We start from the raw sequence: 72,089 nt of genomic DNA on the forward strand, positions 1-72,089 counted from the left end.
CTACCTGGCTCTACGCCATACGGGATAATTGTCATCACTGAGAACAGATGAGACCAAACCAACACGGTGGTTAGCTGAGTGAAGAAAATAAAGAGTGGAGACATCACTAATTAATGGTGATGTTAAGGGCTGAAGACCAAAAGAATTAGAGGCAGCGGCCATGGGAGAAACGTGAAGAAGAAAGAAAATTAGACGGTCAAGATTGATGGCTCTTCTACCATGTTGAATGAAGAAGAAATCTCTTTAATTTATTTGTGAAAGGACGTGTACAAGTAAAGTTGTGCATTTTTTTTTTTTGATTATGTGCCACGTATAATGAAAGAAGTTGTGCATTGAGAAATAAAATAAGGAAAGAAGTTGGCGGCTAATACGAATATATGTGCCACGTATAATGTTTATGATTAGAATCTGACTTTATCCTCTCCTTTGTAATAGTTAGTGTACCTACTGCATACACATGTAAAGCACAAGTCAGCAGTGTAAACACGTGCAGCAAACTCAAAGATCATATCTACTTCACCTTGCAATAATACAGAGTTGGAAAAAATATCTACAACAGATTCAAAGATCATATCTACTTTACCTTGCAATAATACAGAGTTGGAAATAATATCTACAACAGATCATGTCAGCAAGCCACAAGGTATCAATTATACAGTGGAAAGTCAATCATCTGTACATAGTAACAGATCAGTACTCCTGCTCTACAATCCCATTAATTTAGCATATTCATGATATTTATATAAAGTGTAATCGTTACCTTGTATAGCAGTCAATGTATATTCTGCAAGTTGTATTTCACATTGCTCAGTCGGTTTGTACCTAGTATTTAATGAATACACAGCCTATGGTTCTGGTGTGTTAGCCAAAACCTGTTTACTAAAATTTCTTCAGTAATTACAACAAGAGAAAACACTAGTTGAGTTACAGAATTCTCTTTCTTCTCAGAAAGACTGCAGCTCATCTTCAATGGCAGAAGCAACTCATAGGCACTTTGCTGCTAGCTTCTTGATAGTGTTTTTTAACACTGAACACATGACATAAATATATATATATTGATTTCTTGAATCTTGACTTTCTTGACAGGATTGCAGTAGTTACAGGCGCAAACAAGGGGATTGGTCTTGAACTATGCAGGCAGTTGGCTTTGAAAGGAATCATGGTGGTGTTGACAGCAAGAAATGAGAAAAGGGGTGTCGAAGCTGTGGAGAAGCTGAAAAAGTTTGGGCTCTCAGATCGTGTGGTTTTCCATCAGCTTGATGTGACTGACACTACTAGTGTTGCTTCTCTTGCAGATTTCATCAAAACCAGATTTGAGAAAATTGATATCTTGGTATCATCCTGATTTGTTCTTGGAAAGTTGGAATATTTTCTGTTTATTGTTTAACTTTTATCAGCGTGCACAAATATAGTAATTGATTTAACTTGTTTAAGCATTCTGATTGGGCGTGTTTTTCTAATATAGATACACTTTGTAGGTGAATAACGCGGGAATTCTTGGAGCTACGGCAGACGGCGATGCGATGAGAGCTATAATTCGGCCTGCAAAGGTAAGTACGTAATTGGTGATCTTTGCTAATATAATTCCTACAAAAGTAAGTAAAACTTAATTAAAAATAATGACAAAGAAAAATAGAAAATAATAGAAAAATAGTTTAAATGAATATATTTTATTAAATTTTAGAAAATAAGAGAGAAAAAGTTGAATAAAAATATTATGAAATTAAAAAAAAAAATTGAATATAATTTTTTAATATAATTTTTTATATAAAAATTGTATTAATTTTTGTGTTTTGTTTTGAATTTTGCAACAGGTGTAGAGAAAAAAGTTAAAATTTTGAAATTGAAAAATAATTTATATTTGAATAATATTTGGGAATAGAATTATGAAAGTTTTAAGAATTCTAATAATTCTCGTTATGTCCAAAATACCCTTAGACTAGTGAAATTGCCTAGAATATGTGCAAATACGCCTAATGGACGTGATTTCTTGAATTCAAGTTTCAAACAACATGGTCTCAAATCAAATAGTACTGCAGCTTCTACATCTTAATGTACATACATGAAGCAGGCATTGCAAGTCATAGTCTTGGAAAGGATGTTAACTTCCAAGAGGATTAATGTTTCCTTAATGAATGCAGGAAGGAGATCGGCCTGTCCGTGGGAGTGTAAACATGGCTCAAACTTATGAATTAGCTGAAGAATGTCTAAGAACAAACTACAATGGTGCCAAATTGATGGTTGAAGCTCTTATTACCCTTCTCAACTTATCTGATTCCCCAAGAATTGTCAATGTTTCCTCCTACATGGGGAAGTTAAAGGTACTTTTAACACATTCTATTATTTATATGCCTCTAACATAGAAGCTCAAAAACTTCGATAAAGTTGTGTTGAAATCAGAGTAGATGATTCTGTTTAACGTTTGCTTAAACTATGTTTCATAAAAGACACTTGACACTCAATAGAAATTAATCTTACAAACTAAACAGAATTTTTCTTCTTAAACATATTTGCAGGAAATACCAAATGAATGGGCTAAAGGAGTGTTGAGTGATGCTGAAAGCTTGACAGAAGAAAGAATAGATATGGTATTAAATGAGTTTCTAAAAGATTTAAAGGATGGTTCTTTAGAGGCTAAAGGCTGGCCTGCCTTTATGCCTGCCTACATACTTTCAAAAGCAGCTCTGATTGCCTATACAAGAGTTGTAGCCAAGAAGTATCCATCTCTACGCATCAACTGTGTCTGCCCTGGCTATGTCAAGACAGATATAAACTATAATGATGGAGTCTTAACGGTTGAAGAAGGTGCTGAAAGGGTTCTGAGGTTAACACAACTTCCTAATGAAGGTCCTTCTGGCCTCTTCTTTTCACGGAATGAGGTGTCATCTGTTGATTGAAGTCTATTTTGTTTCCATAGACTGTTAACAATTACTAGAAATAAAAACACAGAAAGTGTTAAATAGAAGAATTATTCTTGTGCTTCTTATGCTTTGAACTTTAATCATTTCTTTGCCCTCTCATTAGTCTCACAAATGGAGCTCAGTTCTCACAGCACTCCAACACCACTGAATTAATGTCAACAAGTGTAAACTAAAATATAAATATATTTTTAAGATAAAATTTCCTAATACAGAAAATTTGGCTTAAAATGAAATGAGAAGTTTAATATAATATAGACCATTCAACTTTGATCAAGCGGGTGGTGCACTTCCGACTCATAAAGATCTCGTGGTGGGTAGCAACTACCCCTTGAAGATCCCGAAGTTCAAGGGGACAGCCTCGCACCACTCTTTGAACTTTTAGCTACGGTTTGGAGAGTGTGTGATGAAATGAGTTTAGATAAAAGTTATAAATTGAATAAAATATTATTAAAATATTTTTTTTAATATTTTTTTTTAATTTAAAAAAATAAATAATTTATTATATTTTACCTAAGAATTTGAGTTGAAAATTGTATCCAAACCTATCATAGCCTTTAGGACCAGGTTGGAAAGCCTTTTTAGATTTTTTTTTAGAGTAGTAAGTATTGACGATAATCAAGCCTTTACGCCAAAGCCAAACATGAAAATTAAGGCAACTCAACCTCAACCTTACCAAGACCAAAGATAGCAGATCACACCAACGGATACAAAGCTATACAAGGAAACAACACTCAACGGCTACAATACTAATATGGAAACAGAGACCTATTTTCCTTTCTAATTCCCGATTATTCTTCATTTGTATAAGGTTTAGTCTTTTCTTACACCTTTGTACATTGACTATATATATGAAATGGCTCTCTAAAACAATGTTTTTGGTACCAGCCAGTACATTCCATACCGGTCACTAGGCCGGTACAGGTATGGTACCTATTTCGTACCGGCTGAAATACGGGTCGTACCGGCTTCCGTACCGGCCTGTATTTCGGCCCTTGATCCTTTTTTTTCATTTTTTTTAACGCTATAATCTCATTTTTTGACCCCTAATTCATACCAGATTATTTATAATTTATATATACATATGTATTCATGTATAATTTATTCATATATAGACTATTATTTTGAAATATAAATTATATATATTTATATATATAATTTATTTATATATCAACCATCCTGAAACGGTACACGAAACGGTACTGGTATCTGTTGAACCCAAGATTTCAAGTTTTGTGTAATTATATATTTACACATGGATTTTGATGATAACAAATGAATTCAAAGAATAAAGAAGTCTCAAGCTCAAGTTGTCTACACAATGGAGTTAAGCACATCAAGGAAACAAGCATGAGCAAGAAGGGAACAAGTTCACATTAAAATTATAGAGTAATGTTGTAAATCTCTTCAAAATTCGAAATTAGGATTAATGCTCAAAATTAATATTTTATCATAAAGCATTAACATACATTTTTCACATGTGCATGAATATTTTTGAAAATTAAATTTGAAAATTTTGAAAGATGATTGATTGTCATCTTTTACATGTGCATGCCTTGATTAAAGGGTTGAACTTTAAAAATATTAAAGATGATTGATTGTCATCTTTCACATGTGCATATTTTATTTGAATATTTTCAAAAGTGATTGATACTTTTTTGGACTTATACAAAAGGTAGATGATTTTGTTTGAAAAATTTGAAAAGTAAAGTGTGCTCATTTTGTCATATGCAAAAGGTAAAATATTAGGTTTGAATTTTTTGAAAAGGAAAATGTGCTCATTTTGTCATATGCCAAAAATAAAAGATTAGGTTTGATTTTTTTAAAAAGTGAATGATGTTGTCTTTGACATGTGAATCTTTTTAAATTTGAATATGAAGTCTCATATGCCTATAAATAGTTCATTTGAGAGCTTCACATTTACAACACCAAGAGCATACAACATTCATTCAAAACTTTCATTCTCTCTTCTCTAAGCATTGAGCCTTAATCCTTGTTCATTTTGAGAGATATAGTTTGCGTTGTATTGTTCTTATTTCACTCATTGAGGAGTGTTTTCTGATAACCTACCCACTATCAGCTTTTGTATCAGAAAAAGGGTGTGTATAACCCTTGTGCGTGTAGAAAGTATTCTACACGGGGAATAGTTAAATCACCACATGTAAGATGATTGCAAGTGTAGAGGGTGTTCTACACGGATCCTTTGTAGCGGTGTTGTTTAAAGGTGTAATAGGTTTCTATCTCCACCTGAAGGAGGTTGAATAGTGAATTTGGGAATCCTCAAGGGGTAGCTTGAGGCGAGGACGTAGGCAGTGGGGCTGAACCTCGTTAACATACTGAGTTTGCTTCTCTCTTACCCTTACTCTTTATATTTATTGTTATTTCATATTTTGTTTATATTTTATATTATATATTTGATTTATAATTGTTATTTTTTTTAATACAACTCAATTCACCCCCCCTCTTGTATTAGTCATCTGGGTAACAGTATCGAAATATTTCATTCCAGTGCCTTGACCGGTACGACATCCGGTACGGTATTCAAAACATTGCTCTAAAATGCTCTCACGCTTTGTGAGATATTGTATCAAACAGTTTATATTCAACTGTCTTTAGTAAGAAACTAATCAACTTTAAAGAAATATTTTCTCACTTTCTTGCTAAAGCAAGTTCAACTTTAAACTTCCTTGCATAAGATGGAGGGCATTGCTCCTTTTTTAATGATAGAGGATAATAATATGCGTTATTTTTTTGAAATCTCTTTGATGTTAAAATAATTTTTTAATAACATATGGGAGTTTGATCAATTTGATGCATTTGCATGATTACATTTTGAAGAGTGAGAGGATATATCTACCATAGAAAGGTCTCGAGAGTTACATTTTTATTATACTTAAAGCCAATTAAATACAATAATCGGAAAATTAAATAGGGATATTTTAAGATTCGAATATCCTATATATAGTTCTCATTATAGGAATAAAAATTAAATATTTTTATTCTTGTTATGCAGTTTTAGAATGCACCAACCAAATATGATGGAGGGCATTGCTCCTTATAAATGACAGATGAGGACAATAATATTGCTTCTTGTTATATGCTACTCGTACTTCTTTTCTGTTTCTAGAATTTAACCTTTTAAGCAGCACATGCTTTCATGTATAATCTTACAAATCTCGAGTTAAGTACTGCAAGTTTTTTACATAATAATATTGACATATTGTGCATGCATGCAATAAAAGGTTTTCAAGATCTGATTTTACAAATTTCAAAATTTTACCTTCAACTTCAACTCTAGGTTAAAGGTAGAGTTTTAGCAGCGGTACTACTCTATGCACCCCCCCCCCCCCCCCGGCGCCGGGAGAACGCTAGGAAAAGCTTGAATTGGGTCCAAGCCCACTTGGGTTTTCATCCGTCTGTATATTTGTAATAAAATGATGTCGTTTTATATTAGGTTTTGTTTTAAACACATCCTCACATTGCACCTTTTCTCTCTCCATTTCATCAACAATCTCAAGCCATCGTCATCCCCAGCCCTAGGTCTCTCTCTCTCTCTCTCTCTCTCTCTCTCTCTCTCTCTCTCTCTCTCTCTCTCTCTCTCTCTCTCTCTCTCTCTCTCTCTCTCTCTCTCTCTCTCTCTCTCTCTCTCTCTCTCTCTCTCACATTATTCATGCAAAACCCACCCCCATTAGCAAATTTTGTTTTCCATTATTCATGCATCTCAAATTTTGTCTCTCTTGCTAGTGGGCAGTAGGCGAACTACACGGGAGCCAATCCACCCCCTAACATCCATACAAGAGTACTCACTCACGAGAGTCAGGGCTTGGGGGCCAAACTCCCCCACCCCCCGATACGGGGCTAGAGGCTATCCATCCGACACGTTTACATACTTTTATATGAAGTGGGGTTGAGGACCTGTCTAGACAAGTTCATGTTTTCAAAAATAATTGTAAATGTGCAGTGTTGAACCTAAGGTTTCAAGTTTTGTATAATTATATATCTACACATAAATTTTGATGATAACAAATGAATTCAAAGAATAAAGAAGTCTCAAGCTCAAGTTGTCTACACATTGGAGTCAAGCACAGCATGGAAACAAGCATGAGCAAGAAGGAAACAAGTTCACATTAAAGTTATAGAGTAATGTTGTAAATCTCTTCAAAATTCGAAATTAGGATTAATACTCAAAATTAATATTTTATCATAAAGCATTAAAATACATTTTCCACATGTGCATGAATATTTTTGAAAATTAAATTTTGAAAATATTAAAAATGATTGATTGTCATCTTTTACATGTGCATGCCTTGATTAAAGGGTTGAATTTTGAAAATATTAAAGATGATTGATTGTCATCTTTCACATGTGCATGTTTTATTTGAATATTTTCAAAAGTGATTGATGATTTTTTAGACTTATACAAAAGGTAGATGATTTTGTTTGAATTTTTTGAAAATGAAAGTGTGCTTCTTTTGTCATATGCCAAAAGTAAAAGATTAGGTTTGATTTTTTTGAAAAAGTGAATGATGTTGTCTTTGACATGTGAATCTTTTTAAATTTGAATATGAAGTCTCATATGCCTATAAATAGATCATTTGAGAGCTTCACATTCACAACACCAAGAGCATACAACATTCATTCAAAACTTTCATTCTCTATTTTCTAAACATTGAGCATTAATCCTTGTTCATTTTGAGAGATATAGTTTGCGCTGTATTGTTCTTATTTCACTCATTGAGGAGTGTTTTCCGATAACCTATCCACTATCAGCTTTTGTATCAGAAAAATGGTGTGTATAACCCTTGTGCGTGTAGAAAGTATTCTACATGGAGAATAGTTGAATCACTACGTGTAAGGTGATTGCAAGTGTAGAGGGTGTTCTATACGGATCCTTTATAGCAGTGTTGTTCAAAGGTGTAATAGGTTTCTATCTCCACCTGAAGGAGGTTGAATAATAAATTTGAGAATCCTCAAGGGGTAGCTTGAGGCGAGGACGTAGGCAGTGGGACCGAACCTCGTTAACATACTGAGTTTGTTTCTCTCTTACCCTTACTCTTTATATTTATTGTTATTTCATATTTTGTTTATATTTTATATTATATATTTGATTTATAATTGTTATTTTTTAATACAACTCAATTCACCCCCTCTCTTGTGTTAGTCATCTGGGTAACATGCATTTATGTGGTTCAAATTAGTAGTAAGTGCTAGATAAGTTTTTATGTGGGTCCCATATTTTATTTATTTTTTTCAAAACGATTGTGCGATGGTTGCAAATATCTTTTCTTGATAAATAATCACAAGTCAAGAGTTATGAATATAAGAAAACATTTAAAATTTCAATATTGTTTTCAATTGTGGAACCCACTTCAAATAGGTTTTTCTAACTGTTGAGTGCGCTAAAAAATTATAAATAAATAAATAAAACTTAATAGGTTGTATTGAAAATCAGAAATGTTATAAATAAATTACCTATTGTACAAATTCAAGATAGCATCCTTACTCTTAACAAATACAAATTCAAGAGAATTTAGTGGACTCGAGAATGAAAGAGCAGACAAAAGGATTTAAGTTTTTTTTTTTTTAACAGATATCAATTCTGTATTTCCTTAAATTGAATCATTACACAGTTTATTCTATAATACAATATGGAGTATTCCCCCCCGGCCCCCCTTCCATCCATATAACCTCATCATCTACATTTAAACCCATTTTTGCCAAAGTATGTGCTACTCTATTATTGTACTAACCAAGCCTGTCTATTGTATAAACACAATTTGATATCCTCTATAATCTGTCCATGTCATTCCCAACATTGCTCCTTTCTATTAATTAAATGTATAACTCCCAAGGCATCCCCTTGGAAAATGACCCTCTGCCAATGCAGTTCAGCACACACCTGGATGGCCCTCCACAAAGCATTTAACTCAGTAGCAGTAGGGGTGTCAATCCCTTTAATCCGTTTACAGAGAGACATCATCAATTCCCCATCTTCATCTCTCACTATAATCCCTATCCCCATTCTTTTGTTTCCTAAATCCAAACTAGCATCCCAATTTACCTTCACAAAACCACTACCAGGTTTCCTCCACGTTGCATCTCTCCTATGCTCAGTTACTTCCTTTTTATCTCCAATCTCTTTTGCCTCTACAAAAGCGATTAGACAATCTTTTGCTTATAAGAACAACTCAGCTGGTCCTTTAAACTTGGCTTCAAATATAAAGTTATTCCTCCTCCACCATATATTCCTCTTAACAGTTGCCACTAAATCAAGTTCTTCCCCTGACAGTGTCTTGGACAACATATCCCATAAATCCATAAACTTCCCTTCCACTCGAGGCCATTTCTAAACTCGACTTGATAGGTCAGCCCATACATCAGCCGCTGCACTGCAGCTCCACACAACATGACAAACAAATTCCACCTCCCCTTCACACATGAGACAAAAAGGGTTATCCACTACTTTCCTTTTATACGACTATTTACAGCTGCTTTCCACATGAACACTTTGACAACTTCAGCTGTATTCAGCCTCCAGATTTTAGTCCATACCTCTTTTCACAGTTTAACCTCTGAAGCACTCCCTTCATATCTTGTTTTTTGAGCCCTCTCCAAGCAATAACCACTTCTCACACTATGCAACCCATCCTTCGTGAAATCCCAGATCCTCTTGTCTTCTACATTAGCTTAGCTAACAGGTATTCCACACACCAAATCAGCTTCCTCTTCTATCAACAATTCTCTAACCAGCCTGTTATTCCACCTTCCACCAATTAACAAATCTTTAACTTTTGCATCAGCCCTTGTATTTCCCCTTGGAGATTAGATACAAAATTGAGTAGGTCTTGGAACCCATCTATCCCCCCATATATGGATCTGATCACCATTTCCCACCCTCCAAACCAACCCCTCCTTTAGTAATTCAAAAGACCCCCACAACCTCCTCCAGATTTTTTAAGGTCCACTGCCTAGTTTTGCTTTTAACAACTTCGTATGCTTAAAATACTTATCTTTAAGCACTCTAGCAGCAGCTGAGATAGCCATGGTTAGTACCCTCCAACATTGTTTTGCAAGAAGTGCCATATTAAAACTCTGAAGCTCCCTGAAGCCCAGCCCTCCTTCTAACTTTGCAACCCTCATCTTCGCCCAACTCTTCTATTGAATCTTTTTTCCATTTAGCTAGAAGCCCCACCAGTATTTGGCCATTAAAACAGCAATTTCCTTACATAGTTTTATAGGGAGCTTAAAAACATTTATGTGATAAGTGGATATAGCTTGTATTAGTGCCTTCAACAATACTTCTTTACTGAAATTTGGCCATTAAAGGATTTAAGTTAGTCGGTTGTGAGAGCATATATCTACCGTAGCGTTACATTTAAATTATTCTTAAGCCAATTACGTACAATATATCATAAAATTAAATAGCGATATTTTAAGATTGGAATATCCTATAGTTCTCATTATAGAAATAAAAATTAAGATTTCCTTTGGTTATATAGATAAGATAACAAATCTGTTAATAATAGTGAGATAATTTGTGAATAATAGAGAAATAGTTTAAGTTAAAATATTTTATGAAATTTTGAGAAATAAGAAGGAAAAAGTTAAATAATAATATTATAAAGTTAAATATTATTAAAATATAATTTTTGAATATTACTTTTATTTTGAGATTTCAAAATGTTAAATTATTTTTTATATTTTGTTTAAAAATTTTAAAAAATTTATAATAATTAAATAATAATTAAATTAAAAATTAAATAATAATTATATTTAAATAATATTTAAATATTAAAATGAGTTAAATATCAGTTATAAAATATAACCGAATAAATTTTGTATTATCGTAGGGAGTATTAATTTGGTGTCAGCGATATTGAAAACCTTCTTCAAGGAAGAGTGGAGACAGTGGACGGCGTATTGAGCTCTTTGGTTTTGCTGGGTGAGTGAAATAAAAATTTTAAATTTAAGATGAAATATTAAAATATTATTATTATTATTTTAAAATTTAAAAAATAAAAAAATAAATTATTTATTATATTTTATACAAAAATTAAAAAAAATTTATAATAATGAGATGAAAATTTTTTATTATCAAACGATTTGAGACAAGAAAAATTTTATTCATTATTTTTATATACTATATATTATATATAATTTTTAATTTTTTTATTAAATGTATAATATATAAATGATAATTAAAATAATTTAATTAGTTTAAAAATAATAAAATCAAAAAAAAATTAAAAAAATTAAATATAAATATATAATGTTTGATATATAGTGACGATGGATAGCAAAATCCGACTAGGAATGTTTCTGGAAACTAATTAAAAATTTACCTCGAAGCACACCCAAAAAGAATAGATTTTAAAAGCTACTTTGTGGCCCAGATGCTCCCAATATGGTTGCTTGTCAATTATCAAGGCAGATATGATTATCGCTTTATCAGGCCAGAAAGGAATAGGTTACAGAATTCTCTTTGGTCTCAGAAACTCTGCAGTTCATCTTCAATGGCAGAAGCAACACAGAGGCACTTTGTTTTTGCTGTGTTTTTTTCCCAACCTTTTTTCTTTTTTTTTTTCCAAAGAACAAAGAGACACTTTGCTGCTAGCTTAATCGTGTTTTTTAACACTGAATACATGACATAAATATATATATATATGTTGTTTTCTTGACTCTAGATTTTCTTGACAGGATTGCAGTAATTACAGGCGCAAACAAGGGGATTGGTCTTGAACTATGCAGGCAGTTGGCTTTGAAAGGAATCATGGTGGTGTTGACAGCAAGAAATGAGAAAAGGAGTGTTGAAGCTGTGGAGAAGCTGAAAGAGTTTGGGCTCTCTGATCGTGTGGTTTTCCATCAGCTTGATGTGACTGACACTACTAGTGTTGCTTCTCTTGCAGATTTCATCAAAACCAGATTTGGGAAACTCGATATCTTGGTATTCCTTGCAATTCAATTTCTTTTTGAATTTCCATCCTTTCTTTTATGTTACAAACTTGAATTACTGTGCAAAATATGTTTACTTCTTCGGAGTATCCTACTTTGATGCGATGTAAAAGACTCCCAATCACTCACCAGTTGTTTATAAATTATACCCCACTTTCTAGTTTCATTTTTATGGTACTTCATAAACCATAGTTTCATTTTTATGGTACTTTCATAAACCAAGTCAATGATGCATTGCAACTAAAGCAGGAATTATGTCATATAAGCACTTTGCTGAATGTGTTACGCCATATACTAAGTGCATTATTCACACCGACTCGTAAATATAATTTTTTATAAGTAAATACTACAACGCAATCCAACTCGGGTTTCAACTCAAGGAGTTCGGTTGCAGTAACATACATGAGGTAAAAAAAATATGTAGGTCTCCTAAGCAATGCGATTATGGAGGTCTCCTAAGCAATTACAACTGAAAATCTGAAGGATTGACTATGTTTGAACATTATTATAATGTGGATATTAATATGAAAATATATTAAATATGGAAAATGTTGAAACTGATCTGTGCAGGTGAACAATGCAGGGATTATTGGATGTACAATGGATGGCGATGCTTTCAGAGCTTTAGGTGTAGATTTAACGGTAAGTTTCTATGATTCATTTGGTTGCCACAAATTGAGGTCCAATTTGTAATTTGATTCCTCTGATTTAAAGTTGGGTCCTTATATAACCAATCATTCTGGTAAATTAATTGAATAATAATATTTAATTAATTTTTTATTTGAATTTTAATTTTATATAGTCGCCTTCGATTTAAAATGAAATTATAAAAACGTTATAATAAAAAGTTATATATATTTATTACCCTTAAACTTGAACTGCACAATATTAATATTTCAGAATGACTAAATGATCATGTCCTTTATAAGTTACCCTGTTTTATAATAATTTAAAAACTAAGAGTGACACGTGGAGCTACAGCAGCCTCACACTTGGATCTCTAACATCCTTATTGAAACAAGGATAATGATATTCCCAAAGTGTAATATGCAATGGCTGACCATAGGGAATTGATTACTAGAATTCAAGCTTCAAGCAACAGGTTTTCAGATCTGATCTCATAAACTCTCGTATCAACTGCAAGTTTGACACAACTACATGCATGTAGAGACTTTCAAGATCTGATTTTATATATTTTAATGTATGTTTGGATGCTAAGAGTATCTCAAATTATTTATTAATAGTTAGTAAAATAATTTTAGAAGAAAGGTTTGGAGAGTTAGATGATATGATATGATTTTAGAATAAAGTTAAAAATTGAATAAAATATTGTTAGAATACTATTATTGTTTTGAAATTTGAAAAAGTTGAATTGTTTATTATATTTTGTATGGAAATTTAAAAAAGTTATAATAACGAGATGAAATGAGATAAAATACTTTCACTATCCAAACGGGGCATAAATTTCCTCGAATCAATGCAGGCCGAAGGAGTAGAGGTTGATTGGAGTAAAATAATTCTGACTCAAACAAATGAACAAGCTCAAGAATGTGTGGAAACAAACTATTATGGTCCCAAGAGGATGGTTGAAGCACTAATTACCCTTCTTCAGTTATCTGATTCACCAAGGATTGTTAATGTTTCCTCCTCGGCAGGGCGGTTAAAGGTATCAGCAAATATCAAGTATATACTTATGATGATAATTTATTATCTTTTGCAGATGATTCTGCTTGAATGAGTCAAATTAGAGTGTTCTGTTCCAATATCTTAGATGAAAGTTTGAGTACACAATGTAGCATTGATGGAGAAGTAATGAACAATATAGCTCTTTTGGTTTACTTGGACATGATACTTTGCACTCCTCAAGCTATCCGATTCAGATCTCTTAGAATTCTTACAGGAATCTTAGCAAACATATGAAGCTTTTGTTCAACTGTCGTTCTAAACAATAACTCATTTTCCTTCCAAAATGTTCTCTTTTTTTTTTTTTCAGAGAATAACAAATGAATGGGCTAAAGGAGTGTTAAGTGATGTTGAAAGCTTGACAGAAGAAAGAGTGGATGGCGTTTTGAATAAATTCATGAAAGATTTCAAGGAAGGTGCATTGGAAGACAATGGCTGGCCTGCCTATTTGTCTGCATATGTAGCTGCAAAAGTAGCTTTGAATGGCTACACAAGACTTTTGGCCAAGAAGTATCCATCTTTTCTCATCAACTGCGTCTGTCCTGGCTATGTCAAGACTGATATAACCTTCAATGCTGGGTTCTTAACAGTGGAAGAAGGTGCTGAAAGTCTTCTCAGGTTGGCACTGCTTCCTGACGGAGTTCCTTCTGGCCTTTTCTTCTTTCGAAATCAAGTGTCTCCTTTTTGATCAAGACTAGTCCTCATCAGATCAGTTACAAGACCTTTATGTACAGCCACAGGAGTTCCTAATAAATGTTTGTCTATTGTTTTCTTTTCTTTTTCCTACTTTCCTAATAGATTTGTAAAAATCATTTTCCTATAATTCCTCAAATTAAACTCGCATGCTCGAGAAGTGGCAGCAGATCAAAGAGCTAGCAAGACAAAAAGTTGATGGGGTGAAGTGGAAATGATGTTTGATGCTGAGAAATTTCCTGCCGACAACAGTCACTGAGAAGAAAGTTCGGACCAATTTCCCTAACTCTTTGTACGACAAGCATGTGGATGGAGGATGTTGGAAAGAGACACTCCTAATTATGTTATAATAATCTTTGCTTGGCATTATTAGCTCGCACCTCTTGTACCCAACCAAATTCCCCATTATAATAAGTTGCCCTTTGTTTTTTAATATAATGTTATTTTGGTTTTAAAACCATTGTCTTTTTTTTTTTAATAATAGTACGTATAGTTATGAAATGTGCAAGCAAAGTACAGTTATTTTAAAAAAGAGTTGGGTTTATTATTAAAATAAAAAAAATTATGTGGATTGTGTACTTATTTACTTTTTTCAAATTAGTTATACGACACTTGCACACACACGATTACTGATATCATTTCTCTTTTTTGTTACTTTGCAAGTCACACATTACTTATATTGAAATTTGTTGTAATTATTTAAAAAGTTGAAAGATCAACCTTTTTCAAAACAGTCGCAAAAAACATATTTGCAAATAGATTTTTTGAAAATGTAAATATTTTCATATTATTTCAGGTGAGAGATGGTGGGAAAAGTAGATGGGAAAGTCACCTCGGACTTGCAGTTGATATTCTACCCTTTTTCTATGGTGAACAGATGAAGGATGTTTGACCACTGGTGTTATTGGAAAAATAATCTTGACCGCTAAAAGGCCTTATTTTGGCTCATGATAATGGTGGATTTGAGAAGTTGAGAACTAAGTTTTATCTAAATGACATATTTAACAAAATTTACTATAAATTGTTAGGAAAAAAAAACATTGAATATGCGATTTTAATTATATTCTGAATTTCAAAATTAATCGATATGTTATCATGGAATTTATATATATATATTTATTTATATATTTATATACATATAAATGTCACATGTTACACATTTGATGTATAGTATGATACAGTAAGTTACCCATTATCCTATTGTGTGGAGGAGACATTTTTATGTTTTAAGTTGGGGTGAAAATCGACCCTTCGACACCATTTTTGGACAAAACCACCGCCGACCGAGGAGAAGAAAAACTGTGGAGCAACCATCCCTAACCAGTCGACGGAGAGGAGAACAACCGGCCATATTGAATCCGACGGTTCATGGTCAGTTCTCAGTTCTCCTCCGGTGACGTCATTCGTCTGAGAGAGTTGCTGAGGAGAGAGATGGTTAAAAACGCAAAAAAGGAAATGAAGAACGAAGAAAACGACTATATAATATCTAAACGGTGCCGTTTGGTTTAATATCAAACGACGCCGTTCTACTTTTTCTTTGCACCTTATAGATAAAATGATGCCGTTTGGTTTAATAACAAACGACGTCGTTTAATCTGTATGTAAAACACAAATATAGGAGTGAAACGACGCAATTCCACTTAAACTTAAGTGGAACGGTGTCGTTTCATATTGATATAATTAAAAAAATATATTATTACATCAACTAGTTCAACGGTTTGAGCCGTTCTCAAACTGCGACCGAATGGACGATAGTCAGTTTTGCTAAAACTTTGCCGCCCTCTGATCGGTTCCTTGGCAGTTTTGGCCAGTCTGAGTCAGACACAGCCAGTTCTACGGTTTCTTGTACATCCCTAATTTCAAGACTACTACTACATCTCCCAAGCTCGAGAACCCATTGGATGAGGTAAAAAAAATATTATTTTTTTATTCTGTTCATTCATTTTTTTTTATTTAAATATTCTTTTAAAAATAAAAAAATTTACAACATTACTAAAAAATATTTTTTTAATCAGTAAGTAAAAAAATAAATACAAGCAGGACCAAATTCAGGTCCCAAAGCATTTCTCATGTTTCAATGAATTGTCTTATTATAAAACTGATTAATTGCAAAATCAATACTTTGAATTTTTACATTTTTGTAATTTGAAGTCACAATTTTCAACTGTTGTATTATTCATATAAGAATTTTAATTAAAAAAAAACTCGCAATTAAGAATCTCCATCAGATTTTCTTTAGAGACCTCAATTTTGAATTAAAACTTTGTATTCAAATACTTCGTTAATTTACTGATAGAAAATTAAGGGTATGATTGATACGAGACATAAGTGTACCATGTATCAGCTTTTCAAATATGCCACCACACTGGAACATTGAGTAAAATATATATATAATGAACATGGGAGTGGCATAAGAGTGGTGGCATATTTGCCTGATTTATAAATAAAGATTTTACATGCAGTCATTTTTTTATATTCTTTTATACATTTTACTAATGTGATAGGTTGCGTATTAAAAAAATAATAATATTACGTATAGTCCTCATTTAGAGATTACAATGCAGACATAGTTAATTTATCTTTAAAATTTGATAAAATTACTAAAATATTCCTCTAAAAATAATTTTTTCCCTCATTTAAGAAAGGTCTTGCACATATAGTTCTTATTTAAAGATTGTAAATAGAATTTTTTTTAAAAATATTTAATACAGTTAATTATATTAATAAAGTACAATACGTATAGAATACATAAAAATAATTTTTACTGTACGTAACACTACTCCTTCCGCAGATCTAACATCCTCACTCTCAAATCTCAACGACTCCTTGAACAATTTATATAATCCCGGGAACTCCCTTTGAGATCTGCGCTCAAACTTCAGTACCATTGAGACGAAGCTTAGCATTCTCTCACTTCCACTGTTGGGTTTCTTCAGGCAAGTTCAATCCTTTTCAACTTTATTCATTCATTTGATTATTCGATTTTGTTACTGTTGTTTGGACTTCCAATTTTTTTGGATTTGGTAGTCTGGATCCTACCGTGGAGTTGTGATTCTGGGTTTAGCGTGTAGTACTTGAATTTATCAACCAAATCTTGGATTTGGAATTGCACCCTTGAATTTCAGTCTGAGGCTCAAGTGCTTGCTGCCAAACACAGCTGCAGAATTTAATTTGGTTTCTTTGGTGGTTCAAGCATAAAACTAAATTCACATTCAAGTAAAACGAAAACAGACAGCTTTGGAATTAGAATTCGAACGAATTTCTAACCAATTTTAAAGTACTTCAAGATGTCTCTTGTCTCTTCACATATTTGAAATTGAGGATTAATTTCCCACCAATAATTTAGAGGAACTGATTTTGTAAGTTTTCATTGGACGCATTTTGATAAATCGGATTTTGGTGTGGCAGAAAAATATATTGACTGGAATGGCTCTCCGGAAACCTGGTTTAATTGCTTTATTTGATGTTGATGGAACCCTTACTGCTCCGAGAAAGGTACCCCATTTTCTTCTGAGAATCTGAGTTCCTTTTTTTTAATATCTTCTTTCTATTTTTTTCCATTATGTTGTTTTGATATGATTGGGGCCACAGAAACATAGAATCTATTTAGAAAGTAGTTACTGCTCAGATCTATTGAATTAAAGTAATTTACGTAAATTTTTTATATGGGCTTGAAATTTTTTTTGATCCTATGTTTCTTGCACTGAAATGCTAGGGGGCCACTCCAAAGATGGTAGAGTTCATGCAAGAACTCCGCAAGGTACATGATTGATTAGCATTAACAGTGGTAGTTTTTGAACTCTTTTGCTTTGTGTTTTCTCTCACCAACCCCCTTAGCACATTGGATAAAGTTTCCATTTTTCGTTCTTTTCTGAGTGCAGGTTGTGACTGTTGGTGTCGTGGGAGGATCTGACCTTAGTAAAATCTCAGAGCAACTTGGAAAGACAGGTTTGCTTTATCAATCTCTTAGCTTTTTGCTTATATGAGAGTATATCGGAAACAAGCTAGGAACCAAAAATCTGTATGATCACTCAACTTGTCTTAAAATGATCTGGGGATTCATCACGAATCTTGGCAAACAAGCATTATACTTTTTCCGTGTTTCGTTTTAAACTTCAACCTTTATAAGCCTCTGTGGGTGTTTTTTGCCTAATATATATATATTTTACTCAATGTTGCAGTGTTTGGCATCATTTATGTGGTCTATTAGAATGGCCCGCATTCTGTATCAAAACGGGTCTCAATAGTTCTCAAAACTGAGGCCAAATGCGGTTGTCTGCTTCTCTATGTTTAATATTTACATGATAGTGCTTATTGAGCATCTCTTTTTTTCTTTGCAGTTACTGATGACTACGACTATGTATTTTCTGAGAATGGCCTTGTGGCTCACAAAGATGGGAAGCTAATTGGCACCCAGGTATTGGTGACAGCATAAACCTGGAATACAAGAAAGCATCACTTGTGAAACTGATGGTTATATGATAGATATCTGCAAAAGCCTTGAGCTAGAATCATAAAGATGGTTTTGCTTAGGTTGCAATACTAAACTTCAAAAAGCCATTGATGGTTGTAATTAGTCCTTTGCCGAACCTATGTATATGTATATGTTCCCCATTCAAGTCTATTATTCTGACCAATTATGTATCGCCTCCTAGTCATATTCTTCTTAGCACGTTACCCAAGATTCAAAATGCATTTTTTTTTTTTTTTTGTATTCTTGGGATTTATGATGAAACTCTATTATCTTTTGCATATTCCCTATTTCTTTAACTTGATATGGCTATGTATTTCTCCCTTGTCCAGAGCTTAAAGTCATTTCTTGGAGATGATAAACTCAAGGTAAGAGCCTTCCTGCACTATTGAAACGATCTATTGAGTTAACTTTTTTGAAAACATCCAATGCATTATACTCCTGTGACTCCTACGTTGGCCCTCTTGGGGGCATATTCTTCTATTAAAAGGAGCTAGAACAATTAAGTTTCCCCTCTATGCATGTCTCTATGGCACATAACTCATTAGTGATGACTAAAAGCATCTGTTTGTTTTGCAAAGTTTATCTTCTGTTCTGCTACAGTAATAATGGATGGTGAGAATGGCTGTTGGGTCTGTAGGTCTTAGAGTTGCATGGTAGACTAAAAGCTGTATGCATAAAACACTTGCTCCCATGAACCAGAAATTGTTCCTGAGCTGATTCTGACACCCACTAGAGTGCCTGGAGCTGATTATTAATCTCTTGTCCTGGTGGATTGCCAATGTGCAGGAATTTATTAATTTTACGCTTCATTATATTGCTGACTTGGATATCCCTATAAAAAGGTTAGTGGAACAAAGGCCATAAACATTGATTCTTTGTCTGTGTCAAGCTTAGCAAGATTCTCTTCTTTAAATCAATAGGGGAACATTTATAGAGTTCCGAAGTGGAATGCTCAATGTATCGCCAATTGGGCGAAACTGCAGCCAAGAAGAAAGGGATGAATTTGAAAAATATGATAAGGTAAAGATTCACTGGTTCTCTTTTCTTCTGGTTTTATCCAGAATTTTAAATTTTCAGTTAGTCTGTTATCATACCATGGCCTATATGTGTTTGGGTATTTAATCTGGAACAAAACATGTACATGATTTTCAGGTTCAAAATATTCGCCCGAAAATGGTCTCCGTGCTTCGTGAGAAATTTGCTCACCTTAACCTGACATTTTCAATAGGAGGACAAATAAGCTTTGATGTGAGTTGTACTTACTGCTTGTACTTCATCTTTGTTATGAGTTGCACATAATTATTATACTACACCTCCATTACATTGTGATGTTTCTTGGATTGGTTTGGTGGAGGCAAGTGGAACTGCCTTCAAATCTAATTTTGGTACATAATGTTTGGATCAGGTTTTTCCTCAAGGTTGGGACAAGACATACTGCTTGAGATACCTAGATGATTTTCATGAAATCCATTTCTTTGGTGATAAAACTTACAAGGTCAGCCCTTTAGTCTCACTAATCATCTCTTTCTATTATTTCTTTTCTTTGTTAGTGATTGAGCTATGGTCCAATCCTGTCCTGTTGTATAATTACCCCAGTTTCTCAAGTAATAGCATTGTTGGTTTTGGTAAGAAATTATCACAGCAAAAGGGCAAGTTTGCTTCTTTAGATGACACTGAGAAAAACTTAGAAGAGATGTAGATATGCATCCTGCACAACATTGGAGTCAATGATTTTATTATTAACATTCGAGATATCCTGCTAGTGAAATAATGTTGATAATTATTTATTATGAATCTCAAATGATATTTCCATACTCAACCAAATTTTAGCCTTTAAATTTAGGTTACTCAACTCTTTATTCATATATGATAATTCTGACTTTTGGGTTGAGCAGGGAGGAAATGACCATGAAATTTATGAATCAGAACGAACCATCGGTCACACAGGTCAGCTCTATATGCTTGAACTTCAACTAATATATAAATTCCTATGGAAGTAAAAAATTCTTCCCCTTTTGCTTCAACGGCATTTAAATGCACAATTCCATTTCATGATGGATTAGTTTTATAACATAAGTGGTGCCCAACACAAAGATTGACCATAGAGGATAGAGAATGTGACATCTACTTATTTTTCACAACTCATGAATAATTTTTACATAGAAAGCCAAAGTTCTGTTTCAAATGCGAAAACAACAAATTGGATCAATTGCAAATGCAATTAGTTGAATGGGTTGTCATGACTGTAAAGCATCAAAAACTTAAATGCTATTATTTTACTATCATAGTGATTTGTGCCTATACTTTCTTTTCTTTTCTCAGTTACCAGCCCTGAAGATACAATGGAGATGTGTAAAACTCTCTTCCTTGCAACTTCTTGAGCATCTGGCCATTCTCTTCGACTGTGTGCCATTTGTAATTTATATTTATGAATAAGCATTTTTTTCCCTGAGCTACATGTATGTGCATGCTATGCACAGGGATTCTGTCTGTATGAAAAGATATTGTCATACATTTTTAAGTATGTTTCCTTACATATGTGATTTTTCTAACGAGCAATTTACATAGTGAGTGTCCATCAATTCACAACAATAAAACTATTGAACATATGGCATTCACAAAATTCTACTTGCTAACAAAAGGTGGAAAGAGTTTCACAGTATTGAGTTCATATAAGGCAGTGATCCAACCCATATTGAATTTGGCAAACTAGCTGCAAAAGTTTGCAAATATAATTTAGCTATTGAGTGCAAAATGCAGGATCCGCCGAAGCCCTTGTCTTTCCCTTCTTTTTCTAGGATATGGGTTTTACCAAAACCAGTTTACTAAAATAAATAAGAAAATAAAGTGTGTTTTCTTAAATTCCCCCCCCCCCCCCCCCCCCCAACTCCTTGCTCATTGAAATTGACTTTGCATCATTTGGTTATACAGTCAGATGTTTTGTAAAAAGTTGAATAAAATATTATTATAATATAATTTTTTTAATATTAGTTTTGTTTTGGGATTTAAAAAAGTTAAATTGTTTATTATATTTTATGAAGATTTGAAAAAGTTGTAATGATGAGATGAGATAGTTTAAATTTAAGTACACAAACTAGGCCAATCATTTGAGTCATCTCCCGGAAGGCGGAAATTGGCACCAACAAAAGCTCGTGAATATAACAAGCACAGTCCATGATTCGTGTGATCAAATGATTCAAATGGAAATAGATAATGCTTGATCACATCAAAGTATTAAAATAGAAAAAGGCCGGCAAGCAGTCTCCATAATTCTTTTAAAAGTAAGGAAAATATCGACCTAAAGTAACATTGAATCATGAGTGAGTGCATAAAGAAACATATTGAGCAATGATCCACCCCATCTATTGAAAGCAAAAGGCAAAAACTAGAATATTATTATTATTAAGTTGAAAACGAAATGGTCATGATTATATAATGAGTAATGTTATATACATTTGTAAAGTGTATGTGTCATATAATCATTTTGAAAAAAAATAGAGTCTACTATTAAAAAAATAATTTTCTTTTCACGTAGGTCTCATATTTGTTCACTTACATACACTCACGACTGCAAATATCATTTCCTTCAGATAATACTAAAATTTCAATATTTTTCCAAACCTTACAAATAATAATTAACAACCTTTTCTTTTACTTGATAAACTGTTTCTTTTTATCTTTTTACAAACTTATTGGAGCCAACTGGAGACTGTATATAAAGTTGCATAATTAGAGTCATTTTAATTTTATTTTATTTGAAAGCAGCATGTCTACTCAAATCTTTATTTAGTGTAACTTCTCAGCATACCCACTAGATCATCGACACCAATAAATTTAAAGATAATTTTAATTCCGCAAGTGGTGAAGAAAGATTATTAATATTATTTGTTCAGATGCTCGCTTGAAGTTACATCCAACGTTCATTTCCCACTTTATCGCAGTTTCTATAAAGAGAAATTATATTTGCACTATAGAGTATGTAAATCTCGTATAATTCTATTAAAAAAGTGAGTAAATATAAAATTTACAAGAAAAAATTAATTTTTTAATAATAAATTCCATTTTTTTAAAAAGAATGATCAATACTTACACAATCTATGATTATATCTACCATTATCCCTATATAAATACCAAAATTGTAATGCTTATTTTCTCTTAAGCAAAGACGAGGAAAAAAAAAATGATCAATGCATCTAAATCCGTGGTTTATTTGTCATCATGATCTTATTCATCTTCACTAATAAGTTAATTAAATTAATAAAAATTCTATATGCAATCACTTTTATATATTTCTTGCGCACTTCATTGTTGTGATTGACTATATTACTTTTTTTTTTTATAAAATAACTGTTTTATAAAATAACTGATTAACTATGCTACTTTTTTTTTAACCTACACAAAAGTAACTGCATGTACTCTTATATTAATCTTTGTTATGTACATTATAAATTCTTCAAATATTTTCAATATAAGTATTATTTTAATTTCTATTTTTTTTTTCCCCCCCTTCTGGTTTTGCTTATCTTTAATTTCAATGTGACAGAACTCAAGAGTTCATGTCCTTGCCACGAAAGCCTAGCATGGTCAAGAAATGATCTTCTAAATATGGATTCTGATTTTGGCTAGATACATAATACTGCATGTTGGTAGCTACGAGCTGCTTATATATATTTAGGGAACCTTTTTTTACATTAAACATGCATTACTCTGCCGTTGGTTGCCGAAGCTTTTGCTGCCGCGTACTACCCTTGCTGAAGTGCAATCTGCGGAATATTAAGGACTGACTGGGAATTCAAAATCAAGGAAATTTAAGTTTTAGCAACAATTACAAGGGGCCATAAAATGGACCAGCTGCAGAGACATTCAAGTTTCAGTACAATTGGCTGTAAAGTTCCAAGTTTGTGTGTAATTTAGAGTACCTACATCAATGCCAGCGCAAGCCAGACCGAGGATGCAACCCATAGTATAGATGAAAAGCGGATAGAACTAGTGAAACAAGCATCTTTCCAAACTCCTTGGAACATGTGATTCTGAAAATTTCACTGGAAGTTGTGCATCCTCTTCGCTGAGATGAGAGTATTCGAAAGAAGCATAGCTATTGTCATTGGACCCACTCCACCAGGAACTGGAGTAATAGCTGATGCAACTTTGCTGGCCTCCTCATAACAGACATCTCCTACCAAACGGTAACCTCGAGGACTTTTTGGATCCTGTCGCATACAAACCCATGAATGCCTCAGAAATGTGGAACCTTGAGTTACGAAGCAAGGTCTAATTGGCATAATCCATCCTCTTTCATTCTTTTGAAAAAAGTTGTTTTAAAAATTATCTGACAATCTAGTCAATGCTTCTTTGAAAAATACATTTTTGTTCACGGGTTTTTAAGGAAGAAATCAAGTCAGATGAGAGAGATAATTTAATATGACTGAAGTGACCATAGAGTTCTGCTTACCTCAACTGGATTAATTCCAACATCAATGATCACCGCACCAGGCTTGATCCAGCTGCCCCTAACCATATTCGGCTGGCCTACAGCTGAAATAATAATATCTGCCTGTCTTGTAAACTCCTCAGGGTTCTTGGTTCTTGAGTGGACTATGCTGACGGTAGCATCTTCCCTCTAGCCACATTTAGAAAATCACATCATTATCAAAATGGGCAGAAACAAAGTACAGAGGTACTGAATTTATGTAATGATCAAGATAAGTGAAGCTTGGGCAAATGAAATCTCACTTGCAGCAATAGAGCAGCTGGCATGCCAACAATATTGCTCCTGCCAATTACAACCGCCCTCTTTCCTTTGATACTAATTCCATATCTATGCAACAATTCTATGCATCCTTTGGGTGTGCATGGAACAAAAGTGGGTTCTCTACCTCGCATGGCAAGACGACCAATGTTCAGTGGGTGAAATCCATCAACATCTTTCTCAATGCAAACAGCATTTAAGATGTTCTGTTCATTCATATGCTGGTACAATTCGAAGAAAACAAGAAAATCAGTTTTTCGTGAACCATAGGCAGAAAATAGTTTATTAGGATTCATTCATGCTAACACAGTTAAAAGTTATGATTGCTAACCAAAAAGAGCTACAAACTATAGTATAATCTCTATATATAATAGTTTGTATGACTATCTAACACCAGGTTTATAAAGGAAAAGGGCTTGGGCATCCAAAGAAAACCACATTGTGCCAGGCCACCAATATTAAAGTCAATTGTGTCATAGCTCAAACATGTGCACATGACAAGAACATGCACATATTTAGAACAACAACAAAAATGCACCTGGAAGTACTTTATAGAGCAAAGCAAATATGGATGATGGTATGCAACAGAAACACTGGTACATCAGCCACAAAAATGATATCAGTTTAAAATACAAGATGTGACGTAAAAACACATTTCTCTCCTAATAGGAGACCTAGCTCAACTCACTGCCTCAATTCCAACTAATTGGGAGAGGCTACATTGAGAAGAATCAGTGATGCAAGCAATAGATGTTTGCTAGCATTAATAGAACCTATGAGGGATGGCAACGTATTGTACAAGGAAGCAGGATAGAGGTTTTTTTTTAGATTTTATACAAAAAGATAGATTTACAGTGTAAAATATCTTGTATACTTCTGCATCATAGCATTATTCAGCACAGAAAATATGGCCAGATTCAGAAGCATACAGAAGGCAGAGGTAACTGAACAAGGATTCCATGAACTGAAGGATCATCATTGAAGTCTGAGATAAACTTGAGTAATTCTTGTTCTGTAGAATCCTCCGGCAAACGTACTTCATAAGAATTGATCCCCGCCAACTCACACGATTTCTTTTTATTGCGAACATAAGTTGCAGAGTCCTTCCTATCCCCGACAAGGATAACTGCTAATCCTGGAACAACACCGATTGTATCCTTCATCCGAGATACTTCAGTATTTATCTCATCCCTGATCTGCTTTGCAACCGATTTTCCATCGATTACTTTAGCTGATGCCTCAGGGGCGATCAATGCTGTACAAAAAATTCAGTAAAAAATGTTTAAGCAAGATATTTAAAGGCCAAAAAATAAATTATAGAGATTACACCATCTTCACTGCCCAAACACAACTAAACTGGCCTGATCAAGAGGCAACAGTGAATGCAGTAAAGACACTGTTTACGTATCCGGACCTCAATTGTGGATAACAGGTAATTAGTACATGCAACTAAACAGCGAGCATTACTCAAATATCAATGTGGTAGAATCTAATTCTCAAGACACTTGAGTTTATCATCAATATAAAAATAAGTGGTTTCAAGTCTCTGACATCCCAAAGTGTCGTTGCATATGAAAACCCTACCCGCCCTCTATCAGTTAAACAATAAATTAAAACACAGCACCAGAAGATGCATGCTTACATATGTGCCGGCTAAGAACAAGCTGCATACTCAGTTCAGAGAATATAAATACTTGCATTTGTACATTCTGACATACACATACATGCTTTACATGTATTTAACAAAAAAAAAGTCGCGATTTTGGTTTGTTTTCCGACATATTCAGGGCAACCAAAAGAAAAAAGATGGGGGAGTTGTACCGGCGAGAACAGGTGACGGCGAAGCCGAAGAGTGAACAGCGAGAGTTTTGAATGTTCTCGGAAAGCTACAGAAAGGAGGTCGCCAATAGAGAGGGCCGAGTAGGAAGCGGCGAAGAACAACGTGTTGGTGGCTCATTGGGAGGAGCCGAGCAGTGGCGGAGGAGGAAGAACAGCCGCTGCAGACCATTGGAACCAGTTGGGTAATCGATTTCTCCTGCGAGCCTCGGTAGGAATCGTTTATTTATTCCAAAGATCAATTTTAGCTCGGTTCTGCTACTCGCCATACCAAAGGGGTTCTACATTCACTGAGAGCACTCCCCGATCAGCCAATTTTATTTTACTTTTTTACTTTTTTTAAAATTACTTAGACATTTTTAAAAAATAAAAAATATATATATATTCATTTAAAAACACTTATTTAACCATTAAATAAAAATAAATAATTAATTAAATTTCAATAGAATATTTCGGTAAAAATTGAAAGTAAACTTTTTCCATACCAAATGACCAATTTATACCTTTTTTTTTTTAATTTTGTTTTTGTATTTTTTTCACTTTTTTAATTTTATAACTAATTCTTATTCGTACAAAACTCAAAAGGTAAAAAAAAAATATATACAAAATAATAAAAAAGGAAAGAAATTCGGTCATTTAGTAAGTAATAATTTCCATTTTAATTAGGAGAGCCCTTCAAATAGAGAAATTTGATGGAAATACCTTTTTCAATTTTGTTTTTAACTTTTTGAGTTTCTTTAAAAGATATATCAGTTAAATATCATTTTCTATTCAAACAAAAGTTAAAAATTACAAAAATAAAATAAAATAAAATAAATTCATTCAGATTTTAGTATTTTGGGTGGTCAAGTATCATTTTCCTTTTAATTGAAGTATGCATGAAAAATAATTAAAAAAAGGAAAAGATTATCTGTCCTTGTTTATATACTAAATAAGTATAGGGTGTTGCTGGTTGGCCGCTGGTTCCTACCCTCAATTTTATTGCCAGATGTGATTGCGCCACATGGTGGCCACGTGGTTATAGATTAAAAAAAGGAACAGAAGTTCGATCCCGATCCCCATCTTCTCTCTCAAAACCCTAATGAGCCTTTGTTTTCCCTTCCGTTCAGAGAAAACCAAAATCGGATAGTGAATCGATCCCCAAATTCGAGAAGCAAACTATAGCATTTCCCAAATAGGGTATTCTCCTAATGAATATACTGCCTACTAGGGAGTGTATTGTTTCGAGATCTAGTATTCTAGCATCAGAAAAGCAGCAATTTTCTCTAAAAAACTTGCTAGAATTTCTTAATTTTTGAGAAAATGTCTTGTCGTGGTCCAAACCTTTTGGCACATTTTAGCTTCTCCACAACCCCCATCAATTCTGTATTTTATTTTCTGACAAAATATGCCAATGTATGAGAACTTAGGATTGAATCTTTTATTTCTTGTTCATTTAGTGATTTTGTAAAGATCTCCTTGGAAAGCTTTGGAAAATCGTGCTAGTACTTGGTATTCATTCAGCTAACATCCATTGAAGAAGGTTGAAGATTTGTATGGAGGTCTTGACGGGGTAGATTGAATTTCAAACATAGATCTCTGAGATTTCCATGCATAGGGGCTGTAGAAATCCTAGGACTAGAGATGTTTTGGCAAATTTTCAGGGTTTCGGAGTCTTCAAAAGTCCCAAGACTGCCATCAAGCTCTCTTCCAAAACTTATGTTTCTCAATTTTGTAAGTATTGCTTCTAAAGATGAAAACAAAAAATAAGAAAAAGAAAAAGAAAAAATTGCGGGTACAAATATATGGGAAAGAGTTTAATGCATGCAAAAACAGGTTAATGTGTGAGTAATGGTTATAGATTCTCTAAAGTCAAGTTGATGGTGCAAACTCAGGAAATTGAAATTGGAAGCAATACTTACAAAATTGAGAAACATGAGTTTTGGAAGAGAGCTTATTGTCAGTTTTGGGACTTTTGAAGGACTACGAAACCCTGAAAATTAGCTAAAATATCTCCGAGTCCTAGGATTTCTAGAGGCCCTATGCATGGAAATTCAGGGGTGTACATTTGAAATTCAATCTAACCCCGTCAAGACCTACGTACAAATCTTCAGCCCTTTTTAATAGATGTTAGCTGAATGAATAGCATGATTTTTCAAAGCTTTCCAAGGAGATTTAGACAAAACTCCTAAATGAATAAGAAATAAAAAAAAAAAAATTCAATCCTAAATCCTCATACTTTAGCATACTTTGGTAGAAAACAAAACTCCGGACTGATTGGGGTTATTGAGAAGCCAAAATATGCCAAGAGGTCCATACCACCTTTTGGAATATGAATACCCTCCAACAGGATATTTTTTCATAAATCAATAGATCTCAATAAGTCTTTCTAAGAAAATTGTCGCTTTTTGATGCCATACCAGACCTCGAAACAATACACTCTCAGTAAGACATATATTCATTCAGAAAATACCCCCTTGGGAAAATGCTACGGTTTGCCACCCGGTTTTGATTTCCTCTGGATGGAAGGGGAAGCAGAGGCTCATTAAGATTTTGAGAAAGAAAGTGGGGATGGAGATCGAACTTATGTCTGCATTTTTGTTTAAATATATAACTACGTGGCAAAGTCACGTCAGGCAGTAAAACTGAGCGGTAGGAACCAGCGAGCCGACTAGCAACATCCATTTATGAAGGGTGATGCTGCCCCAAGGTGGTGTACGAGTTTTTCTCCATTTTTAATTTAAAATTTATTTTATCATCTTTCAAAAACTCCTAAAGAATTTTCACATCCAAACGTATTTATAACAGACCCACGCTTTATTAAAATTCTATCAAACATCATCTAAGATATTTTTATAACAATTCACACACCCATTTATTAAACCATCGTCCATCCAAACATCCCCCAATCAAATGAAATCACAAAAAATAAATAAATAAATAAAATTAAATAAAAATAAAAATGAAAAAACTATTCGCATAAAAGTCTACAAAGTTCTAACCCTACTTTTCTTTATCTTTTCTTTTAATGTATCAAAAAATAAAATAAATAAATAAATAAATAAAAATATATATTGTAGCTTTTTCTATTGTTAGTCCAATATCTTCTAAATTGAAAATTAACCTTAAAAAAATAAAGCTTATACTATCGAACTTTAAGGTTCATATTTGAACCTTAAAAGTTCTTTACAGTGTTGCTTTTAAACTGTGAAAATCTGGTGAAGCAAAATGACACTTCAAAGAGTGTGAAAGGCAGAGATAGTTGGGATTGGGACTTGAGAGGGAATGGGATGAGAACTAATGTACTTGTGGAGATGGGAAATAAAGGAATAATCAATAAAAGTATATCTAACCAATTGCCTTTTTTCCCCCTTTTTTTCAGTATGCTCTGTACAATTTATACCAGAAACACAAAAACGTAAGCAGCTCTAATGTTCTTCACGTTCCTTTGTTTTTTGGGGGTATGTTAATATCTGATATTCTCTATATTGCCAGTGTCCCTTCACTGACTTGGTTCTCGTCTGAAGGATCTGAGGATTGAGTTTTCGGTCGACTTACCATTCTAGAAAATCCATAACCAAGAGAACTTCCAGTATTCTCACATAGCTGCACAAATAAAACCATAAAATTGTAGTTGTCCCTTTGTATTCTGGTTTTATACAAAACAGACTAGTTACACAGTTCTGCATTTCGTGGCCAAAGGCATAATTATTGTTCTATCTGTATTTGGGGGGAAAACAAATACCTCAGTCAGCTCCGATAGATGCCGCGACCTGAATTCATTGATCGTGGCTGCAATTTCCGACATTGGTAGTTTCGCCTGAAGGGGAGACAAAGAACTAAGGTGAAAAAGAAACATACTAACCAAAAATAAACATTTAGTATTCATCTTTGCAAGAAAGTAGTTTTTTAATTATACCGTTTTTTCTTTAGGGTTGAATGTAACCATTCCAACTTACCACAGCTTCTCTCCCTCCTTAGAAAGTAGAATCTCATATTGACATGCATTTAATTTAAAGCTTTATTATCTTTAGAGCAATCAACCTAGAACTTGATCTATTTCCCATTTTATAATAATCTAAAATTCTTAATATTAGTAAGGATCGTGGAGAGCAGCTTGGTTACATGATGGCAAATTCTATGCACAATCAATGCCGAGGGAATGAATAATAAACCCTTCAATTATATAATATGCACAACTCAATTCAATTGCACACAATTAGCCGTCACCCAATTTGATCGCCCACTGCATGCCATCACTCAACAACACTAAGAAGTAAGAGCATGTCGAAGCACCAAATGGGGGGAAAAAAAAAAGTCCTATATGAACCACAGAGACCATCACGTTACTTACCTGAGAAAGAACAGCAGCCGCTAACTGTAGACTTGGTTCCAGGGTCTCTGGGACAACCTGCAAGTTATCTCCAGAATGTGAGCTCTCCTAACTGGGAAAGATGAAATATATGATCATTTTTTCACTTTTCTATAATTAGAAAAATAATGTGCAGGCTGTGCAGCAGACAACTTACTGCTGTTGCCCCTGCCTTTTCCAAATTAAGGCCGTGATCAACATCATGAGCTCGGACAAAGGTCTTCACATTGGGGAAATATTTGCTCAAAGCCCAAACAGTTCTATAATTTGCACCTGGGCTATCTAGAGTTATTGCTGCCGCACATGCTCTTTCAGCACCAACTTTGTGAAGGACCTAGTCATACAGCATAAAGCAAGTCAGATAATGAACCTGCAAGTAAGTAAACTTTCATACAGTCTGCCACACCTCTCGACTGCCAGCATCTCCAAAATACACAGGAAGGTCTAGGGCACGTCCAACTGCCACTCTATCACTGAAGACAGCAGAGATATAACGTTCATGTCATTGGGTGAGATATAATGTTCCAAGATTACTGAGCCACGCAGGCAAGTAGTAGACTCTAAAATATCTGATTGCACGTATATGCAATCACAATTCAACACTTCAACTAAGAAGACTACTTTTGCAATATTTTTAATGCATCCGTTTCCTAAAGGAAGGACAATCATATGTAAACACATCCCAATTACGGATTAACAATATGGAACTAATCATCCTGAATGAAAGAACAATAACTGACATACATGCTGAGATTTTTAAGTCAATCAGTTACCTCCTTACATCAAGAGCAACAAAAGGAATCAATCGCTCTGAAAGAAGCTGGGCAATGATCTGGAAACCAAAAGCAGAAGGGGGAAAAAGATACTACGATTAGAAAAGCTTATATATTATGTACATACTTGATTCACCATACCAATGAGTTGATACGAATTTATTAAATGGGACCTCCAAAAGTTACCGTACCTGACCAACTCGTCCAAATCCACAAATGATTATGTGATCTTGCAAATCATCTGTCTGGAAAATAACCAAGCAGAAATAAATCAAGACTTTTTTTGATAAATTAGCAGAAATAAATCAAGACTAATGGTTGAATATCTATATACTATTGACAAGTCAATCCTATATCACAAACAGATACGGCAAACAATATGGCTATATGTGGTCACCATATATGCAATCGCATGTATAGTACTAGATTTGTCTCTATTGCCAGAAAACAGGACTCATAAATAACATAAAGCAATACCACAATAATCCACCATTGTATGAAATGCAAACAAAAGATATCCAAATACCAGACTGTTTTGTAGGCTGCAAAAATTATATGATATAAAATGCCAGAGACTTCCTCGCTAATCAAATTGTCACATATTGAATTGGCCAGACATCAAACACAGGCCCCAGCCCATGCACGTATCAAGCTACTACTGGGATATGGTTTGTGTGGCTGAACCTATAAAAGCACAACATTTATGGCTGGCAGGTGACTGTAACACCTCCTATATTAAGGAAACTAACCTCTTAAAAAGTTGATAGGTCACCATACCACCAATCAGGAAACTCAATCCAACCAATCTTCCAATACAATTAGTCATATACAAGTGGAGTAAAGTACACAAAATTCATGTTGAAATGAACCATCTTCACTATCTTTTTCATTTGTAAACTTCAAAACGTTGTAGCAGAACACAACAAGCCAAGAAGGAAATATATCCATTATATAATAAGTAAATTCCTTTCAGTTTACTTTTGTGAACACAGAGTGGCAACAAGACAAGAAGGAAATCGACCCAATATAAGGACCTGGTTTAAACTATATACCACTTACTTCCTAGTGATTTCCAACAGCTAGGTACATTTTAAACTGCAAAAAGGGCATAAGCTTCTGTAAACTGAATGCAAAAAAATTCCACGGACTCAATATAAAGTCATTTAGGAGCAGACTAACAGTGCAACTAATGTTAAGCAAGCATGGTCACCATGTCTATTCTCCATTATTTTCGCCTCTTTATACTTGAAAATAGTTAACTTACATGGAAAGAATAACTTTTCATCTTTCTTGAGCATCTGAAAATCATTTAATGTGTCATAAAAATAATGATGAGTCACCAAACTGGTTTTTTATGACCGCACTTCTGAACAGCAACACAGTATATTTTTTCTTGTAAACATGAAGTTATGTAAAAAATTGGTAAAAATGCCTTCCCTAGATATCACAAGTTGCTTTAACTCTCAATCTTTTCAACCAATAGCAGTGAGTTCACACTTTACCTCACTCTCAACGGGTAATAAACTTCGAACATCATGCAGCTCAAAGCGAGAGGCAATTAACTGGCCTCCAGCAGCTAGCCAAGGTGTGAGGGCCATTGATATTCCCACCACCAGAAACAGCAATGATGATAGCTGAGAAGTCATTATACCCTACAGAAAACACCAATCATTGAACTGGAAAAATATCACTTTTTTTACTGAAAAAAATGCACTGGTTACAATCAGGAAAATGATAACAATCTATGTTTTTAACCTCTTTTAACTTTTATAAGCAACCGAATTTCATTAGAGAGTGGCAGTGGCACAACCCAATTACAATAAAAATATGTATAAGAGAGTTCCCTGTTGAGGGGAAATCAGAATTGGTCCTAGCTAGTAGGATGAAAGCAACATTGGAGAAGGTGGATTTGTAATGCCAACAAAGAGAATTATACCATAGAAATACAATGTGCTCTACACTCACACTTGCTATTGTTTCTATGGCAAGTGTACCATAGAAATGCAAGCGGTGTGAGTGTATAACACATTGTATTTCTATGGCACAATTCTCTATTTTGATTGGCACTACATCCATGGGCTTATCAAAAGTTCTCGTGGTCTACATCAAGGGGAACCGTTATGCCTCTTGTTCTTCATACTGGTCCTGGAAGCTTTGAGTAGGATATCATGTGTAATGGTCAATAGGGGAATCTTATCAGGTTTTTCAGAGGGACAAACGAACAAGGATGAGCTGCTAGTGTTTCATTTCCTTTTCATGGATGAGACATTCGTACTCTGATCATCCAGAGCACTCTCAACAAGTTAATTCAGCAAAACAAGTATGGTCTAGCCAAACTTTCTTCCTGTTCCCCCTAAAACTAGGCCCGTCAACATTAAGAAAATTAATCAAGCATAAATAAGACCAAACACCTAAATAGCCATACCAAACATCCACAAGCCTGTCCGAATAATGGAGAAGGGGGCTTACTATGAATCATCAGTACTCAGTAATATGTTAAATGCAAACCTCTAAGCCTTGCTGCTAAAAGAAATTATAGATTGTAAGGAAAACCTGATTAACAGCTTCGCCAAACGCCACAAAGGCAAATTCTCCACCCGGTGCAAGTAGAAGACCAACTCTTATTGCAGATATTATTGAAATACCAAAAAGCCTACCAACTAGGGCAACCAATAAAGTCTTTCCACCAATCAAGAGTCCCAATGTTCCGCTAATCACTGGAAAGTTTGAAACAAGAAGTTTTGGATCGATAGACATGCCAACCTGAAAACCACAAAGACTTCCATCAATTGCACATGGAGCATCATTGATCAATATATTTTCAATTAATGGGCTTAAGTCGAGCAAAGTCTTCTACTCAAATATCAAGTACCATTTTTGTAAGTATTGCAGTGTGATAATCAGTACAACTATGTTCATTTTGATAAAAGCACCACAAATAGCCAAATGATGCCTTATAAGGTAGATGGCCTGAAGCTGGAAGATTTCAAACAGTAGCACAAATGATTTCTGAATTTAGAATTTCTCTTATGGATTAACATCTAATACAAGTGATCAAGAAGTAGCTTTAATACAACAATGCTTATGGTCAATTCTTTTTATAATTGAAAATATTAATGAAGAAAAAATAAAAATAACTAAAATAAATAAAAATAGATCTTAGAGAAAGTCAGTGTAGTCTCCCTACCGTCATGAAGAAGAGACCCAATAAAAGGCCACGATATGGAGCAATATCAGACTCAACCTGTAAGGAAAATTCAGTTTCTGCAAGAAGCAATCCGGCCAAAAATGCTCCCAATGCCATGGAAAGTCCAGCCTGCTCCAAGGAGAACAAAAAGAGAGAGTTATTACAAAGGAAGACATGAAGAACAACCAACAACAAGATGAAGAGTCATACCCTGGCTGTAAGTAGACTGGTACCCAGAATAACAAGCAGTGTATTGGCAGAAAATATTTCTGCATTTTGATTTTCTGCAATTTGCTTATAGATTGGTCGAAGGAACTACAAAAACCATGGGAAAGGAAAATTAATGCCACACAAGCTGTATTTCATTATAAGAAAACTTCTTAGAGATAATAATGCAGCCATCGTGATCCAAGTTCTAACAGGAAAAATAAAATAAAAATCCCAGGCATCTTCTTAAGACACAAAAAGAAATTAACCTTTAAAAAACTCCTACAACTGTGAGCATTATAAGTTTTAGTAGAATCAGGGCATCAACAACCTAGAAAGGGGCTCTATTTATCACTTGCAAATCCCAAATGGCCCAAAAAACTAATAAGGTTTATCAAGATATCCTGAGATGATATTATGAATCGCAAATGAGTGCATATCAAATCCACAAAACTAACCAGAACCTTAGCACTTAATGGATCTGTAGCAGATTTTATGTAATATCAGAAGTGGCCAATGAAAAGTGGTGCCAGGGTCATACTAATCTCACAGATTTCTGAAACTTACCAAACGTCCACCAGCAATTATGGCAGTGATGGCAACTACTGCCTTAACCGCAGCCAATCCAAGAGCTTCAGCAATGGCTTGGAAACCAACCTGAAAAACAGCAGATGAATTTCTCTCAAATGACAGAATAAAGTGATACAAGAAATCATGACAATAAAAACAACAAAAAATTAGAAGTAAATAATTTCCATATCTATACTCAAAAAGAACAAATAATTATTCTGCATTAAATGATCAACATCAAAATGTGTAGAAAGCAAGGTTGGATCAGGAAGTTTGGGGTTGATCCATGAATGCCACATGCAATGGAATGAACACCACCGGAGGATGCAGGTCATTCCTGTCATCTTAACATGTTTGACTGAAAAAGAACTCCAAGAAGCTTTAGTTTGCTAAATAATGAAACGAAGATGCAGAGCCAAGGAAATTTTGAGAGGGAAATAGAGAAAGAGAGATGATAATAAGAAACTCTTATTTAGTAAACAATGCAATCTATCCATCTGTAGTGTGACACTATCAGTATTGCACTTTTTTTAACTATTTGTCCGTTAACAGATTTGGAATGGCATGAATTTCTTGTATCACTAAACTAGCATGCATAGGCAATGCTCTTGTATATGTCATGCATACTTGGGCTCTTGCCTATTCTCATGATCAATAAAATTTTGTTTACCAATCAAAAATAATTTCCGTTAACAGATTACCTTGACCCTGCCATATATTTTCTCTTGTTGTCTTCTAATTTCTAATCAACCGTCTTTAGCCCTTTTTGGCAAGCAATATAAATTTCTTAAGAATGAAAAATGCAAAATCCAACTAATAAGAGGAGCACCAAACTAGAGAAGTAAAGGATCAAGAAACTCCTGAAAGCAAGATAAAGAAAGTCAAGAGCAGCCATCCAGTGGAAGAGGGTTTCAAAGAAGAAAGCCTTGAATAAGTATTCATGGCATTCACCCTATTTGATAAAGCAATGAAAAGGAAAGCCAAAGTACAAGAAGGTATTACCCCTCCTTTGGATGAATTGGGCGAGATAAGAGGAATGAGTATCAGCAAAACAACAACAGCCAAATCCTGTAAGGAACCGAAATAAATGAAAGCAATTAACTTTAAATTGCATATCTTTGTATGAAATTAAAAGAGTAAAGAGCAGCAGGAAAAAAGAAAAAAAGAAAAAACAAGAAGGTATGGAATTCTACACATTCTGATCAAGAAGCAAGGCTATATGGAAGCTAAATACCAATATTATGCATCTTTGCATATCAATTTTATATTTTCCTCCTAGCATACTGTGAAAATATAAGCAAGCACATGACGGAGCAAGCAACGGCATGCACGTCCGCAAGTAAGAAGCAGTTCAGTCAGGCATATCATCTGAATAAAGGAGCTGCAATATCTTGCACAAGACATTTATTTCAAGGCAAGATGCTTCTTAAGCCGTAATTTCAAAACTAACCTGGAAAAGCAAGACAGAAAATGTGGCTCGCCCATGGCGTGATGTGCTCTCACCTCGTTCTTGCAACACCTGCAAAAGAGGTCGACAAAATTTGATTCACTTATCTATTGCAAACATGTCAAATTGTGAGTTCCTGCCATTTTCACTGATATAGAAATATGTTTAGCAAGATGTTCAGCATAAAATCAGAGGTGTGATAAGCCACATTATTATAGAATCATGGACTAAGCCTAACGGGTGTTTTCACAGATTTTGAAAGAGGTAGAAAAAGTAATTAATATTGAAAAGACACAACATAATTCAGAGGATTCACAAGTCTGTTGTATGGTATAACACTAATGCAAAATAGGGAGGGTTGTAGTACAAGGAAATAGGGATGTCCTAGAAGTAGGAGCAAAATATGTTCACTATAGCTACCTCTTACCTGGAGTACAACAGCAGTGGATGACAGTGCCAGGCCATTCCCAATGACAATTGCTGCAGGACTAGGCAGCCCGCAAACAAAATGAGCAACCAAGCCAATCACCACTGCTGTCACTAAAACCTGCATTTGTATTGCATATTAGGGAATCTAAGGAGAAACCAAACACAAATGATAACCAGAAAAGATTTAAGTTTCACAATCACCTGAGCAGAGCCTAATCCAAAAACATATTTCTTCATGGAGCTTAGCCTTTCAACAGAGAGCTAAAAAACCCAGTTCAAAGCATCAACTGATGATTTTTTATTAGGACATCTAAAATGTAAAAGTACAGCAGAATATTAAAAATAAACCCAACCTCAAGTCCAATATTAAACAACAAGAAAACAACTCCAAATTCAGCAATTGCCTTTGTCCCATGCACATGGCGAATGATGGATAGGCCATAGGGCCCAATCAGGATGCCAGCAGCCAAGTAACCAAGAACAGGACTTCCTATAAATTCCAGAAGATAAGATATACACCATCACATAAAACTTTGGACAGATGTATTAAAAAGGAAATAAAAGACCAGTGACATAGGCACAGATGATGGCTTGGCACATAAATAACCAGAAAAGCTGGTCACCATTTCTGGCTTAGTTCAAGAAAGCAAAACAGAAGATAAACAAGGAAACTGAAATATAGAAAAGAAAAAGGCCTCTCGGTAATTTGTCGATTAACAGTTATTATTGTCAGTGATATGGGATCGTGCACCTAAACAAATTCAAATTCTAAAAGCATCTACAACTACAGCCTTAGTGCATTCAATAATAAAGTTCAAGGGTCTTGAAGGATAATACAAATTCAAATACCTCCAGGAATTTTTTGAAAGGTAGGCACAAATATTACGCTAGCAAGCAATAACCACAACATGTCGAACAGGGAAGCTTCCTCCGCATTCACCTAAGAAATAATTGTGGAAATGATCAGATCAAAAAATTCTAGGCATGCTAGACTTAAGACTAAAAGGCGGAAGCAATGAAGGAAAATATGATGGCATGCCTCTTCAGGAGGAGGAAACCCCGCAATTAGCTTTTTAATTCTCTTAGGTAGTTTCCGCAATTGTTGAATCATAGGCTTTGCACTTGACGAAACTTCTTCAATACCAGCTTCAATACTGGTGCTGATGAGCTCAGGAGGTTGCAGCAGCTGAGCATTCCTCTCCGCACGATTAGCATAAAAAGATACCCTGTTAAGATTTCAGCATCTTGTAATCAGTGGGAGAAAACGGTCACACTGCAGATAACAATCTAATCAAAGAATAAAGGCAGAGCATAGTCTTTCTGAAAAACCAAGTAAGAAAGTATCTATATATTTAAGGCATTCAAGTACTGCCTGCCTTTTTCGGGTAAGTAAAGACCCTCTTAGCCAATAAACAAGAGAAAAGCACAAATGGGAAAACAAGTTGATAAGACCAGGACAATATTATTGAGAGAAAAAAAAGTCAGTCCCTATCATTTACACATAATATTCATAAAGAAAAGAATCTCTCTCAAAGATCATTCTCTCAGAGATGCTTAGAACCCCAGAAATCTTATGCCAGATCAGAGGACTCATGCTTGCCTGAGACAATAATATTCATCAACTATGCAGTATACGAATTATTTAGAAAAGCAGTGTAGCAAGATTAAAAATATATATTTTTTAAAGCGATGAAACTTTATTAGAAAGAGCAAAAGGTGCAACCCTGGTACACACGATTATACAAAAGAAACACCAATCTAGAAGGAGAAAGAATGAAAATAAAATATTTAGTAACGAAAATCAAAACCAAGAAGTAGCATTTCTGATACATACCCTGCTCCAAATAGCAACAACCCAAAAACTAGCTTAGGCCATTGCTTCCTCACAGACTCCATGAGACCCTGGAAAACTGATGCTAGAGTCAACTCAGTCCCATCTACAGTAAAGGAGAAAAATGATGCAGAAAAGAAGCGAGAAGATTTCTTCAACAATGCCTTGGGAGAATTAAAGGGTGATGTCTCCTTAGTCAAATCCTTCTGCACATCCTGCTTTTTTGATTGAACCACATTCTTAGATTTTTCTGCTTCTAGTTCAACTTCCTTAGGTGAGTCTAGACTTAACTTTCCATTCTCATGATCACTTGAATCATCAGATTGGTTTATGTATTCAAAATTTTGATTGCTTTTGCCAGGCAGACTATCTGGTAAAGGCTTGACAACAAAAGAATCACCATCAGCTAGCACATCACTGTCCCTTTCAACAGTAACATCACCAGAAACACCTTGGACGGTATTCTCCTCCTCAATGACAGCCTCTTCAATCAGGACCTGTCCTTGGATGGTTTCTGCATGATCAACATAAGAACTGGACAGAGATTTCTCAGCTTTCTGGAATGCAATCTCTGCATCATTTAGTTGTTGTGTGGCCTCAAGTTCAAAGGCAACAGCTTGCTCAGCTAAAAGCATTATGTTTGCTACATCCTCCTCCACTTTCAAGGCACTCAACTGCGCTTTCTCTGCAACTTCGTTCAACTTGTCCACTTCCTTCTGCAACTCCTCCTTTTTACTCTGTAGGAACTTCAACTCTGCCTCACAATCTGTCAAATTCTCTTGACATTCTTTAATCTCATGTTGAGCAGCTAAAAGCGCTTTTTCCTCTTCATCAGACCCTTCAAAAGAATCATCTCCTCCTTTTGCAGCCTCAAAAGATTCTACCACCACCTTAAGCCTTGCCTCTGCTAATGAAAGAGCCATTGTTGCTTTTTGAACAGCCTCCTTGGCAACAGACTCTTCATTCACTATTTCCTGAATAGTATCAAGGGTAGAATTAACATCATTCCAAGAATTTGCCGCTTCATCCTGTAAAGCAATTGCAGTTTCTGATATTCTCTGGGCCTTCTCCTCAAAAATGGTACTATTGAGACGCGCAACTTCCAGTTCTCTCGCTGCCTTTTGCAACAATTCCCGCAGTTCATCCACACTAGGCGCCTCCACTTCTTCTCCCCGCCCCTTCTCTTCTCCGGAACCATTTAACTCATCACCATCAACTCCTAAGCTCTCATCACTACTTTCCACGAATTCCACATTTCGACCATTCCCATTTACATATGCTAAAGAATCATTACTCTGACACCATGACTGAACTGCTCTTGACCCCTTAAAAACATAGTCAAAGCCACAAAAAAATGATCGTCTCAAATTTGAACTCCACAGTTGACTACCAAAATCTCCAGTGGACACCATATTAGAATTCTTAGAAGCATTAGAAGCAATATTTCTTTTAGTCTTCTTATTCAAATGCAATTTCGAAAAAATTCTCGAATTACACAGAAAGTTACAGCCAAAGTCTCCGCCTTTAAACTGCAAATGCGAATCAAAATGGTCCAAAGTCTTATAACTCGTGCCCTCACAGCCATGGAACACATTCAGCTGCTGAAAACTACAGGCAAAATCCATATTTCTCAACCCTTTGTAGTAGAGAACTCTATAGTGCACAAATCTTCATACACCAAGTCGACAATACATTTCAGATACTCACTTCAGCCCCTAGTCAACACCTGGTGAAAGAAAATCAAATTTCAGAAAATGAAACGCATGCACAATATTACTGAATCCAGTCCTCATTACTTCTGTATAAAACCGATTTTCAATTTTTCTCCAACCCTAGAACCACGTATACATGCATTGGGATGTTGCATACACACACCATACGCACATAAATTACATGTATGTCTCTATACCAAGATAAACGCGAGTGAATAAAAATTGTCACTATTTTAAGCTGCTAGCTACGAGCACCAGTAATATTCGCAACGTGAAGATAACTAATATTTGTATATATACATTAGGCGGATGTACACAGGCATACAGACATGTAGCATGTATTTAGCATGCAAGTATAAGCATATGTATAAGAATGGTTGGACTAACCGATCATCAGAGGGAACTTTTGGAGAGCGAGCTGAGAAAATCAATGGCAGAACTTCGGGTGAAAAATGACAGAACTACTAACAAATTGACTTAAATTTAAATTAATTGGACTATTATTTTGTCCAGTAAATGAATGTAAATTTTCTCTACAGGCTCTACTTTCTCCCTGTTTGGGAGGTAAGAAACAGCGAGAAAATGAGAGTTGGCCGAGAAAATGTGATTATTAGTGGACCAATTTTCAGTTGAGCGAATTTACAGAAATGGCTGGATTGATATTACTTGTGCTAGGAATATCCTCGAAAATACTATTCCCACTCGCCTAGACCCTCGTGTGAAACACCAGCCAATGGTGCGTGCGTGACGTTAGATTTTGAAAAATTTTGTCTCATGGAGTAATCAAAGTGACGTAATATTATATTTAAATTATTAAAATTAAATAATTTAACTGTCATTACGTTTTTTTTATCTTATATATTTTCATAGTTTTAATCATTAAATATTAATTGATGAAGTAAGTCTTCAAAATTTAATAATTTAATTTATACCCTATGCATGTTCTTTTATGTGAATGTTGCGAGGTTCATAAAAAAATTTTAAAACAAAATTTAAAAATTGGATTGAGAAGATTTTTAAATATTTTTATAAGGTTTGTAAACATAATCAATCTATTTTAATAGAATAATGATATATATATTTCTAGAAAATACACATTTTAAGTTGTGCAAGTCTCATGCATTTTCTTTAAAAATAAGTAAGATTCACTATTAAGAAATAATATATTCATGTGAATTTTAAATTTACCTATTTTTTTACAAGAAATAGGTAGAACTTATACACTTTAAAATTACAAATATCATTTATGTTAATATTTTTTTACCCATGTGATCAAGCGGTGATGATCCATTCACAAAGAATTGCTTGATCATAAAGTACTCATTTAAAGGAGTGTGGTGCATATCATATGCCTATCACATAAATAGGAGAAGTTTTATTATTAAGAATTCATAAATTTATACAGTTTTATATGATATGTTAGATCTTTTTTATTATAAAAATAATTTTATAATCTAATATACCATGTCAAGTTACGTCAATTTATAAATTTATTTTTGTTAAATAACTAAAATATTTCTTTATAAATAGGGATGATGTGACACATAAATTATAAGAGATGGGTAAAGACAACTAGTCATGATCAGATGTAGTCATTGGTTTTAGGTACCAAGTATTGTAACATATCTCGATTGGAAATGGTCTAACGCTATTATAAATGGAATGGAAAGAATATTTAGCCCAACGTAATACTAAACATGTGTGCTCTATATAGAGAGTTGATGAATATGGATAAGACACTAAATTCCATTTTTGCTGTCGCTATATATAGTTGCTTTGTGGTCTCTGGTTGGTAGTTTTTTCCGTCTATCTAGCCATAACTGCTATTGATAAGGAAATGGCTACGAATCTACCTAGTAAGGGGTTTCTTTTTCTTTTTCTCCTTTTTTTTTTTTTTTTTTTTTTGAGCAAAAGAATACTTTTCATCCTGTGTATGGAAGAAGGACTCTTGTCTGTCCAACCTATCTCTTCTTCATTCTGTATTTTGCTATTTTTGGTAACTGGTGCGCCATTTGATTCCCTTCCCTATGTACAAAGGCTAATGACCACCTTCTACTTATACTTATTGTCTTCTTTATGTCTTCTATAATCTGTCTTCTCCTCAATTCATCCTCTTCTTCAGTATTTACAACATCAATAACAGCTTTTGCATCACTTTTCAGAATTACATCTCTGAACCTCAGCCTAGTGCACATTTCAATTGCCTTCCACAGTGGATACCTTTCTGCTATAAACGGGGATGTAACATGATATATTGGAACACCCATTGAGTCATAACATCACCAGGGGGTTGCTTTGGTTGTGGATTTGGCTGGCAAAAGTGGCCCCTCTTAGATTAGGGAAGGAATTTGTACATAATTATGCAGCAAAAATGTGAAAAAAATGGTGTGTACGTTTGGTTATGTTTGTTCAACTATTAATCGTAAACATCTGAGTAGAAAGAAGTAGGAATGGGTTATGAATTATGGTATCTCAAGATTCTCAACTCAATTAAAAATAGAACCCATTTTTGTGAGTTTTAACATATATAATTATCCAACAAAAATCAATTGAAAAAAGTACATAATAAATACACTGCCCCGTGCTTGTTACTTTTAAAAACACGATCAATAACTTCAAAAGAATGTGTGAACAAGTTCGATTTGAATTTCAACAGTGGGAGGCAATGCACTCAACAAAAGAAAACGAAATACAGAAAGAAAGAAAAATTGCTTTTGTGTGTTGTCCTTGAAGTGCCTTCTCTAGGATTGCTCTTGTGTGTTGTCCTCTGGTTCGGCTTCGGCTTCTGGGTTTGGGTCAGAGTCTGCTGCTTCTGGAGGTGCCTGATCATTCTTCTTGTGGGTAGCAGACTGCAGGACATGGTGGTAGTTTCCTTTCTCCATGAAGAGCTGAGCGAAATGGTGCTTGCAGTACAGAACTCCATCAAGGGCAGCATATGAAGAATGTGTAAGATGGCACCCACCACGAGCACACCTAAAGCATGTCTTGTGGTAACATTCTCCTTCTAATGTCACCTATAAGGTCAAAAAACAAAAACAAAGGAAAACAATGTTACTTTTGCTTAACAGATATTCAATATGTTAGAGGAAGGGAGGAATTGCACTTCATATGTGGTCTAAAAATTGCCTTGACTTCGAAATGCCAATGAGTGGTTAGCAGCTTATGTATATATGTGGTTAGAAATATAAATACTCACACACACAAATGCCAATATATGGTTAGAAGATTATCCTTTTAAACCTAATAGCCACCAACCTTTTCAAGAGGATACACTGTTTTGGAGCAAGTGGCACATTTGTCTTGGGTTCCACAGAACATGGAAGAGAGCTTGCTTGGAGCCCTAGTCTGTCAAAGATATAAAATTTTATTATTTTATTTTTAATTACAAAAAATAACAAAAACTGATAAACGTGAAGTGGCCTGGATTTGAATGTCCCAATTTATAATAATACTAATAATAATAAATAATAATATTTGTAGTCCTAAAATGTGCAAGTTTTACGCACTCTATTTGAGAAAAATAAATAAATTTAGAATCTATATAAAAAAATTATTTTTTTAATAATAAACTCCACATTTTTTAAAATAGTGCACGTAACTTGTACCATATTACTGTATCTAATATTAATCAATATGATTGTATGTAATATTACTTAATAATAATAGATAATAAATATTACCAGCTCGCCTTGCTTCTCAGAAGATTTTGCTGCACCTATTTTACAGCATAATTCAACATATAGTTAGAATCCGAGAGAAAATAAAATAAAACCCATATATAAAATTTGTAAACAATCAAACTAATAAAGGCGTGAAAGCAAGATCTTCTTACCTGTCTGAAAATTCTTGCTGAAATTGCCAGATTCCTTGAAAAGTTGCTCGAAATGAGGCTTGCAGTACAGGACTCCATCCATGGAAGAGTAGCTACTCATCTGTAATTAATTAATTAATTAATTATAGCTAATCAAAATATTACCAAAAAAAAAATTAAAAAAAAAACAAAAATTAAATGCTTCTCAGAAGGACGGAAATTGGAGGTAAGAAAAGGTGGTGAAAGATGTTATACCGACAGAAATCCTTTGCAGTGGCTGCATTTGAAGCAGGATTTATGGTAAGGTAATCCTTCAAGAGACATCATGTCAACCACATAGACAGTCTTGTCACAAACCTTGCATTTATCTAAAGTTCCTGTGAATGCCATTTTCTTTCCTTTTTCTTCTCTCTTTTTTTTTATGAAGGCAAGATATGAAACCTGGGATGCTCTTGAAGTTGGAAGCTGAAATATTATGTTTTTTCTGTGGTTCAGATTGTCTGAGGATCAAAGGGAAGAGGAAGCATGAACAGAGAGCTTGGAAACTGTACCTCAGACAAATGGGATTGAACAAAGTCTTGGATTTGCCTAAACCACACTTATTTATAATATCAATTTATGATGGAAAAATGATTGGAGATCCCACTATTACGAAGTAATTAAAGATGGAAAATTAACGCTGTAATTAGGAAGAATCTGTATGAATTGGGAGTGAAACCAGGTTGTTTGGTGGCTCTGACCTTTTCAATCATCATTAATTCTTGGGATGGAGATGTTCAAAAACCAAACTGTTTTTTGCTATATTTTGGTGTCTTGGTGGTTATGTTGGTTATACATATATAGTTTCTTTTGCTTGTCAAATGTATGGACGGATGGTCCTAACTCTAAAGCATGTTGGTTAAACATATCATGTCTTCCTTCATCTGAGGCCCCAAATAGCATCTTTTTTAGCTGGCAAAAGGTGGCGCTTATATATATATATATATATATATACTAGTTGGCACTCAACGTGCAAGGCACGTTTCTCTAGTGAGAAGAAAAAAAATATGTTCATTAGATACAATATTATCAGAAAATTATCAAAATTTCCTAAAATAAAGACCAATATTTGAATAAATAAAATGCATGAAAAGATAGTAATGATAGTAATAATTACTTTCTATTACTAAAGTATTAAGTCAAAGACAAATAAGTTAAAACTGATACAAGTTTGAAGGAATTGAAATTACAGTTTTATTGAAATTACAGTTTTTTTCTAACAGGAACATATATGATGAAGATGTTTTTTCCATCAATTGATCAAAATAGAGAACCTGAATATACAACTCTCAATTACCATACATAAAAAACACCCAGATTTATCTAAAAATTATTTCTCATTATTCAAATTGTAGCGCCCAACAACTAATTCAAAATTTTATGCTTTATTATAACCCTACCTGTCTGTATTGACCAACAGAGATCTCAAACCAAAGCCATCACTACCCGTTAATTATTAATCAATCATTCAATTACAGTATTGGTATTTAGTCTTAACAAAAAAAAATATAAAAACATTAATACTAAAGTATTAAGTCAAAGACAAATAAGTTAAAACTGATACAAATTTAGAGGAATTGAAATTAGAGTTTTATTAAAATTACAATTTTTTTCTAACAGGAACATAATCAAATAATCAAACAGTCTCAAGCATGAGCCAAATAAGATGCACTAATAACAAGGTTGGGCATAGTTGTTGATACTTAGGGGTGAATGCGACCACAAAGCTCAGCAGCAAGTTTTCGTACATCGTCAAATTTAAATTTATGAAATGCCCTAAAATAAAGAATAGAAGAAATAAGTACATCTCATTCAGTATACTGAAGCAACTGAGGTTATTCATATGAATCAACCTGTTTAGAAGGAGAGCAGCAAGACTGTCATGATTGTTGATATCTTGATCCATTGAAATTTTTTCAAATAACAAGCAAAGATTTTACAAGTGAACTGTAACTAAAAAATTTGTTAAATGAGAAGCTTCAATTGGGATTTAGAGAACATTCATGGGGGAGATGAATAAAATTATTAGATCTAAAATATCATTTCTTAAATACAATTAGTATTTCATATTCATATTACGGTTTTGTAAGAAAGTGTGTATTATTAAAGGAGAAATAAAATGGAACACATAGAAGATCTAACAGAAAATGAAAACACAAATATGAATATTTGTAAAGTATTATTTTATTATCTCGAAGCAAAATTATAGAAATTACAGATCGATCTTCTTTTGGAGACTATTATATGGGGAGTAAAATCTTGGTCTTGAGGATTTATGTGAACATTAGGAACAAATCATTTAGAGTTAGAATAATTGATAACTCATGATGGATAGAAGAGTTATGATAATCATAAGAGAGAAAGTATCAAGTTTAAGTTATTAACTGGTCAGTTATCGAAGTATCACCTAGGAAGAAGACTGATTGTTGGGATTATAAAGAAGTAAGTAAGTCCTAGACCAGTAAAACTCCTTGAGGTTTTTATTAACTTGAAGATTACCGAGAGTTTGGATATGCATGATTAAATGCATATTTATATGAGTCATTGGATCATGTCATATATATGAAAATCCTTGAAAGAAATAAAATAGAGCACATAAAACATCTACCAGAAGATAGAAACACAAATATGAATATTTGTGAAGTATTATTTTAGTATCACAAAGCAGAATTACAGAAATTTGAGGCTCTTTGCCTTAATCTTTAAACGCTCTTGCTCTTCAAAAATCTGCATGCCTTTCCTATCTAAAGGAGTAGCCACTCGAAAAGAAGAGTTAAGTAAAGATTTTAAATCTCTGTTCTCTCGCTTTATTGCTTCTATCTTCATGTTGGACTCCATAAGAAGCCGCTGAAAGATAGAAATATTCTCGTGGAGTTTGTCAACCCCACCAGTCCTAGATTGTAGTCGCTGAGAATATGCGACGAGGGTTGATGAGTATCGGGTACCGAGACTCACAAACTCGTAGATAATTTCATTATCTGACTTATTAGTCAGATCATTATTAGATTGCATTATAGCACCTACGGAAGAAGCAGAAACAACTGGTGAACGAGATGCAGAATATCTCATATATTGGTAATGAGAAAATTGCTGAGCCGTTGCAAAGTGAGAAAGCAGAAAGAGATTACAGAGTAAGAATGCAGACTAATTTCAGAAAAGTAAAGAAGATGAGATGCGAAAGAAGATGAACTGAATAATTCTTTTATAGAAAAAATTATGACGAATCATCTCTCGTGAAACATTTCTCTACAAGAGACAAGAGTGATGTAGTATCATAGCTGAGGCACCTGACAGCTACAGAAGAGCAATGTAGTATCATAGCTGCGGCACCTAACAACTACAGAAGAGCAATGTAGTGTGATAGCTATATGGCGCCTGACAGCTACAGAAGACCCGTAAAAATCCTACGAATCAGAGTTGCTTAGTCTAAAACAAAGGGCCACCGCTCTTGTTAAGAGAGAGAGAGAGAGAGAGAGAGAGAGAGAGAGAGAGAGTGAGTGAGTGAGTGGTTAACGGCTTAATTTTGATGAATTCTTTACTAAGTATGTTATTTAGAAGAACACTTAAAGTATATCATTTATGTTTTTCTAAAGCAATCGAGGGTTTACCACTGAAACCGAAGATGTTAGACATGGGTACAGCTGAAAAAATCTCTGGAGGTCGAATCCGCACCGTTTTCCATCAGAAAACCCTCCAAACAGAGCAAAAAAGAGAAAACCAAAGAAGAATCCGGCCAAAATCTCTTCATACTGAGCTTTATCAACAAAAATGGAAACCCACATGCAAATTCTATGAGATAGGGCAAAAAAAAGTAGAGAAAATAAGTGAGAGGAAAGAGAAGGGTGAGGAGCGAAATGATAGGAGTCGGGGTGGGTCAATAGAGAACAGTTTTATTTCGTAAGAGGAATGTGGGAGGTTTGTGTACGTGATAATACACACAAGGAAAACCCACATGCAATGTATTTGTACTGAGAAGTGGATTCTCTCCCACCAAATGAAAACCAGGTGTCCTTAAAGCGGTTTTCGGTTTTGTTTTTTGGTGAATTACGACTTGTTTGGATGGTCGAAACAAGTGCTTAAACTTCTACATTAAAGAAAGAAAATGAGAGAGAAGTCGACAGAAAAATAACTAAACGGTTTTCATTAATTTTTTACAATTTTTAATTCAACACGTCAATCAATTTTGGATTCTTTCCCGACACGTGAATAGTAATTGATACTTTTTATAAGATGGGTTCGAATAATTGAGTGGACCCCATTTGATTAGGAAACATGCTAGTTGGAGATTAAAATAAACTGATCATGATCAACTCAACTCAACTCAATTCATTATTATTCATGTTATGCAAAAAAAATATATACTTTTATATTAATTAGCTCTAAAAATCATTAATATTTTTATATATAAAATCGTATTCAATCTTTTCTGATACAATTTTTTGCTCAATAATTGCGCACCGTAAGCATCAATCTATGTATCAAGCTATCATATATAGCAGCCAGGAGAAAGAAATTTAATGCTCCAATGAAGACCTTGTACAAAGTCTTTGTTTGGAACTTTTGAAACATAGAAGATGATTTAGTGAGAAAATGTTATAGTGAAAGTAGAGCCCAGTGGGGTGGGTGGGTTAATGGGTGGGTGGGTGAGTTAATATAAAAAGATATATATTAAGAAGATATATTGAGAGGGATATGTCATCATACCAGTTAATGATGATTGGACATTGATTTTTCATGGAAATATAATTATTGAAGGGTCAAAATCTCAAACACAGCTCAGCACCATTAAAAAACTAATCAACATGCTGTGTTGTGGGACCGGCTTATTAGAGGCTGATTTTCTTAATCAAGGGTTAATCTTCCACGTAATACTCGCAGATTTTCAATGATGCTGACTCCGAAATTTTTTAAGACATCTCAAGCACTTAAAACCTTATTGTTATGAACTGTTTCATATCCATAATTCCTTAATTAAATAACTGTGAACTGAATTTCTTTGTGAATTTGAACAAATAAATCTGACTTTTTATCTACACAATTAACAGGTCATCATGCCACGACAAACAACGACAGGGTGGACTCCCTCAATGGACGATGAGCTGGCTACCATGTGTATTGAGACAAGGTGCTAGTGACGATAAACTATAATTAATTGCAATGCAGAGAGAGACAAGCAATTATCATCCTTACAATTCATAAAAGGGCCCTAAAATAGACATACAGTGTAGAGAGACACCAAGCCAATCCTTCCACCAAACCGATAGGGTCATTTTCAACATCGCATTATGCTAACATGATCATCATCTATATATCTCTTTGTAGGGCCAGTAGGGTGAGTGGGTGAGTTAAAAGAATATAAATTAAATGCAGTTGATCGCTTCAATTTAAAAACAGTTCAACATATATAGTACATCTTGGTTTGATTTACAAAATAGATAATATGGAGTATATGGAATGATGGATTTATATTTAAAATTTAATTGGTTAACATGTCCCAAATACAACAAGTTGCAATTTGTTTTTTTTTTTCCTCACTTAGTCTGTGAAGTGACTTTTTGTTTTTGAAAATGTTGCAGCCTGACCTCCTTTGATTCAAAACATAAAAGACAAAAAAGAAGAAAGACTTCGTGAATCCATTTAATAAATGACAGATCATTTCAATTAGGGCTGCCCACTTGGGATAGCCATACCCTGTTGCTTAATTGATATGGATTTGATACGAAATATTTAAATAATTAATAAATTTAAGATTAGATTTTAAGGCACGTGATGGACACTTAATTCATGAGCTAGAGAACCCCTGGCTAGCCTTGAATCATGGGTCCACGCTGCATGGCATAGAAAAATTATGGTGAGGGTGAGATGAGGTCTAATCAAATCGTGAAAAAGAAACACAGCATGAGTTAAGTGATAAACATAATTTTCCATCAGATTATAACACGAACATGATGATGTATAATATTGAGGTGGTTTTATTTATTTGTGATATTTTTGCAATATTCGATGATCATTATCGGTGCCAAACAACATCATTTGACTGGTGTGTTTTTGTTAAATTCGATAACCTTACAATCTTGATTAATTTTATAAGATTCTATCTTTCGGTTCTTTTTCATCAAACATGATTAATTAATAGACCCTCTTTTTATAAGTTATTCGTTTCGATCAATATCCGCCAAAGATAATCTCTACATTAAATAAAGTTATCAAAAGATCTCCCGACAAAATATAAAACATGAAACTAATCCTGCCGCTAACCTTGTCTTTAGAAGAAGAAGTTAAAGAGGTGCATTGTTTTCCAGTTTTTTAAAATAAAGCAAGTTGACGTTCTATTATCTCTTCTATTTTTTTTTAAAGTATTTATCTATAAAAAAATCTAAATTTACAAATTGATATCTATCCATTAATTAATGGTATGAACGGACAAGATCACACAAACAATGAAATTGTTTATAATGATAAAATCAAGATAATCATGATTAATTGTCAAGATCATCTTGTAAATATTAGTATAAATAATAGTATTTAATAATGAAAAGATCATCAGTACATGGAGGCCCCTTTCAGCTTTTGGACGCAAGGGAGAGTTTTCTTTTTCCTTTTTGAAAGACACGCATTTGGCTGTTTTGGATAATTGCAATATATTACAATAAAACTTTTAAAGTTTATCTCAATCATCAAGCAAGTCAAATATTACGGAAAAGAGAAAGAGATTTCTCAAAACACACGTACCCACAAGCGCGGAAAACAAAAGAAAAGAAAAACTGTACCATAGACATATTTCATCGTTCTTCTTTTCTCCTTGGATTCCAGTACAAAAGGTATTTTATTACCTACATCAATTAGTGTAGTTTTTCAAATAAATTAGTTACATAGAAACATAATTTTTCTTTGATTCTCATGTGATTAGCGACAAAGTGGCAGCTCAAACATGTGAGATCCAGATTTTTTTATTTCTTCCGAACCCACAAAAGTTAAAGCATTTTTTTTTTCAAATATTATGTGTCGATATGGTATCCTTTATATCATATTCATGGATATCTTTTGTGAATTATTGATACAAGCTCTCCTACACTACATATTTCATATTTTTATTTTTTAAATTTTTTTTAATTTTTTTAGATTTATTTTTTAAAATTAATTTAATTTTTTTATTTATTATTCATATACTGAAGACACCCAGTCGTCAGTAATGTGTATGTATATTAAGGAAAATATTTTAGTCATAAAGATATTATATAAAAATAAATCTATAAATTAATGTAGTTTAATGTGATACGTCAGATTGTAAAATTAATGTAGTCGAAAGCCTGATGTATATCCTTCACTGCTAAATCAACACAAAATGATAATATATATATATATATTCATTACAATACAACATAAAGGTTTTGGTATTAAAGTTCTGCGGCGCCTAACAGTTACAGAAAAGCGATATAGTATCATAAGTGTGGCGCCTGACAGCTACAGATATTTATAACATCGATAGTTTTAGTAAAGTTTCATGTCATAAGTTTAATACAAGCCGAACAAAAACATCAGTTCAAAACATAACTTAGTGCAACACATGTGATAAGTTTAATATGAGACCAACAAAAACATCGGTTCAAAATATGAGTCATTTGATTTTTTTACTTTGATCCATCATTTTGTGTCATCTTGTACAGCATCAATAGAGACGACATTAAAATTCTTGTACTGCTTTTGATTGAGTCGATCAAGGTCTGCTAAAAGTTCAATCTTCCAATCTTTCTGTGAAACTTATGCTACAAGATTTTCTATATATGACAAATGTTCCTGCAAAGGGAATTTTTAATTATAATTGCATAATTAATAAAAATTTAAATACCTTATATGTTGAAAATTTATGTGTTCTAAATTAACACAAATTTTTGAATGCAATGTTTTTAATTAAATTACTATGCATGTTATAAATAAAAATAAAATTGACATAATAGAGAAGTATATAATAATCAATTTCAATGATTTTTGTTCTAATTTACTTTTAAAAGTTTTTTTAATATAAACCTCAATGTATTTATAGATAATGTATTAAATATGTTAAAAATTTTGAGATAGACTTTTCTACTCGCAACAATAAAGCGAATGGAAAATAAGAAGACGTACATCTCCAGTATGATTCATAAACTCAACTGCCGAACAACCGAATGCTTCTTCTATAATTTCACCAAACATAACAGCAGATAGTCTTCCTATACCATCGTCGAGTTCAACATATGCTCGGTAGCTATAAATTTGTTGGAAATATCATTTTAAGTTAGAATTAATAAAAACTATACATTAAATCTATTACATAAATTATCAAACAAAAGATTTGAAAGATACATACCGTGATTGGGAAATGCTTTGGTGTTTCAGTGGTAACAAAGTAATGTATCATTGTAATCATATCCAGTTCTTTTATTACAGCCAATACATGACATGTAAAAAAATATCTGGTGCAAATCAACCACAATTATCTTCTCCTTTATCCAAAATTTTGTTTTCTGCATCACATTAGAGACAATTTTTTAGAAGAATTGATTGTATAAATATTTGAATCTGTTAATAAGAATAGGATTTTACCGCCATGGGTTGCAAACTTTTGATGAATTCAGCAACATCACAATTCTTGATTATTTCCCGAATGCCAACAGAAGATAGAGATGCAGATGGATATGTCAAGTTTTTTGCAATAGTACTCTTGAGTAATAAATCATTAATCGTCGCCCTTAAAATTCATAAAAACAAATACAACATAAGAGATAAAAATATGAAAATTTCAATATTCAAATTGTATGAAACAAATAATGACTTATTTGTAATGATTACCACTCTTGCAATGAAGTTGCCTCAGGAATAACAGGATTGATCATAAATTTACTTTTCAGACGTGATGATAGAGATAATCCTTCATTAGAAATAGACAATATAATTAATACAAGCATATACAATGTAAAAGAAAATATAAGATTGTTAATTATTAAAAATACCATTATAAGAACGAACTCTTATTTTTGTTCCAAGTATAACTGGCTTTGTCTCAATTATTTTCGAAATTTTTTTGCATTCATCTTGCACGAATCGACCCCACATAGTTAAACATATGGGGTTTAAGCTACAAAATTGGAATAAAAAAAAAAGAATTAGCAGAATATGCAAGAAATAAAAATTGAAACATAATTAAAAAAGAGTGAACTATTCAAAAAATATTTTTACCCTTGATCGATAACATATATCTCTTGAATAGTTGTTAGTCTATGCGCTAAAGTTATCTCTCTACATGGCCTGATTTGGATTGCAACAGCTAAAATGTCTGATAAATAAGATTTAAATTTTTAGTATATTGATAATTAAATATTTTAAAATAAAGAGTGAATTACCTATTTCTGCAATTGAATTCTTGTAAGCATCTAATTCATTGAATGGAATGAGTTGGTACTTTGGTGGCTCCAATTGTCCTTCATCCTTTGGAATTTCTTCAATTATCGTTTTAGCATTCAAGATCCATTGATATTCATGTGTTTCAATTCTATACTTAGGATCCAATGGCTTCACATATCCATTACTGATGTAATATGACTGGAAAATGTGCAAAGTATCTCATCGCGAGTCAATATCCTTATCAAATATCGTAGCTTGCAGCTGATTTCCCTGTATAATATAAAAAATTGTAACAAATAATTTACAAAAAAAAAAATTGTAATAAATAATTGATTCTCTTTGATTTTCTTTGATTTTAAATTGTTTTGAGTTATGTGTCAAATTTTTGTTTTTTAAATGTGTTACAGGAAGATAACTAAATTAATAGAACATCATTGACATTTATATAAGGAAGCCAAAGATTTGAAAAATCAAACATCAAAAGACCCAATAAATTAGCAGTAAAAAAAATAAAAAATAAAAACAAAACTTAATAGATAGAATGTAAAAATAAAAAAATTATTTACCAGTTTTTAATCCACTAAAACAAATATAAGACAATAGATAGAAATAAATACTATACCTCTGGATCAATCAATGTTAGGCTTTGGTACTTCACTGGTGAGTGTTGGCCTGTTCGTTTGGGTGACTTTTCTGCCACAATCATTTTGATTTTCCAGTCTCTTGTATTTGGAGTGATATCTTTTATCGACGTATAAACCGTCCGCATCTTTAAAACTATTCACATACAAAAATATTAAATGTGTAAGTATAGTAAACGCAATACTAAATTAAAAAAAAATTGCAAAGAAAATTTAAGAGTATAATAAATTAAAAAACACAATACTAAATATACAGAAAAGAAAATTCTATTAAGTGCACAATGTTGTTGAAGTAATTAAACTGAAACTATACAATCGAATCATTACGCATTTAACATTAATCTGAAGATGCAAATCTTAATAATTCCTTATAGACAATATTCTTTGTGCAGTTCTTTTCTGATCGTTCAGTTGACACTGACCGTATTAAAATCCTTACTGTAGATGCAGTCTTTGCCCTTAATAAAGCCACATATAATTGACCATGTGAGAAAACGGGTTGAGGTAAATATATTCCAACAAAATCAAATGTTTGCCCTTGTGACTTATTTATAGTCATTGCAAAACTTAATCTGATAGGAAACTGAGTTCGTTTGAATGGGAAGCCACTATTTTCATCAACATTTGGTAAAAATGGGATCCTTGGAATAAAGACCTTTTTTTCTGATGTGGTGCCCAACTGCGATTTTTGCATCAATGACATTTCGATCAAAAGCCCGACAAATTAGACGTGTCCCGTTGCATAGTCCTTCTAAAAGATTAATGTTTCTAAGCAGCATGATATGACAGTTTATCTTCAGTAACAATTCATGAGGAGGAAGTCCATTTGGGGTTAGAGTATTTAAAAAATCTTCCATAATTGACTGTTCAGATGTATCTATTGCTCCATCAAAGCTATAATATCGCTTAAGCTTACCAGGAAATCTATGAATTAGTAATGCATTTATTTCATCAACATAACTATTCTTTGGTGTTAATATGGCCCGATTCATCATAGCTGAAATATTTATTGAATATTCATGAATATCATGAAAAACAGCATCTATTAAATGATCCAAAGAAGTACAGTCATCTTCGTACGGAACAAGTATGCCATCAAAAATTTTTATAGTTTCATCAACTGTGATTGGTGGCATTCTGTTGCCCAATTCTAACACATATTCTGAAAAGACTGGATACAATCTTGCTCGCATATTTTCAGTCAAATGAAACTTGATCAATGTAGGCTACAAGTAAGAAGAAACCAAACTGGCATCAACATGTTCTTGTCTTGTTCCTTTACGAACCATAGGTAAAATCTGACGAAAATCTCCACCAAAAACGACAACTTTTCCACCGAATGTTAACTCTGAATCATTAATGTCTCGTAGCATTTTATCTAATGCTTCAATATGTTGTTTTCTTGACATAGGGGCCTCATCCCATATAATTAACCTTACCACACGTAGTAACTTTGCGATGGCACTTTATTTACTGACACAACACATGCTATGTTCATCAGTATCCAGTGAAATCTTAAAGCGCGAGTGTGCTGTTCGACCTCCAGGAAGGATAGATGCAGCAACACCAGATGAAGCAGTTGCAAGTGCGACTAATTTTCTTGATCTTACTGTGGCAAGAAGTGCCTTGTACAGGAATGTCTTCCCCGTCCCAACAGGACCATCAAGAAAGAATGTAGCAGCTTCATTAAAAAAAACCTTTCCCAAAACTGAATTATAAACATGTCGTTGTTTACTATTAAGGGCTTCTAATGCAGCAATATCTTCTTCTGGAATTTCAACAGCTAATTCATCATCGATTTCCTTAGATTCGAGTTGGTCTTCACCAAAACAAATGTCGTCATCAAGAAGATGGAACGAATTAATATTTTTCCCCATCGATTCAAGTGTAAAAGAGATTGAGGGCAAAATTTGCATTCTTACATTCAATATAGAATCTTCAGTCAACCTAAAATCAACTGACATATCTTGCTCAAAACATTTCCAAAGCTATCTCGGATTGGTTGGATTACAATAAACTAAAATAGTTGCAAATAGTCGTCTCAAACTGGACGGCATTTGATATAGAGATGCTTCATGTAAACAATCTTCTAAGCTACTGTCTCTTTGTAGCAAACCATGCATAGTTGCTGCCTCACGAAATGTTGGAGCCATGATACCATCAACTGTCCTAAGATCTTCAAATGATAAAGGTCCTCTTATATGATTTAGCAATATTCGCAGATAATACCTCTCACCTTCAAATGAATTTGCTGTAACAATTCGACCTATAATAGTTTTTTTTTTCCGACGAGTCCACTCTTTGTATTGTTGGCTCCAAGCATAAAATTCTGGAAATTCTTTGTACAACAATGTCCTGGCATTTTCATCCACTCGGTTTAATGCAAAGAATTCTGTTAACATTGATTTTGCAGACCAATCAAAGTTGAGAACATTGATTAAGTCTTCATTTGCTCGAAAAGTTACTTGGTGCTGATCCTCAAGATGTAAATGTAAGCTATATACTGATGGGTACATTTCATTAACAATGAAGCCGTATATTCTCCACATAGCTTCAGGTGAGCAATCCATCGGGCCGATTGGAATTGTTGGATTTCATCAATTTGTTGATTGGTTTGTTCGGAAACCAAATTGAAAGCAACACGATCATGCCTTTTGTAAATGTACTTATAAAGATATTTGACTGCTTTTATCATAGAACAAATCTCGACATTAATGTGACAATCAAATGTTGCAAGCAAATATGGATTATATGGAACGACCCAACGGTTATCCAAATTATGGCCTCTCAGTTTGACAGTTATTCCATTGTCAGAACGCTTATATATTGGGAAGCAATCATTTCCAACAGTCGTACCTGATGCAAAACTTTTTGGATATTGGCTTTTACAACAACCATTTTTTTTCATGCAAACATTTGTTGGATTCAACACTCCACATGGTCCATGCATCATATGCTTGATAACAGCATTATGCAAATGCAAATTTGTATTTTTATCAGGTATTTCTGCTGATATAATCTCATCAAAAGATTCAGGTGTATAGAGTTTCCAATCCCTCTGTAATATAATTAAAAAATACGCATGTGGAAGCCCTCTTTTTTTGTGCTCAATAACATAAACATATGCCGAGACTTTTCCAAATATATGCTGCTTGAATAATCGATCCTTTAATTCTTCTAATTTTGCACGAAAGACCCGAGCAACCAAATCAGACAGATTTTGACTCTCCTCATGCAGGCGCAATTCATTTGAAATTTCTTGCCAGTTTGAATTGCACATCATTGTCAAAAAAATGTCTGGTTTACCATAACGCTGAACTAAAGCCATTGCCTCCATATATCTTTTTCGCATATCTCTTGGACCCCCAATAAATGACGAAGACAGAATAATTCGTTTTCCAACATTAGAAGCATCAGTTTCCCCAAGTGTAATGGTATCAACAATACCTTGATATAACTCAGATCGAATATGTTGTTGTTTGCTACGGAAATAATCTAATCTTGACGTCTCGATCTTAACATACATATCGACAACAAATTGTTGCAATAGGCGACCAGACAATAACAAAATTGATCTGACATTTTCTCTGATTTGTAACTTGTAGCAATAATATTCACGACACGAAACAATTGGATCCTTCCTTTTTCTGTTTAATGCTGCAAAAGTTGTAGAGGAATGAAATATTACGAAATTGGATGTCTATAAACTAAGTACAAAATGAGAAGATTAAGATTACATTATAACCTCGCTGTTCTCTTATAAGTAATTCTTCTGCTGACATTCATTGGTGAGGATCTATTGATGGGGTTGTTTCGTTACTTGTTAATGTGCTTCCTCTATTGACCCTTTGAATGCCTTGGTGCCAACCAGTATCGCCAAGAGGAAATAACAACGGATACTAAAGTGGATCATAGCAGCCAAAATAATATTGAACTATATGACTTCCACCAAAATGACTAAAGACACAAATGTCTCGTCCTCTTAGCTGATCTGCATCTTCATTTTCAACCAATATTGCTGCAACTTGTGAAGATGTCGGGGCATTGAATACACGTTGATCTAGACCAACATCTGATCTTATATGGATTACTTGATTTTCCAAATTTGACAAATCATCAAGAGACCGGAAGAACACAGAATATAGATTGATGCGAAGAATATCGATGAGTTCAGCTATAATTGATGGATTCATTCTGTCTGAATCAGAAATGCGATTTTCTAATTCATGCTCTGTATCATAGAAATACAATTGAAAATAAGAAGGACGACCATTTAAAGGGATTAAATCATCGATATAGTGATAGATCTGTCCCTGAGTTCGAAAGGTATAAACTCCTCTATTCCGTCTGCAAAGATCTTTATCGAATTTAACTCCAAAAGATGTAAATGCGAACTTGTTATTATAAGTCCAAACATAGGTCTTAAAATGCACAGATTCGTCTGTGTTAGACGTGAAAAGATCATAAAGTTGATCAGGGACAGCATTTGTGGCTAAAGAAACTGTCCCATCAGCACAACAAAATCCGTTCATTTCATGATAGAATCGCTTTGCTTTACAATGTCTGCAACAAGGCACATACGGCAAAGAATATGCTTCAAATGACACGATTTGTAATAATTGCCTAAATCCAGCAGAGCGGCGATGCCCCTCACTTATTGAGTTCAAAAGTGAATATAAGACAATAGGTATAAAACTCATCGATTGTTCTTTGAATGATTTGACCAAGGACACAACTGGAAGAGTGGCAAGAGTTGACAATGGAATCAGAAGAATGAATAATATAATTATACTGGTTTCTTACCCCTACAAGGTGGTGGTATACTTATTTCAAAACTTGACTGTTCCCAAACAACACATGGAGCCTATTTGAATAGAATATTCCCAAATTTCAATGAAAAAGAATAGAAGGATGTTTGAATACGAAAGATGACAAAATAATTTCAGGAAAACCTGTTGAATCAGAAACTGATTAGAGACGGTTGTTTCATCTATGTATGTATTTCCTGATTTACGTGTCAGAAAATCCATAGAATCACTCGAACAATTAGAACGATCTGTCACATCGTTTAATGATGAAGTTGCCTCTAAATCAACCACACAGACATTTACACCAGGAGGAACACATACTTCATGAGATGAAATCAATTCACCGATGTCAACATCAGCATGGAAAATCCGTTGTCTCTTTGACACCTTTTGTAGAACAGTAAAGTCTTGAATGATGTTTATATGTTGGACATCATCATTTGAACATTCATCAATTGATGTAGTCAGTTGATCACCATCAAATGAAGTTGAATCCTTTAATTGGAGGGAATTGCTGCTAGATGTCTTTTTTTTAGCATATCTTTCTCTTTGTTTTCTACGGAGTTCTTCCTTTTTCTCTTCTAGTAAATCTTTATACGGAATATTCTCCGCTCGATATTTTCTATGATCTTCAAAAAATAGTCTCCAAACTTAACTTTTACAAAATTAATATTACTATTTCAAAACAAATGCTACATAATTTATTAACACAATCTTACCACTTCTCATTATGTTAACGAACCAAATGATTCTTCCAAAAGTTGGATACTGTTCCATACAACCAAAACTAAATGAATAAATAACAATTGCTTAATGCGAAATCCATACCTCCATGATACATTTTAAATGCTATAAATAATTTCGTTGATTCATATGTTGAAAAATACATACAACCAAATTATTTATACTTTAAATCAATAAGGAAATGAAGATAAGAAAATAACATATGGAATGAAAAAATACCATGAAAATGGAACTTATAAAAAGCATAGATCGATATCACATATCAAAATTCTTGAATAAAATATTTCTCATAATTAATTTGTCATTCAAAGCAAGTACCCACAAAAAAATTATAAGGAGGAACAAGCAAAAATAGATATATAATATATATATATATATATAAAGGGACTTACAGGTCTTGAAATGAACAATATAGAGTCTTTTATATATTTAGATCTCTTGATGAGGACAATTCCTGTTTAGACACAAAAGGCATTGTAAGTTTTAATTGTATTATATATATTTATATACACACAGGCAGATTATGTGTAGGTAGATTTTCCTTACCATGAAGAAAGAAATAAAACTAAGGAAATATGTACCTTCTAAAATAAAAACCAAATCAGCTATACAAGACCAAGTTAGAAGTGAACACAAATGAGCCATAAAGACCGTTTTAAGGTGTCTGTTGTCCTCAATTATCCAGACGTCCTATCACCTTGTCTATCTAGAGTGAGCTAGACAGACACAAACCAATACACATCTCAATGTCACCCTCTACAGTTCCCATGTCTTTCCTCTAAAATCTTCCGAGACTTCCACTTTTGCATTATTGATATGCCTGTGCTCGAGATCTGTGTGATATTTTGTCTGTCTGATTGAGTTCAATTATTGTCCCAAGTGGCAGAAATAAATAATCTAAAAATATCATCGCTAATGTACGACAAATTCACAGACTCAACAACCTTATCCTGTCCAGAAAACAGAACACAACCTTATCTTTTAAAATTTTTTTTTTGTGTTTTAAAATTATGGAGCGGGTCCCACTTTAGACATGTGCTGCTTTCTTCTGTATTTTGAGAGATTTGTAGAGATAAAGTAGAGGGTGAGAATTGAATTTGAAGGGGGCTGCTTACTGGTTTATTTTGGTGGTTAGCTAGAATTTTCAAATTTCAAACCACGTGACAATGAAACTATTCTGGAATTGATGCCATGTGAAGATGCTTTGTTCGGTTGCCAAGTCTAATCGCATCTTCTCATTTATTTTATTTTATTTGATGACAGAGAGCATCAATAGCTGGCACACACCCATGCATTTTAAATTATTGAATTAAGTTTTAATATATTAAGTTTTAATATATCAAAAGTTATAATCTATTACTGTATACCTTTAGTTATATTTGTATGATGTCTGCCCAATTACTTGATACCATTGTTTTTATTAGAGAAGATAAAATTTAGTGGAAGATGGCAATACACATGCAGTGTTTTTATTATTAATATTGTTATAATTGATTGAGATAAAGAAGTTTTATATAAAGACTCTTTATTTAAATCTATGACATAGACACAAACCAGTACACATCTCGATGTCAGTCTCTATAGTTTCCACGTTTTTCCTCTAAAATCCTCCGAGACTTCCACTTTTGCATTATTGATATGCCTGTGCTCGAGATCTGTGTGATGTCTTATCTGTCTGATTAAGTTCAATCTTCTTGATCCATTCGTTGGATTTGCCTTATATTATATCTCTTTATATATATATACATCTATATAATATAAATTAACTTAGTTGTTGACATTAGACAACGACTTCTTGAAATAAATTATTGAATTAAGTTTTAATATATCGAAAGTTATACTCTATTACTGTATACCTTTAGTCATACTTGTATGATTAAATTTCAAACCACGTGACAATAAAACTATTCTGGAGTTGATGCCATGTGAAGATGCTTTGTTCGGTTGCCGAGTCTAATCGCATCTTCTCACTTATTTTATTTTATTTGATGACAGAGAGCATCAATAGCTGGCACACACTCATGCATTTTAAATTATTGAATTAAGTTTTAATATATCAAGTTTTAATATATCGAAAGTTATAATCTATTACTATATACCTTTAGTTATATTTGTATGATGTCTGCCCAATTACTTAACACTATTGTTTTTATTAGAGAAGATAAAATTTAGTGGAAGATGGCAATACACATGCAGTGTTTTTATTATTAATATTGTTATAATTGATTGAGATAAAGAAGTTTTATATAAAGACTCTTTATTTAAATCTATGACATAGACACAAACCAGTACACATCTCGATGTCAGTCTCTATAGTTTCCACGTTTTTCCTCTAAAATCTTCCGAGACTTCCACTTTTGCATTATTGATATGCCTATGCTCAAAATCTGTGTGATATCTTATCTGTCTGATTGAGTTCAATCTTCTTGATCCATTCGTTGGATTTGCCTTATATTATATATATATACATCTATATAATATAAATTAACTTGGTTGTTGACATTAGACAACGACTTCTTGAAATAAATTATTGAATTAAGTTTTAATATATCAAAAGTTATAATCTATTACTGTATACCTTTAGTCATACTTGTATGATATCTGCCCAATTACTTGACACCATTTTTTTTTATTACAAAAGACAAAATTTAGTGGAAGATGACAATACACATGCAGTTTTTATATTATTAATATTGTTATAATTGATTGATAAAGAAGTTTTATATAAAGACTCTTTATTTAAATCTATGACATAGATTTAATTTTACTTGTGCAGGTAAGTGTTGAAAAGATTGTCATAAGTCAAGAATGTCATTACTTTTTTTTATAAATGTCTCTCCGTTAAATTATCATCCAAAATTCTAACTCAAAGTAAAAATAACTCTCTCTTGCTCTTTAAAATGTTTCACAGATCTGTTCTCTAACAGTAATAATATTTTCTCCGACTTTCAGGGAATAAGATATCTTAGTTAAATTATCTTAAAATGTAAAAAATAAAATAAAAAATCAGTCATCCTTTTACGAATTACGATTTCATGCATTACAATATTAATTCATAGATGGAGTCACTCTTATGTCATGCTTTCATAAACAAAAAGTTGAAACAAGTAAAAAATATACATCGAAATTACCGGATGATCAAACCCATGTGCGGTAATTATTTGCAAGCTTCCATGACAATAATTGGGTGATAAAGTGAAAGGAGTGGACATCAATAATATATGTGTATATAAAGTCATTGATCGTGGACAATGATAGACATGATTTTCTTCCATCTATCAATTTTTAATTAGATCATGTAATTATTTAACTTTAATAATTTCAAGTCCTTACAAATTTTTTAATTTCTCCTCCAAGGCAATTGATCTCGATCCCTCTCTCTCTGTCTCATACGTGGAGTGATAATATTTCATATGTGTCCACTAATCAATAGTTAACCCAAAACCACATTGTACGAATCTTGGAGATATTTGTTTTATATTATATCGAAGGGAATGCTGATGTGACATGCATGCAATTGGCTCGATAATTATTGGCTATAAAATATTTATTTGCTATCCTTGTGTTGTTGCATGCATGGACATTTGTGCTGGTATAGTATTGCATGCGGTGGGGGCGCATGCATAAGATTTATGGAAAGCATGTTTTGCATTTTGATTGTGGCAGACATAATTTTTGAGATTTCCATTTTTTTGTTGTTTAATGTCATGAGGGCAAGAACTTGAACCCATTTGAGTCGATCGACATTAAAAAAAAAAAATTACTGAGAAATCATTAATAAATCTTCCATTCACACAAGATATATCACTTTGTTATTGATGGGGTCAATTCTATGATGCCATACGTCCCTGTCACGTTGCTAAAGCAAATTCATCGATCCCCGCACCACCGTCGGTTGAAATCAAGGCCCTGCACGTCTCTACACACTACTGTAATACATCTATATAATATAAATTAACTTGGTTGTTGACATTAGACAACGACTTCTTGAAATAAATTATTGAATTAAGTTTTAATATATCGAAAGTTATAATCTATTACTGTATACCTTTAGTCATACTTGTATGATATCTGCCCAATTACTTGACACCATTTTTTTATTACAAAAGACAAAATTTAGTGGAAGATGACAATACACATGTAGTTTTTTTATTATTAATATTGTTATAATTGATTGAGATAAAGAAGTTTTATATAAAGACTCTTTATTTAAATCTATGACATAGATTTAATTTTACTTGTGCAGGTAAGTGTTGAAAAGAATGTCATGAGTCAAGAATGTCATTACTTTTTTTTATAAATGTCTCTCCGTTAAATTATCATCCAAAATTCTAACTCAAAGTAAAAATAACTCTCTCTTGCTCTTTAAAATATTTCACAGATCTGTTCTCTAACAGTAATAATGTTTTCTCCGACTTTCAGGGAATAAGATATCTTAATTAAATTATCTAAAAATGTAAAAAATAAAATAAAAAATCCGTCATCCTTTTACGAATTACGATTTCATGCATTATAATATTAATTCATAGATGAAGTCACTCTTATGTCATGCTTTCATAAACAAAAAGTTGAAACAAGTAAAAAATGTACATCGAAATTACCGGATGATCAAACCCATGTGCGGTAATTATTTGCAAGCTTCCATGACAATAATTGGGTGATAAAGTGAAAGAAATGGACATCAATAATATATGTGTATATAAAGTCGTTGATCGTGGACAATGATAGACATGATTTTCTTCCATCTATCAATTTTTAATTAGATCATGTAATTATTTAACTTCAATAATTTCAAGTCCTTACAAATATTTTAATTTCTCCTCCAAGGCAATTGATCTCGATCCCTCTCTCTCTGTCTCATACGTGGAGTGATAATATTTCATATGTATCCACTAATCAATAGTTAACCTAAAACCACATTGTATGAATCTTGGAGATATTTGTTTTATATTATATCGAAGGGAATGCTGATGTGACATGCATGCAATTGGCTCGATAATTATTGGCTATAAAATATTTATTTGCTATCCTTGTGTTGTTGCATGCATGGATGTTTGTGCTGGTATAGTATTGCATGCGGTGGGGGCATATGCATAAGATTTATGGAAAGCATGTTTTGCATTTTCATTGTGGCAGACATAATTTTTGAGATTTCTATTTTTTTGTTGTTTAATGTCATGAGGGCAAGAACTTGAACCCATTTGAGTCGATCGACATTTTAAAAAAAAAAAAGTACTGGTAAATCATTAATAAATCTTCCATTCACACAAGATATATCACTTTGTTATTGATGGAGTCAATTATATGATGCCATACGTCCCTGTCACGTTACTAAAGCAAATTCATCGATCCCCACACCACCATCAGTTGAAATCAAGGCCCTGCACGTCTCTACACATTACTGTTTAGGTCTCGTTAACTTTTACGATTAAAATAAAAATTTTAAAAATTAAAAAATTTTTATTGTCAAAAATTTTATAAAAATAAATACATATTTTAATTTATTAATTTTCATTTTAAAAAATCTCAAGTTTTTTCTCAAATTTTCATTTCAAAAAATTTAAAATTTCTTCTCAAATAAGTTTCTTTTCCCATTAAGCAAGGCAGCTTTGAATATACAACATTAATTTTCGTAAAACAAGAAAAAAGAAAGACGAAGCGTGCAGCTCTTAAAGCTTGAGAGATAAGTCAAGCTTCTTCGTCTCCTCTTGATTAGTCCTGTAAAGAGCAGCACTATCTGCAGACCAAAATCCACTAAATTCATTATCACGGGCTGGAGAACCATTCATCGTTCTTAGCAATCCAAATCTACCAACGCTGCCTCGCGAAAGCGATCCTACTGCTGTGTGAAAATTTTCCAACTGCTGGTTGTTGGTCAATGAGGGGTCTTGACCAGCCCTGAGGTTCCCAGAACCCAACTGAAGATGATTTATGAGAAGGCTTTTGGATCATAGAATGCGCCTGAACTCCGAGCAATCTGTTATTGTAATTAGCACCATGAAGAGGAAGAGAAGCCATGCTTGGGTAGTGCCGGTGCCGGTGCTGGTGGAGGGAGTGCCCAAAAGCTTCTGCATAGGCCAATATGTGTGCTGCTATCTTTTGTCCTCTTTTTGCTAGGTCCTCTCTCTTTTGTGGGCATTTTGGTGGCCTCCTAGTGCTTGTGAAACGTAAAGTCGAAGGGGTCGTTAGAGCTGAAAAGTTAGCAAATTCCATGGTAGAGTCGGAACTGGAAATAGACAGTTTCGGGTACCAAAAGTTTAATTTTGGAGGAATGAAAAAAGCGGTGAGCGAGAAAACGTGATAAATGAATACCAGGTATCGTAGATCCTGATCGATCGTCATGGCTTTTGTAGGTGAGTAATCTTCTGGGTAGTAAAAAGTTCAGACTTTTCGGTGGGGTGGAGTGGATCTTGAGGCTTTGGCAGAGAGCTGGGTTCGTGAGCTTCAGAGAGAGAGAGAGAGAGGTTCAGCAAGAAAAAAGTAACTATGCAATAAATAGAAAAAATCAAATGTGTGAATTTACTACTCATTCCTGTAGCAGCAGAATAGACGCTTATTATTATAGAGAGATATATTTATATTTATATGATCTAGGAGAGCAATGTAATTCTCTGTCTAAATCCTCGTCATCCTCGTCCCCCACATGGTGATTAAGGATGATAATTACAATGATGTGATGAAGAAGGATATTATACTCATGAAGGATTACTATTAAATGGTTTTGGCATTATATCAAATTTGCGATTAGGTTTGAACCTATTAAAAACCAACCAGCCTTCGTTAATTAACCTACTGAAATTTAGAAGGTTTTTTGGTTTAGTAGTTGTAATCGGATCGATAAAATCTTGGTATAATGTGAAATATTTTCCTGAACAGTATAAGTGGCCTAGTCGATAGACATCTTAGATGCATCAATAGAATTTCAAGAAAAGCAAGGAAATATTGTTGGAAACCACAATAAAAGTGGTATTTTATGTGGTTCTCAATTGTCGAAAAACAAGTACTAGTTGAGTAAGCATGTTGCTATTATAGTGAAATACTATAGCCATAAAGAGATTGTACAAAAAAAAATCCCACAAATTGATGTGGATTGATATGGTTCGTCAGATTATAATGTTATTTTCAATATAGTCTCTTGGGTGTTGTTTCTCAGTCTCATGAGTTTATCTTTTCAAATTTACCACTGGTGCAGTTGCACTTTTTTCTCTTTTTTTCTTTCAAACATTTTTTAAATATCTTTAAACATTTTTTTTTTAAAATACATCATTTCACTAATAAACACTTCTTTAACTAGGCTTGTGCATAGAAGAGCCTGGCTGATCAATTCGAAAGGCCCGACATGGGCCCACCCAACTAAAGTTGAGTTCAACGGGTCTAACCCAATATCGGGTTTATTACATGTCGAAACCGATCACCCAAGATCCCGAAGAAAAACAACCGCTGCCCACTCAATGCTTAGAGCTATTCTCCATTTCTCCTCGAGTACTCAAACCCTAACCTCTTTCTAAACAGGTTAAAGCTGTAGAGATGTTTGGTATTTGACATTCAGGAAACTGATTCATATCCTCCATGTTCTGCGACCAATTAATATTGCAGAAAAAAGAGTTTCTGATTCTAGCATGTCCAACAACAGCACAACTCGGCATAGGGAAGATACTCCAAATATCTGGAGAGCTACCAAGCCAAAGTATAAAGCGCCCGCTACAGCTACGAAACATCTCTAAACTGTTGTCTTCCTCCTTGCTTAAGTCATCTTCGTCAAAGAGTATGGAAAAGAGGGAGTAGTTCTTGGGTTGGGAGGGGATGGAATTGCCAACGGTGGAGGGGTGGCAGCATTTGGGACAAGGGATGGTGGGTTTATGAGGGGCGGAGTAGGAGGAAAAGGAAGTTGAAGAACAGGGAGGGATGATGTGCGAGAGATAGAGTATCTTAGATGTTATCATTAAAGGAGAACGGGTTCGACTCGATCCGAAATTTATAAGGTCGGGTTGAGTTGTTGTTGTCTTCCCTGCTAGTTAGGTCAAATCATACCAGAATTCTGGTTTGGGAGGGTCACTGTGCAAGCCTATATTTAACCATTAAAAAAAATAAAATAGAGGTAATTTTGAGGGGGCAAACTATAGGACGAAGTATCATTTCCAAATCTATTCTACAATAAAATTGGCGATAGTAGAATTTCTTTGATTTCACATTGAGGAATTACTATTTTGTCCTCATTTACATAGTTATATTTTTATCCTATTTTCTTTAAGTTCACATTGCACAATTACTCTTTTGCCCTCATTTGCACAATTACATTTTTATCTTCTTATTCATCATTAAAAATACAATTACTTCTTTTTATTATTCTAATATTAATTCATCGTGAACAGTTGGATGCTAGGTACAGTCCTTAGAGGGGCTTCCCGTGCACTCCATGGTTTGTCGTTTTGTCCAAATCAGATTATGTCAAATGACCAAAATGCTATGCTTCTCCAATACTCAAAAATTGTATATGACACGCACCAAACCCATTTTTTATTTGTTTTGTCGCTGCCAAGCTTTTCCTCATTGTGCCGTTCGAAACTCAGCATCGCTCCTCCACCATCAACGTCGTGGTCAGCTCCTATCACCACCGGCATCGTGGTTAGCTCTTTGTCACCAAGATTTTCTTATCATTATTCAAAGTTCCTTTCTTGCGAAATTGGATAGGACCTCATCTGTTTGTCATTGCCTTCAGTGATATTTTTGCAGCATTTATGCCAAGAAAAATATTTTTTGGAGATTTATTTGATTTTATGTGTGGAAAATGGGTGGAGGTTGTAGTGGTTACAAAGGGCGACCTTTTGAAGCTCTGTTCTTACTTTTGTAGCAATCAACATTTTCGATGTTGACGAAGATGGGTTGTACTAGCAACTGTGTATATATCTTGAGGGGGAAGCAATTTTGAGAGGGACGCGAGATTCATCAAAGAGATTGGGGTTCTGTAATTGGTGTAGGGAAATGGAGGTTCTTCGCATGGATGGAAGGAGGCTGGAGGCGCAGAGGGCTAGGCATTTTTTTGTTTATTAAAATGCACCGTTTTATGAGGTTGTGTTAGTCAGGAACGTGATTGAGGGATTGACCCATGAAACACTTCGTTTTAGTAATACACGATGGATGCCGTGCACGGGGCCTCCCCCAAGTATGCCTGACTTTAGCATTTTTCTTTCTATTTGCACAATGACGTTTGTTCCCTCATTTGCACAATTACATTTTGATCCTCCAATTAGGATATCATTTCAAAAAAATAATAATTATTTTCGTATTATTCCTTATCATACGAATGACACTTTTTAAACTAATATTATTTTCATTCAAAAAAAAGATATTATAATTTTTTAAATATCATATGAATAGTCTATTTTTACATTTTTATCATTTTAATAACAATTATATCCATAGTTTTTTTAAACAATTAAAAATAATATTAGTTTGATTTTTTTCATTTCTAAGAACAATATTATTATTATTATTATTATTATTATTATTTACATGTCTAATTGGTTTCATAACGAGTGGAGCAATGCATGTCCTATTATGATTTCAATATAATGAGTTCTAAATATTTGATTTGTTATGTGTTCAATAATTTGCATTTTTTGTTTCCTTCTTTTGTTCAAGTATAATTATAATTATTTGTAAAATTTGTTGAATAGATTTATGATTATTTTTACATTTATCATACTTGTTGTTTTGATTGATATGCATCTTAAAATTCATATTTATCATATAGAAAATACAGTAACACTTTTGACAGATAATACGTGTCTTGCACGTAAACTCTTACAGAGTATATATATATATATATGATTGTAATCTTTCTTTCTGTTCAATAATGAGTTGTGATTAAACCTTTCTTTGTGCTCCTCTTCTACTTTATCCTCTATATGCATAATTTTTCTTTAAGTGTGGTTTAATATTTTCTTTGTTAATGTGAACATATTTAGACTTTAAAAAAAATTAATAACTCTAATTTCTATTTTTTTTACTAGTACAAACATGCACCATCTATTCTTGACCAATATATTTGTATTGTTGTATCTCACTATCATTGACCAACATAAATACAAGTTAAGACCTTGCAAACTATAAGAGCTTTATCCATCATTATTCCATCTGTTCTTAAATGCTATCAGAGCTCTAGCTTGACAACAATCTCTCTCAAATGGCTTCTTCATCTTCAACCTTGTAGCTAGCTTCGACTTGTAAAATATTGAACAAAATTGGGAAAAGCCAGAATACTGACTATGATTGTATTGATCTCTATATAAAGGCATTTACAAATAATGTTTGTTATAAGAGATAACATTTGTTATGAGAGATATCTATATACATGATAAACTACGTAAACATGATAAGATAAATACAATCTGCAATTGAAGATAAAGATAAAACTGAAGATAAACATTTGATCATAAACTAGAAGAGTTTGGACTCTAGAGGTGTCTTAATAGCCCCCCTTAAATTCATGGGAGGTGGAGTGATCATGAGTTTGTCTCTAAGAAATAAGAACCGAGCTGATGTTAAACTTTTAGTGAAAATGTCTAAACTGTGGACATGTACTGTGGCTCAATATCCTTGTGCAGAATTTTCTCTCTAATGAAGTGGTATCTATTTCGATATGTTTTATCCTTGCATGGAAAATGGGATTGGAAACAAATGAAATGGCTCCCAAATTATCACCCCAGAGTATTGGTGTAGAAGAAAGACGTAGCTAAAGTTATTGGAATGGCATCCTTAACCAATATAGTTATGTTGTAGCAATAGCCATTGAACGATATTCTGATTCAGCGCTTGATCTTGAGACCACTACTGCTTGTTTCTTAGATTGCCAAGAGATCATACAATTTTCAAGAAATATCCCATAGCCACTTGTAGACTTACGATCAGTGGGATCTCCAGCCTAATCTGAATCACAGTAGGCTTGGAGAGTCAAAGGACCAGGAGTAAACCAGAGACCATAATGTGCTATACCTTTCAACTATCGAAGAACCATTTTTGCTATAGTGAAATGAGCTATTGTGGGGCAGTACAAGAATTGACAAACTTGATTTACAGTGAAGGCAATATCAGGTCTAGTAAGTGTGCAATATTGGAGTGAACCTACAATGTGTCTGTAAAGAGAAATGTACTCAAGTGGGTCACCATCAAACTTTGTCAACCACTTACCTAAGGTGCAAAGTATTGCATAGGGCTTGGCGCCAACCATACCAACCCTATGAAGGAGGTCTACAATGTACTTAGATTGATTGATGTGAAGACCTTGATTAGTCCTCTATACATGTATATCTAAAAAGTATGAGAGGTTCTCAAGGTCTTTCAATTTGAATTCTATCTACAAACTTTGAATGAGCTGATTAATATGAGTCAGGTGAGTTCTTGTTACAATAATATCATCTACATAAACCAACACAAATAAATGTACTGGTGTTTTATGCAACATGAAGAGTGAGGTGTCCACCAGAGAGGCCATGAACCCGAGAGCTAGCAAAACTTGAGACAGCCTATGCAACCAGGCTCTTGGAGCCTATTTGGTTTTAGGCCATAGAAGGCCTTGTGAAGTCTACACTTGAGATATCTATTTGGCCACTTGAACTAGAGAGCTACTGCTAAGAGAAGTCTAATTTTTGCTGGTTTTATGATATGACTGAATGTTTCTGTAAAATCAACTCTATCTTTTTTAGGGGTAAAAACGGTCCGGTCCGGTCGGGTTCGGTCCGGTACATCATTTTTTCAATCTCTCATTTTATTTAAATTACTAAATTAAAGTTAAGTAAATTATTAATGTAGATTATGCAACTAACTCATTAAAAAGAAATTTTATATGGT

General features: G+C 33.6%; 6 protein-coding genes across 6 annotated transcripts; 2 read left to right on the top strand and 4 right to left on the bottom strand.

The window, feature by feature from the left end:
* Positions 1-659: 659 nt before the first annotated feature.
* On the top strand, positions 660-14,679 carry LOC122304337. The gene is made up of 10 exons (XM_043116593.1): positions 660-989; positions 1,087-1,333; positions 1,479-1,550; positions 2,142-2,321; positions 2,517-2,894; positions 11,252-11,469; positions 11,616-11,862; positions 12,441-12,512; positions 13,354-13,536; positions 13,864-14,679. Exons 1-10 carry the CDS (start codon positions 970-972, stop codon positions 14,239-14,241), a joined length of 1,995 nt encoding a protein of 664 aa, XP_042972527.1. The 5' UTR covers positions 660-969; the 3' UTR covers positions 14,242-14,679.
* A 2,342-nt stretch (positions 14,680-17,021) lies between these two features.
* Positions 17,022-21,258, top strand: LOC122309657 (phosphomannomutase). Its single transcript, XM_043123202.1, has 12 exons — positions 17,022-17,182; positions 17,655-17,741; positions 17,962-18,006; positions 18,128-18,194; positions 18,587-18,663; positions 19,050-19,085; positions 19,507-19,562; positions 19,641-19,740; positions 19,873-19,968; positions 20,126-20,215; positions 20,616-20,667; positions 21,043-21,258. The coding sequence occupies exons 2-12, from the start codon at positions 17,673-17,675 to the stop codon at positions 21,099-21,101; spliced, it is 747 nt and encodes a 248-aa protein (XP_042979136.1). The 5' UTR covers positions 17,022-17,182; positions 17,655-17,672; the 3' UTR covers positions 21,102-21,258.
* Positions 21,259-23,511: 2,253 nt separating this feature from the next.
* Positions 23,512-26,587, bottom strand: LOC122309664 (bifunctional protein FolD 4, chloroplastic). The gene is made up of 5 exons (XM_043123216.1): positions 26,291-26,587; positions 25,399-25,724; positions 24,454-24,690; positions 24,173-24,340; positions 23,512-23,930 (listed from the first exon to the last, which is right to left on the bottom strand). Exons 1-5 carry the CDS (start codon positions 26,475-26,477, stop codon positions 23,760-23,762), a joined length of 1,089 nt encoding a protein of 362 aa, XP_042979150.1. The 5' UTR covers positions 26,478-26,587; the 3' UTR covers positions 23,512-23,759.
* A 3,003-nt stretch (positions 26,588-29,590) lies between these two features.
* Positions 29,591-41,456, bottom strand: LOC122309666 (K(+) efflux antiporter 2, chloroplastic-like). Its single transcript, XM_043123231.1, has 21 exons — positions 41,200-41,456; positions 39,104-40,826; positions 38,309-38,495; positions 38,119-38,209; positions 37,623-37,759; positions 37,471-37,530; positions 37,268-37,387; positions 36,844-36,912; positions 36,396-36,461; positions 35,391-35,480; positions 34,827-34,931; positions 34,617-34,745; positions 33,983-34,192; positions 32,932-33,081; positions 31,621-31,674; positions 31,430-31,488; positions 31,063-31,129; positions 30,814-30,990; positions 30,639-30,695; positions 30,030-30,104; positions 29,591-29,890 (listed from the first exon to the last, which is right to left on the bottom strand). The coding sequence occupies exons 2-21, from the start codon at positions 40,723-40,725 to the stop codon at positions 29,768-29,770; spliced, it is 3,648 nt and encodes a 1,215-aa protein (XP_042979165.1). The 5' UTR covers positions 40,726-40,826; positions 41,200-41,456; the 3' UTR covers positions 29,591-29,767.
* A 1,846-nt stretch (positions 41,457-43,302) lies between these two features.
* Positions 43,303-45,200, bottom strand: LOC122309672 (LIM domain-containing protein PLIM2b-like). Its single transcript, XM_043123241.1, has 5 exons — positions 44,879-45,200; positions 44,645-44,744; positions 44,493-44,527; positions 44,068-44,157; positions 43,303-43,826 (listed from the first exon to the last, which is right to left on the bottom strand). The coding sequence occupies exons 1-5, from the start codon at positions 45,011-45,013 to the stop codon at positions 43,554-43,556; spliced, it is 633 nt and encodes a 210-aa protein (XP_042979175.1). The 5' UTR covers positions 45,014-45,200; the 3' UTR covers positions 43,303-43,553.
* An 11,475-nt stretch (positions 45,201-56,675) lies between these two features.
* Positions 56,676-57,257, bottom strand: LOC122304415. The gene has a single exon (XM_043116715.1). It carries the CDS (start codon positions 57,255-57,257, stop codon positions 56,676-56,678), a length of 582 nt encoding a protein of 193 aa, XP_042972649.1.
* Between the last annotated feature and the right edge of the window lie 14,832 nt (positions 57,258-72,089).

This window comes from Carya illinoinensis, chromosome 1 (genome assembly GCF_018687715.1).
Source record: "Carya illinoinensis cultivar Pawnee chromosome 1, C.illinoinensisPawnee_v1, whole genome shotgun sequence".
Lineage (NCBI taxonomy): Eukaryota > Viridiplantae > Streptophyta > Magnoliopsida > Fagales > Juglandaceae > Carya > Carya illinoinensis.

Coding starts and splice junctions, on each gene's coding strand:
- LOC122304337 (XM_043116593.1), top strand. CDS start 970: ATGGCAGAAGCAACTCATAG. Junction 1,334..1,478: donor TTGAGAAAATTGATATCTTG/GTATCATCCTGA, acceptor TACACTTTGTAG/GTGAATAACGCGGGAATTCT. Junction 12,513..13,353: donor CTTTAGGTGTAGATTTAACG/GTAAGTTTCTAT, acceptor GAATCAATGCAG/GCCGAAGGAGTAGAGGTTGA.
- LOC122309657 (XM_043123202.1), top strand. CDS start 17,673: ATGGCTCTCCGGAAACCTGGTTTAATTGCTTTATTTGATGTTGATGGA. Junction 19,086..19,506: donor TTGGAGATGATAAACTCAAG/GTAAGAGCCTTC, acceptor GCCAATGTGCAG/GAATTTATTAATTTTACGCT. Junction 19,969..20,125: donor GAGGACAAATAAGCTTTGAT/GTGAGTTGTACT, acceptor TGTTTGGATCAG/GTTTTTCCTCAAGGTTGGGA.
- LOC122309664 (XM_043123216.1), bottom strand. CDS start 26,477: ATGGTCTGCAGCGGCTGTTCTTCCTCCTCCGCCACTGCTCGGCTCCTC. Junction 25,725..26,290: donor GCCGTCACCTGTTCTCGCCG/GTACAACTCCCC, acceptor TTTTTTGTACAG/CATTGATCGCCCCTGAGGCA. Junction 24,691..25,398: donor TTCAGTTACCTCTGCCTTCT/GTATGCTTCTGA, acceptor GAATTGTACCAG/CATATGAATGAACAGAACAT.
- LOC122309666 (XM_043123231.1), bottom strand. CDS start 40,725: ATGGATTTTGCCTGTAGTTTTCAGCAGCTGAATGTGTTCCATGGCTGT. Junction 37,388..37,470: donor TTGGATTAGGCTCTGCTCAG/GTGATTGTGAAA, acceptor ATACAAATGCAG/GTTTTAGTGACAGCAGTGGT. Junction 31,489..31,620: donor GATTTGGACGAGTTGGTCAG/GTACGGTAACTT, acceptor TTTGGTTTCCAG/ATCATTGCCCAGCTTCTTTC.
- LOC122309672 (XM_043123241.1), bottom strand. CDS start 45,013: ATGGCATTCACAGGAACTTTAGATAAATGCAAGGTTTGTGACAAGACT. Junction 44,158..44,492: donor CTGAGAAGCAAGGCGAGCTG/GTAATATTTATT, acceptor TATCTTTGACAG/ACTAGGGCTCCAAGCAAGCT. Junction 43,827..44,067: donor CAGTGTATCCTCTTGAAAAG/GTTGGTGGCTAT, acceptor TTGACCTTATAG/GTGACATTAGAAGGAGAATG.
- LOC122304415 (XM_043116715.1), bottom strand. CDS start 57,257: ATGGATTGCTCACCTGAAGCTATGTGGAGAATATACGGCTTCATTGTT.